This window comes from Cucurbita pepo, chromosome LG04, assembly GCF_002806865.2.
Source record: "Cucurbita pepo subsp. pepo cultivar mu-cu-16 chromosome LG04, ASM280686v2, whole genome shotgun sequence".
Taxonomy (NCBI): Eukaryota; Viridiplantae; Streptophyta; class Magnoliopsida; order Cucurbitales; family Cucurbitaceae; genus Cucurbita; species Cucurbita pepo.
The window spans coordinates 3,024,690-3,095,697 of NC_036641.1; the positions used below are offsets into that span (position 1 = coordinate 3,024,690).

The following is a 71,008-nucleotide window of genomic DNA, read 5'->3' on the forward strand; positions in this document are numbered from 1 at the left end:
TATATATATATATATATATATATATATTTTTTTTGTCTTTTCTTCTTGATTTTGTTAACAATATTCTAGCCTCTCTCCAGTATGGTATCTGTATTTTTCCTTTTTCGTGTATTCTAATTAATTTTCTTTCCAAATCTTTCCTTTCTCTTGTTTTCCATTTTTTTTTCTTCCTTTTAATTCTGTTATCATTCAAATTCATAGATATCACGTATAAATTCTTCTTCCCAAATCTTTCCTTTCTTATTTACTTGTTAATTTTTTTTGTAATCTTTCCTTTCTCTTGTTTTCCATTTTTTTTTCTTCCTTTTAATTCTGTTATCATTCAAATTCACAGATATCAGGTATAAATTCTTCTTCCCAAATCTTTCCTTTCTTATTTACTTGTTAATTTTTTTTAAACCGAATCTTTTCTTTCCTCTCTGTTTTGTATTTACTTCTTATCTTCCATCTTTTTCTCTATTTTTTTTTTATTCTGACAGATATATTATCCTCGTTATAGTTAATTTTCTATAACCGTATAACCAAAATCTAAATAGATGTACACAGAAGAGAGATATGGTTCTGAATAATTAAACAAATGAAAAAGAAATCAATAGGATAAATGAAAAAGAGATCTGAAATATGATTTACCAGAAACCAAGATCTCTCTCCAATAATTAAATCTCTGACTTCCATTGTAAATGTGGTTGTTGGTATTTTTTTTTAGGAACCATAGATGAATCCAGTATTCTGATTTGGGATTTTGACTGGTTGAAGAGAGATAGTTGGGAGAGGGAGGGGTTAGTGGGGAGTAGTTTAGGGAAAATATTATTTTAATTATTTAATTATTATTATTATTATTATTGTTATTATTATTATTATTATTATTCTTTTATTTGGGTCGTTACCGGAACAATATTGAAATTGATAAGATCACAGCTGAAGGAGAAATCACAGAGAAAACGACTGAACCAGTTGCTGAAACATTTGAACCAGTTGCTGAAACATTTGAATCAGTTGCTGAAAACGAAGGAGGGAAAATCACGGAAGAAGTGACTGAACCGGTTGCTGAAACAATTGAACCAGTTGCTGAAAACAATTTTCGAGTAACTGTTGCACCAGATTTGACAATAAGGGAAGAGAGAAATTGACATCCACCTGTATGGTTAGGAGATTATACTTCAGGTGAAGGCTTATCTAAAGAGGATGAAGAAAATATGACATTTTTAATGATTTCAGATCATGTGAATTTTGAGGAAGCTATCAAAAACCCAAAATGAAGATTGACTATGGAGGAAGAAATCAAATCCATTGAAAAAAATCAAACATGGAATTTGTGGTTCTATGACTGGAGCAAAGAAAACAGGAGTGAAATGGATTTATAAAACCAAGCTAAATGAGTCGGGAGAAGTTGATAAATACAAAGCAAGATTGGTTGTAAAAGGCTATACACAAGAGCATGGAATTGATTATACGAAAGTCTACGCACTTATGGCCAGAATGGATACCGTGAGAATGATCATTGCTTTTGCCACCCAAAAAGGTTAGAAACTCTATCAGTTAGATGTCAAATTAGCTTTTTTATATGGCGAGTTAAAAGAAGATATTTTGGTTGAACAACCAAAAGGCTATGAGAAAAAGGGAAGTGAGGAGATGGTGTACAAACTCCAAAAGGCTCTATACAAATTAAAAGAAGCTCCTAGAACCTGGTTTAGTCGAATAGAATCCTACTTCATCAAGGAAGAATTCAAAAGTAGTTTCAGTGAGCAGACACTTTTCATTAGGAAACAGGGAGGTAAAATTCTTATTGTAAACATTTATGTTGATGATCTTTTATTTACTGGATATGATGAAGAATTATTGGAGGAGTTTAAACGTTCCATGAAGAAAGAGTTTGATATAATTGACTTAGGTCAGATGAGATTTTTTTCTTGGAATAGAGGTAATTCAAAGATTAGATGGTATTTTTATATGTCAAAGAAAGTATGCTGCTGAAGTTTTAAATCGATTTGACATAGAGAATTACAATTATGTTTGTAATCCCATTGTTCCAGGACAGAAAATTAGCAAAGATGAAAATGGTGCAAAAGTAGATGTATCTCATAGTTACTCGTCCTGATTTCAGGTTTGTTGTAAGTTTGATTAGTCGTTTTATGGCATGTCCAACATAACAACATTTTGCAGCAGCTAAAAGGGTGTTAAGATACTTGAAAGGTACGGTAGATTATGGTGTATTTTATAGAAAGGGAGGAGTTAGTGATTTAATTGAATTTACTGATAGTGACTATGCCGGAGACATAGAATATAGCAAGAGTACTTTAGGCTATGTGTTTATGATGAGTGGAGGAACAGTAGCTTGGTCATCTCATAAGCAGCCTATAGTCATCTTATCAACCACAGAAGCTGAGTTTGTTGTTGCATGTCAAGCTGTTTAGATGAAGAGGATACTCAAAGAGATTGGTCACTCTCAAATAAAAGGTACAAAGCTAATGTGTGATAATACTTCAACTATTAAGCTATAAAAAAATCCAGTTCTACATGAACGTTCCAAATACATAAGAGTAAGATTTCACTTTCTTAGAAATCTTACAAAAGAAGAAACTGTTAATTTATTATTTTGTGATACCCGAAATCAACTCGCTAATTTGTTAACAAGCCTCTAAAATTAAAAGCATTTCAGAAGTTGCATGAAGAACTTGGTATGTAGAGTTTTTCTGACTTGAACTAATTTTTCAAAGAATAAATTCAAGGGAGGAATTATGAGTGACAAAGAAGGAGGGATTGTGAGTGACAAAGAAGAATAAGTTAAGGGAGGGATGGTGAGAAGAATTTAATTAGGTCTTAGATTATTTTTAGATATTTAGTTTAAATTTTTACCAGATTTGTTTACCATATTTGTTGTTACCAAGATTTACCGTTAGTTTTATTTGTAAAGCGAGGATAGAAGCGAAGTTCAGTATTCAATAATATTATCTCTTCAAACTTCAATTAATATTATCACTTCAAACTTCAAGTTAGTTATTCTTTTGTCAAAACCTAACAGGTAAGAAGAATAGCACACGGGTACGAGATGGGGCATTTGGTGGTCAACATATATAGTGTGGTTGATGGCGTCCACAACAAATGTAGAGGGAAGGATAGCACATGGGTCCTAAGCCAAAGAGACGTGACTTGGTTGGAGGTGACTTAAGGCCATAGAAGGAGGCACAAGGAAGCACTAAGATTCGAGAGAGAGAAGAGAGAGATTTGCCGAGGAAGAACAACGATCTTATTTCTCAACCAAATTGCTTGGTTCTTGTCTCAATAGGATCTATGAGTTCATAAACGAGATCATGAGCTATCAAAGTCGGAATCAAAAGTTGGACGAAGTGAGGAGAGAGACCCACAGGTAAAAGAAGTTAAAAACTCATAGAAATTTGAATGCTCCTAACTTAAAAGATTCATCTTAGGTCTAGAATGAAAAATACGAGCGACGAAAGTAAGCCGGGAGAGATAATTTTCTAGAAAAAAGGGGAAGAAGAAGAGGAAAAAAACAAAAAATAAAAAAGTCAAAAGTGACGGTAACAGTGATGTCAGCCTGTGTAAGAAGATGACGTTAGCGAACCATACGATCAACGGTCAACTTTTTGACCTTTTTACCTTTTATATTTTTATTTTTATTATTATTAAGCCTCTTGGAGTCCATTTTGAGTTGTTTTTACCAATTTTATTCTCTTGACTTAATTTAGGGCATGTTAGAGGAATTCGATGAAATCTAATTTTTTTTTTTGAAGACTTGAACTCGAGCAAAAATTGTTGCGTATTCCAAGTAAGTGATATCTTAGAACTTCTGATTAAGATATGCTCGTAGTATGCATGATATAAGAAGCATGTAATATAAATTTGAACCTGGATTGAGTTGATTTGATCTATGAAAAAGTATACTAAACGTTACAGTATACGTTTCCCAAAAAATGATCTATTGAACTCTAATTTGAATAGAACTGAAAACATACCTTTAGTATGATCAATAACATGTTATAGGAAACATATTATCAAGATTTGAGAATGGAGGGAGTTAATTTGAAGTATGTAAAAGCACGCTAAATGTTATGCTGCACATTTTTTTTTTTATAAAGGCATGAGTTGAGCTCTAATTTGAGCGAAGTTGAAGTCATGACTAGGTATCCATGTTTAGGTCGCTCTATTATTTCTCTATTGTATATGTATGTGATTTTAGCGATTATATGGGGAGGATTAAAGGTTTGCCAACTAGCCCTTAATTGTAAACTTGAATCAATCATCAAGATCTAGATAACTATAGAACATGCTTACAATATCTTATGATGTATGATTTTTCCTATATAGGGATTATTAGGAAGCTTGCGAGTTAGCTTTCCTTTAGTGAACCTGTCATGAATGGAGAAGCTCACCGTTGTACTTTAGACTTGGTCAATCTTGAGACATTTGATTATTATTCATGCTGTGAGTTACTGGTTATACAGGGATGATTAGAGGTTTGTCAATTAACTCTTAATCGTAAACTTGACTCGATTGTCAAGCGTTCGAATAACTATAGAACTGGCCTATGATGTCTTATGTTGTGTGATTATACTCTATGGGGACTACTAGGAAGTTTACCAATTAGTTTCATTTTAGTGAACTTGTCACGAGCGGCATGGGTCCATAGTAGTACCCTTGAGAGTTGGTCAAATCTTAGAATGCATGAACCCTATAACACTAATACCGAGGTCACACCTCGAGGGCCTAACATGCAGGTATAGAATTATGATGATGATGATGAAAGAGACCAGAACAACAATTCATGAGACTTAGAGAGCCCAAAAGAAATTTCGAGAGTTGGAGGTCCAGATTGGATCAAGAACTAAGAACTTGAACTAGTGTTTGCTAAATTTTCCTAAGTTGAGCGAAGGTAGAACGAACTAACCTCGAGTATAACCTAGAAAGAACTTACTCCCAGAAATAAACTCATAAAACATAATATGACGTTGAATAAACAAAATTCATTTTATTAGACAAGAATGAATAATGAGTTGCCAACAAGCTGCCTACCGACCGAGTATATTTTATATACTCACCCCTACTGCTTTAATTTTTTTCAGGTGAAGCTTGATGTAGTGGTCGAGACAGAGGTGCACATGGACTATCGGCCATAGGGAGTCCCATCACACTTGAGTCTAGATTTTATCTACTTGTTCTTTAAATTCTATTTTGTGTATTTTAAATAGTTTGAACGTGTAGTAGTGTATTTTTTATGGTCCCATCTTTTGTAAAATCACAATTTCATTACAAAAATGTATTTTAAATTTTACACATTTTTACTTATTTCTATGTCACTAAGCAACGAATCCTTCGAAAAGTAGATCATTATTGTTCGAGTCGAGGCCGGTGGGCTTTGGAGTTCGGGCCGTGGGTTGTTACAAAAGGTATGGTCACGTAGTATCAACTTGGATGTGGGAAGCGACATGCCAACCTCATCAATTACCTAAAGTACGATATGTGACTGAAAAATGGAAATGGAAGAAAATAGAAAATGCCATAAATGTCCCTATTCACCCACCATCCAAACATCCAATTTCTCCTTTTCTACGTCCACGGTGTCAATTACACTACACGCCAAAAAAAATCATTCAAAATTATCCTAATAAACATCCTCATTTTTTTATTTCTTCCATTCTTTTAAATATATAGTTTATTGAAGATATTTAATGTTTAGTATAAAATATTGTTGAAAGAATTTAATATATATAGTTTCTTAAATTTACATCTAAGTAAATTTTATTGTTTATTATCATATGAAATTAAATGATATTTTGATATAAAAGATTAGGATAAAAGTTAATGTCCAAATATTTGATCTTTGTAATATAGTAAATATGCATAGCCAATTTAATTAATTATAAGTCTCAATGAGAGGCTCAATTATTATCCCACAAACCCTTTCTAGCTCTCAACAAAATGACCGACCCGGAAAACAAGCCCTCTGCAATTTCCGGCGAGAAAACTCCGGCGGATTCCCGTTCTCCAATCAACCCCAAGCGAAATAACTATGCTATTGCTTGTGCAACCATGGCTTCCATGGCTTCCGTCCTNTTTTTTTTTTTTTTTTTTTTTTTTTTTTTTTTTTTTTTTTTTTTTTTTTTTTTTCACAGATTATTTCTTGAAAATTTTGAGTTATGGATTTGAAACAGATGTTGGTGTGATGAGTGGAGCGGTGATTTTCATTAAGAAGGATTTTGGGATCTCCGACGTGAAGGTGGAGATTCTTGTTGGGATTATAAGTTTGTACTCTATTTTTGGCGCTGCTGCCGCCGGGAGAATCTCCGATTTGATTGGCCGCCGTTACACCATGGCTCTCGCCGCCGGATTCTTCTTTTTCGGAGCTGTTCTCATGGGTTTCGCCACTAACTATTCGTTTCTCATGTTTGGCCGATTCGTCGCCGGCGTTGGAACTGGATTCGCCGGTTTGATTGCTTCTGTTTACACCGCTGAGATTTCTCCGGCGTCCACTCGCGGTTGCCTCACCTCGTTCCCGGAGGTCCATCGTTATCGACTTTACACCTCTTGTCCTTTTTNAAAAAAAAAAAAAAAAAAAAAAAAAAAAAAAAAAAAAAAAAAAAAAAAAAAAAAAAAACATCTATTTAATTAGTTCCTATGTTTAAAATGAATTTGGATTTTTTGACTTAGTTTTTATCCCTTTAACTTTATAGATGTTTTTTTTTCTTTTTTTTTTACCAAGAAAAATTGCAATTTTGTAGCTCTAAAATTTTCAAAATATTAGAGAAATAATGGAAAAGCTTTTTAGTATATATTATGGACCTGTCCATTTACCATGTTATTAAATTATATATTATTAAACTATATACTAGGAACCCATATGTCACATTTATTTATCTATTGTTTACATTTTGAAATATTATTAAAAGATATATTATATTGTCAGTTAAAATTTCAAGTTTAGTCTATAAATTTATTTAGTTTCTAAAGTTTTAAAAATATTTAAGAAATGTCATAACTTTTAAATTTATATTTATTTGATATGAGTTTTTAAAAGTATTTTAATACTTTTGTAATGGGTTGATTTATTCAACATATTTTACAATTCAAGATTTTTGAATTTATTATACATATAATTTAATTTTATATTTAATCAAAACTCCATTAATAAAAACATTTATAAACTTTCAAATATTTTAATAATAATCATAAATTTTTTAAAAAAAATTAAAAATACTCTTATAATTTGTTTTGGATGAAATTTTTCTAAAAATATCCTTAAAAAAATATTTTAAAAAATTTTGAATTTTTAAAAATTAATATTATATTTAAAAAATATTCATAAACTTTGAAAGGTAAGATTAAAAGATTTTCATATATTAATAGTAAAAAGGAATTTAAATATTTTTTAAAAAGTAAAGAATATTGATACTACTTTAACACTAGAATAGTTTTGAAATTTTTTTAAAAATTGAAGTGTATTAATAAACATTATTTTAAACACTAACAAAAAATATTTTTGAAACAAAATGAAAACTATATTTGCCACGTAAGCATGATGACATTTTTTAAAGTATGGAAAAGTGAGGGATATTTAAATATATATAATCTTAAATAAAATAGTTAATTAAATAGTACTGACAAATTTCCCTGACTTAGCAATAAACACATGTTGCCTTTTTTTCCATTTACAGGTTTTCATTAATTTCGGGATATTGTTAGGATACGTTTCCAATTTGGCCTTCTCCAACCTCCCTACTCATTTGAGCTGGCGATTCATGCTCGGAATCGGCATAATCCCCTCCGCTTTTTTAGTAATAATCGTCCTAGCAATGCCCGAATCGCCACGCTGGCTCCTCATGCAAGGCAGAATCCTTGAAGCTAAGCGAGTCCTCGACAAAGTCTCAATCTCCCTCCAAGAATCGCAACAAAGACTCGCCGACATCAAAATCGCCGCCGGAATTCACCCAAACGTCACAGACGACGTCGTTCCACCGCCCCAGCCACAAAAACTCGTCTGGAAAGAACTCTTCCTCCACCCAACGCCGGCCGTCCGCCACATCTTAATCGCCGCCATCGGACTCCACTTCTTCCAGCAAGCCTCCGGCATAGACGGCGTCGTTCTTTACAGCCCGAGAATCTTCGAGAAAGCCGGAATCACCTCTTCCAGTCATATACTACTCGCCACCGTCGCCGTCGGAATCGTCAAAACGTGCTCCATCTTAATCGCCACGTTCCTCATCGACCGGATCGGACGGCGGCCGTTGATCCTCACCAGTGTGGCCGGCAAGGTAGTTTCACTGACAATGTTAGCGACGAGTCTGACAATCATCAACAACTCGCACGAGAAAGTGAGGTGGGCCATAGTGGTTTGCATAGCTACGATTCTGGCTGACGTGGCATTTTTCTCAATCGGATTGGGGCCCATGGTGTTTGTTTACAGCTCAGAGATATTCCCGTTGAGGCTCCGCGCACAAGGGGTGAGCGTGGGTATAATCGTAAATAGGATTACGAGTGCGGTTGTGACAATGACGTTTTTGTCCCTGTACCGTGCGATAACCATCGGTGGCGCGTTTTTCTTGTACGCCGGGATTACGGCGGTGGGTTGGCTGTTCTTTTACCTGGTATTCCCGGAAACGAGAGGTCGTAATTTGGAGGATGTTCAGGGGGTTTTTGGTAATATTATGTGCAGGTTGAAGAAAAATAGGGGTGGAAGTGGCAGGATGAACAGTGGAGGTGGGGCATCCAATAATTAGTATATGATAAGTATTCTTATTAAGTTAATTAATACATATATCTTTTCCAATTATTAGGTTTAATTTCTGAATGCTATGTACTAGGAATACCCAACATGTGTGTTAACCTTATTGGGACAAATTATCTTAAATAGGATTTATGTTTTGGTTCCATCTTGGGATAAGTGACTCTAACTCCCGATCTCCTACCCCTGATCTCTGGGTCGAAGAGAAGTACTTTTATATCACATGAGTATCACTTACAATTTTGATTTTTTGCCGTATTCAACCCACAACGTATAAATTTATTGGTCATGACCAATGTATACCACCTAAAATTTTGATTTAGGTTTTTTGGTCCTTAAACTTAAATTAATTAACTTTAGTCATTAAGTAATTAAGAATTCTTAGTGTAAAGTTCAGAATTTAATGCCTATTGACTGAAGTATGGCTAAAACAAAGTGGAATGAAAATAATTGAACCATATAATGTAGCAATTGAGTCAGCAATATGAGCCATTTAAAGGATGACACGTGGAGTCTTGGAGGAGAGATGTTTTAAAATATCAGATTGCTGGACTTTTTCTTTTACCTCAATTGGATGATCCAAATTAAATTCTGATTTTTGCCAATTTTTCTGACAATTCTTATAACTTTCAGTCCTCTAAATAGCTTAAAGCCTTTATTACTGGTCTACCAAAACTCTCCATTTTAAACTAGTAAACGCAGTGTAGTAATTGGGCTCTAATTTGTAAAAAGAATCTAGAAATATTTTAATAAAATTTTCAAGTGGCCATTGAGAAGTGAGGTAGGTTGAGTTTGTAATGTATGGCATGTTTTAAATTGTTCTTAATTGTTTATTGTGTGAAAACCTAATAACTTAAAAACTAACCTGTCACCTATAAGGCTTGGAATTGAATTATGATATTATGTAAATATCCTTTTTTTTTTTTTGTCATTTATTTTAGGGTTTGAAACATTTGGAAGGTGTTCGTTTTTATGGTTTTGGGTGGTTTAGGGTTTAACATTTGAATTTCTTATAATTTTAATGTTTTTACGATTTTTAAGGTCTAGGGTTATGGAGTTTATAGTTTTGCGTTTTTAGGGTCTTAGGATTATGGGGTGTAGGGTTTGAAGATTTTAGAGTTTTGTAGTTAGGGTTATGGGGTTTAGGTTTTGGAGTTTCTAGGGTTTAGAGATTTTAATGTTTTAGACTTTTTAGGGTTTGGAGTTTTATGGTTTTAGGGTTTGAAGTTTTTTTAGGGTTTGGAGTTTTATGGTTTTAAGTTTTTTCAGGGAGGGGTTCTATGGTGTTAGGGTTTTAAGTTGTTTAGGGTTTGGAGTTTTTATGGTTTTAGGTTTTAAGTTTTTTAGGGTTTGGAGTTTTATGGTTTTAGGGTTTTAAGTTTTTTAGGGGTTGGAGTTTTATGGTTTTAAGTTTGTTAGGGTTTGGAGTTTTATGTTTTTAGNCATCCTACCTAAAGAGGAATAAGGGCGTACACATTGTAATGCAGATAATGGTTACTTATGGGTATGGATCCTAGCAACTTATTTAGCATGTTATTCATATAGTTCTAGGTACTTTGGTATTAGGGTTTTANTTTATGGTTTTAGGGGTTCAAGTTTTTTTAGGGTTTGAAGTACTTTGGTATTAGGGTTTTATGTTTTTTTAGGGTTTTGGAGTTTATATGGTTTTAGGATTTTAAGTGTTTTAGGGTTTGGAGTTTTATGGTTTTAGGGGTTTTAAGTTTTTTAGGGTTTTTAAGTTTTTAAGGGTTTGGAGTTCTATGGTGTTAGGGTCTGGAGTTTTTATGGTCTTAGGGTTTTATGTTTTTTAGGGTTTCGAGTCTTTATGGTTTTAGGGTTTTAAGCTTTTTAGGGGTTGGAGTTGTGTAGTTTTAGGGTTTGGAGTTTTTATGGGTTTAGGGTTTTAAGCTTTTTAGGGTTTTGAGTTGTGTGGTTTTAGGGTTTTAAGTATTTTTAGGGTTTGGAGCTTTATGGTTTTAAGTTTTTTTTAGGGTTTTTTTTTTATTTTTTTATTTTTTATTTTTTTACGGTTTGAAGTTTATGGTTTTAGGTTCGTAGTTTTATGGCTTTAAGTTTTTTCTAGGGTTTTAAGTTTTGTAGGGTTTGTTGTTTTATAGCTGCAGGGGTTTAAGTTTTTTAGGGTTTGGAGTTTTTATGGTTTTAGGTTTTTTTAGGGTTTGTTGTTTTATGGTTTTAGGGTTTTAAGTTTGTTAGGGTTTGGAGTTTTATGGTTTCAGGGTTTTATGTTCTTTTAGGGTTTAAGTTTTGTAGGGTTTGGAGTCCTATGGTTTTAAGTTTTCTAGGGTTTTAAGTATTTTAGGGTGGTGGATTTTTATGTTTTTAGGAGTTTTAAGTTTTTTAGGAATTAAAGGTTTTTAGGGTTTGGAGTTCTATGGTGTTAGGGTTTGAAGTTTTATGGTTTTAGGGTTTTAAGTTTTTCACGGTTTAGGGTTTGGATTTTAGATTTATGGGATTTGGGTTTGTAGGGTTTAGGGTTTAGGATTTAGGCTAGCAGTTCGGGTTGCAGGCGAGTTGCAGTCATGCGCCTCGGGATGTTGGGTCGTGATCAAGTGGGCTGCAAGCGTGTAGGCTGGACTTCGGTTCGGGCTTCTAGGTTATGGATCGCGTTCGACCTAGATTTGACGGATCTTTTTTCCTTACCCGACTCTTGCTCGATTTTTTGGCGCCTTCTCTCTCCTTCCCAGGGCATTTTTCGAAGTCTTTTCTCCTCATTTTTCTCTCCATATTCCTTTGTTGACCTCTCCTTTCTCCCATGAAGTTTCGTGGTTGTTGGACGTTTGTGGAGGTAGATAGGGGATTCTCAAAAATCCAATTTCTGAATTTCTTCTTTGACTGTAACAACGACGGTACACAGCGTGAATCTGGTCTTGGTGGATATACTAAGATCGGTGAGGGCTTTCATGTTATTTTGACTGAGGAGGAAATCGATTGTTGTTTTGACGGAGGAGGAAATCGTTGACGAGGAAAAAGCCGAAGGAAAAATCTTGAAAGAAGAAAATAATAGAAAAACAAAAGAGAGAGACAGTATTTCGCTGAAGACCCGTTTGAGCCCTATGGCTCGGTGTCCCAGTGGCATGTCCTCCAGACTCTACGTCTTATTCTCAGTGATAGACGTCATCTCTTACTGCATTGCCTTCAGCCAGCACGGGTTCCTAATGGCACGCAGTTCTGCCACCCCTTGTTCGAGCTCGCGCGCCGCCAGTCCAGGTGGTTCACCTCCTCCCACTAGGTCTTCCATCCTCCGGTACCTGGCCACCAGATCATCATCGTGATCGGCATCCAGCGTCGAATCCACAGTACGTGGTGTTGCGAACTCCACTGGTTTAGGGGGTGCAACTAGAGTTGTGGTTGGGGTTGGCGTAGGCGTGCCCGGTGCAACTACTGGCGGCAGTGACAGTTTCCGATGCTGCGCTCATCCTTCTCCCAGCTCGGTGACTAGATACTCCACCGTGAATTGATTTGAGTTTTAGTCTGCCTCGGTCACGTCGTTCCACTACCAGAAGGTGCTCTCGTTGAAGATGACGTCGCGTGGCACGTGAGCTCGCCCCCCTGCAGGATCATAGAGCCTGTACGTCTTGCTCCCATGTTCGTAGCCGATGAAGACGACCTTCAACCCTCTAGGATCGAGCTTGGTGAGGTGGGGACGCGCTACCTTCATGTATGCGATGCAGCCCAACACTCGAAGATGATGTATCGCTGGCTTCTTGTTCTACCAAGCCTCGTATGGCGTCTTCCCGTCGAGGCTTCGCATTGGCGACTGATTGAGGAGGTAGACGGCCATCATGACCGCCTCTCCCTAGAACCTCCTAGGCATCCCAGCTATCATTAGCAATGACCTTGCTGTCCCGACAATGATCTGATTTCGGTGCTCCACCACTCTGTTTTGCTGTGGGGAGTAGGGCGCTGTTAGGTGCCACTGCATGCCGAGCTCATCGCAGACCTTCCTAAAGCTCACCGAGGTGAATTTTCTGCCTCGGTCTGTGCGCAACACTCGCATCTTCTTCCCGCATTCATACTCTGCTCGCGCTTGGATACACTTAATCGCCTCTGCCGCCTCACTTTTCGCTTGCAGCAGGACCAACCACATGAAGTGGCTTTTGTCATCAACCAGCAGGAGGAAAATGGGTCTTGCTGCCTGGGGTCGGCGGCTTGATGGGCCCACAGATATCGCCGTGCACGAGCTCCAACAGCTCACCGGCGCGATAGGATATCTGAGACAGAAAGGAGGTGCGCCTCTGCTTGCCAATGAGACACCCGTCACAGCCTGTTCATGCCTTCGATTGCCGGCAAACCGTGCACCATCTCCTCCTTGTGTAGTTTTTTTTGTAGAGCATGAAAGTTCAGGTGCCCGTACCTTGCGTGCCACCTCCAAGGTACTTCTTCGGTCCTGGCCGAGAGGATGACCGGTTGCTCTTTGATCTCAATGACGGAGCCGTCGCCGAACTTCACCGTCCCGTGAGTCCCCGAGTCGAGTTCGGAGAACGCAGATCTGGCCCTGGTCATATGGTTTGTTGCCCCTATGTCGAGGACCCATTAGCGATGCTCTTGCTGCTTGCCTATTTTACCGATTTGAGCGAACACTTGCGCTCCTCCTTCACCTGAATTGGCTCCCCTGCCGATGCCTTTGTCACGCCCAGCTGGAGCTCTTCTACGGGTTCGCTTACTAGAGTAGTTATGTAACGACCCGAGAAAGAAAAAGAAAAAAAAAGAAAAAGGGAAAGAAAAAGAAAACGAAAAAAAAAAATCTCAGTCGTCGGAAAACTCGCGAGTTTTTCAGCGACCGCCGAGTTTCGCGGACCCCAAGCGAAACGACGGCCACACCACGCCTAATCTTCAGCCCACGACTCCCAGCACCTATGAGAATACCTGCAAAGGGAGAAAAGAAAGAAAATACGAGAGAGAGATTTCGGATAAACATTGGTGAGTTTCCAATTTCTCCGACGAGCCCCCAAACCACCCAAAAACTGACACCAAACGATTAGTTACCACCACGAGAAGGATCCCTAATGAAAGCACAATAACTCAAGGTGCGTTTTGTGCTTTTTCGTAAGCGCCGTCGTCGGTAACCAAGGTTGGAAAATTGAGTTTTCCTAATCGTTCTTGGATATGTGGTTTTAGGAACTTTTAGGCCGCAAAACTCCCAGAAAAGAAAGAAGGACAACAAATAAAGAGGAAAAGGAAGAAAGAGGATCGAAATCGGCAACGGAAACGTCGCAGGAAGGAGAGTGAAAACTCGCCGAAAAATCAGCCGAAGTCGGGTAAGAAAGACGAGATCCACGGATCTGGGTCAACCCGAACCCAAAACTCGAGAGAGCCAGCCCATTCTTTCCCTCGGCCTCTGCCTTTGGCCCAGCCCAACTATAGCGGCCCAAACCTCAAACCAGCCCAGAAGCTACAGTTCTGTTGAACCAACTCGAGACCAGACCCACGGTCCAATCGAGCCGGCCTGCAACCCAAACACTTGCGGCCCAACCCAGTAAGCCGAGGCCCAACGATTAGTCTTGGCCCAGTAGCCTTCCACAACCCGCGACCCGGACCACAACCCAAACTGGACTACGACCCGCGCTTCGACTCGACGCTACCGCACGACGTGGCTCGCTCTGCTGCTGCCACGTGTCACACAGCGACGCAGGCGGTCCCTCGGCTCGACTCGGGCTCTCTCCAGTGACGCTCCGGTGGCTCCTCTGGCGGCTCCCTGCGGCTATTCAGCTCAGCTCACCTGGTTTCCACTGTTTCGACCCTCCCGGATCTATTTTCGACCCCGATTTAGGTATCTGATGTCGTTTTANAGAAAGAAGGACAACAAATAAAGAGGAAAAGGAAGAAAGAGGATCGAAATCGGCAACGGAAACGTCGCAGGAAGGAGAGTGAAAACTCGCCGAAAAATCAGCCGAAGTCGGGTAAGAAAGACGAGATCCACGGATCTGGGTCAACCCGAACCCAAAACTCGAGAGAGCCAGCCCATTCTTTCCCTCGGCCTCTGCCTTTGGCCCAGCCCAACTATAGCGGCCCAAACCTCAAACCAGCCCAGAAGCTACAGTTCTGTTGAACCAACTCGAGACCAGACCCACGGTCCAATCGAGCCGGCCTGCAACCCAAACACTTGCGGCCCAACCCAGTAAGCCGAGGCCCAACGATTAGTCTTGGCCCAGTAGCCTTCCACAACCCGCGACCCGGACCACAACCCAAACTGGACTACGACCCGCGCTTCGACTCGACGCTACCGCACGACGTGGCTCGCTCTGCTGCTGCCACGTGTCACACAGCGACGCAGGCGGTCCCTCGGCTCGACTCGGGCTCTCTCCAGTGACGCTCCGGTGGCTCCTCTGGCGGCTCCCTGCGGCTATTCAGCTCAGCTCACCTGGTTTCCACTGTTTCGACCCTCCCGGATCTATTTTCGACCCCGATTTAGGTATCTGATGTCGTTTTACAGCCGTATTTCACATTTATTGAATTATAGGTAAATTAATTGTGAAATACTAATGGAAAGTGGTGAACGGTGTGATAGGAAACAAACCCCGGCAACGTAGGAAGCAGCTCTCACGGAACGGGAGCTTACGTTTAGCTATTTAGGGAGTACTTTAGCCAAGGTCAACCACGTAAGTGGCCTTACTATAGGATAGGCTAAAAAAATTNCCCAACTATAGCGGCCCAAACCTCAAACCAGCCCAGAAGCTACAGTTCTGTTGAACCAACTCGAGACCAGACCCACGGTCCAATCGAGCCGGCCTGCAACCCAAACACTTGCGGCCCAACCCAGTAAGCCGAGGCCCAACGANATATATATTTTGATGAATGTCGTACTTGATATGTTTGATGCACTTTGTGGCAATATGATGAGTATGATGATTGCATGACGTTTACCTTAATATGATGATGTTTTCCATATTGAGCATGCTATATGATGATAAGTGCCATATTGCATCATGTCGTTAGATCGACATAGTACACAACCCTAAGAGCGTGAAAATGATATTAATATAAATATCCACGAGTATCTGTTACCTAGAATAACAAAGAGATGAGACTAGAGGGTTGTGTCAGAGGAGACATTATGATGGATTTAGAGGGACCTCATGCATATTGTATGTTCATAAGCATAGGGCTACTTCCTCTAGAGATGATGAGTGCGGACGCGCACCATATGATGAGCGCGAATGCGCACATGTGCGAATGCACACAGATGAGGGTGTTCATGAGATGCATGACACTATGGGTTCTGCTGACCTCCGGACGTCGCTACAGATTAGCTTGACCAGGGGGTCCAAGGGGTGTGCGAGCGCCCTGGGGATTCACACTCGCACGTGTGAGTCGTGTGTAGGGAAGTACTACACATCCAGTTTGTCAGAGACTGGAGGCCACCCCTAAGATGATTAGAGATAGGTCTCTAAATCATGATTGCATGTGTTTGCATTTGCATGGCCCGTATAGTGGGGCCACTTACTGAGTATTCTTTGAAATACTCAGGCCGTGTGCCACATCATTTTTCAGGTAAAGGCAAGGCGCACTTGTACGGAGGACGGCGACATCGCGAGCAGAGACTGTGGCACGTGTATAGGGTAGACTCATATTTAAATTCTTAGTTTTAAGTTAGAATAGGTTGTTTTTCATTCCTTTGTTTTAAATTATTTTGTATTTATTTTTATTTTCTCTAAATTTTAGTATTTTGTATTTAAACACGTAAGACCATGACTGTGTTTTCTAGAGAAGAAGTTGTTTTAAACGTTTTTCGAAGTTTACGTTATAAATGATGTTCATGTAAGAGTTATATTTCCGCATTATAGATGAGCATGAGACGTTCGTGGCGACTCTAGATATGTGAAAATTTAGGGTCGTTACAAGTTACACCATTAACGATTACCTTAGTGGATTTTGAATCGGAATTAGGGACGTCGGATAAGACCGATGTGCTCACCATGAAAAGAGCTGACTCNAGCGGCCCAAACCTCAAACCAGCCCAGAAGCTACAGTTCTGTTGAACCAACTCGAGACCAGACCCACGGTCCAATCGAGCCGGCCTGCAACCCAAACACTTGCGGCCCAACCCAGTAAGCCGAGGCCCAACGATTAGTCTTGGCCCAGTAGCCTTCCACAACCCGCGACCCGGACCACAACCCAAACTGGACTACGACCCGCGCTTCGACTCNTCTTCCTCCTCGGATCGAGCCACATGAGCCTTCTCCTTGTTCCTAAGCTTGCTCCAGCAATTCTTCCTTAGGTGACCCTTCTTCCCGTAGTTCGAGCACTAGATCGGCCCGCCATTAGTGAACTCCTTCTTTTGATCCCCTTCTTTCCTGCGTGTGCGTCCCTGAGACTTCCATGACTCCTTACCGCCTTTGCTGGAGGATCCGTTGCCCTCGTCGGAGTTGTCGCGGAGCTTTAGGCGTGCAAGTCATTCCTCCTCAGTGAAGTGGCATTCTTCTTCCGCTACTCGACGTTGCGTAGTCTTTCGGTCACCTCTTCCACCGTTAGGTCGTTCACGTCAATTAATGTCTTGATCAAAATCGCGACTTGCTCAAGGTGGTTGGGGACGACTTGCAGCATCTTCTTCACGATTTCTGTCTCGCTGATGCTCCTGAAGGGAATGAACTCTTCATCCACGTAGCGAAAGCATTGGGAACCGTTTTGATTTTTATTATGAATTAAAACAAAAGCAATAAATACGAGAGTAAAAACTCTATCTTTGTAGAAACCATAGCTTGCAAAACTCCTTGGAGTATTCCAACATGCAGAAGTTCTTCAACATTCCACAAGATCTTCCTTACTATGATTCGAACACAAGGTCAAGGCTTGTGGGAGCCTCTTGAAAGAAAATCCCAAAGGAATTGGAGAAGAATAGTTTCGAGAATTCTCTGGAGATGTAATTTCCTTCTCTAGAGAAAGTAGGAGAGATTGATGTCTTTGGCTCAACCCGAGGGGTTCTATTTATAGGGACTCTTGGAAGAATATTTACCAAAATAAAATATTTACATATTTAATATATTATAATATAATACCTTATACAAATCATATTTAGCTATTATAATATCCTAATATATATTTAATTAATTTGAATCTCATTTAAATATTGCAAATACATTAATTTATTTAATATTTAATCGTCTCAAGTAAAATAAATATATATTTCTTTTAGTATATCTAATATACTAAATATTAATTTGAAATTTTCTCTATTTATTTAATATATCTAATATATTGAATATTAATTTGACATTTCAAATTAAATTCATTTTCTCCTTTATATTAATTTGAGTTAGACAACTCGACGTCTGTCTTCGCAGCATGGATGAGTGAGTGAGCCTGTCCGGGATGGACCCCACAATGTGTGTATTTTCGCGCTTTGCATAGACTTAAAACCTGTGCGTTGTTAGAATCGATGTTCTAACCGATTGAGCTATTCAACTTGGCTTTTTGATAGACTTGACTTCTCCACAATGATATGTCACGGTAGATGAACCTAGCTCTAATACCACTTGTTGTTTTGACCGAGGAGGAAATCNAAAAAAAAAAAAAAAAAAAAAAAAAAACATAACAGAGAGACCGTATTTAGATATTTCCAGACCAGGTGATTTTATTTCTCCACGTGTGAATCCAACTTTTAACTTATTAACTAAAAAAATAGGAATGATTTTCAACCTAGGCATTTATCTAACATTCCATGGTTATTTTGCTTGATTTAGATGTCGAGACTGAGGGTTCGAAGTCGTGGGTTTTCTCGTCGGATTTTCTTCGATTTTCTCTCTCTCAAATTTCTTTTCGTTTCTTCGTTGCAGGTGGTCTGAGGTTGGATGGCAGGAGGGAGCATGTGGGAGACGTTCGGCTGGCGATCCTCGAGGTGCGGGGTCATGTGAAGTCCAAAAATTCTAGTGGTTGCTGGAATTTTCGTGACTTCACCGACAACCTCGACATATATATATATATATATATTTTTCTAAAATAGTGATAGTTACATTAGTGTTTTATGGTTTCAAGTATTTTAGGTTTTCACAATGGATTTTGGGCTAAGGGTTCATTTTCTTTTTCTTTTTTTACAATTCTACTCCAAATTAAATATTTCTCTCTTTTTATCATAAATGGATTACTCGACGAAAAAATAAAATAGAATAAAAAAATAAAAAAAATTGAGTAGGGTAGAAGGTATTTATAGCCATGCTAGACCATTTATTTTTCAAACATCTAAATATTTATTCCTACAACATTTCGATATTTTAATTCTTAAAATACTTAAAAAAAATTCTAAAATATATAATAATGAGTTCATATAGTTATCGAGCTAGACCCTATTGAGTTACGGATGATCTTTTAATACTCCCCCTAGTACTAGTCTCCATTCGTCGTACCGTGTTGAGTTGACAGGAAAAGTCCTTATATTTGTGAGTATTCAGTCTTTTTTTTTTTGTAAACAAGTCTGTCGCTTGGTCATTTGTCTGGATCTGCCACATCTCGATTTCTTCGTTCATAACTTTCTATCTAATAAGATAGCAGTGCACCTCCGTATGCTTTGTTGTAGCATGAAACATCGATTTTTTTGCTAAGTGAACCACAAATTGGTTCGCAATGAAGGGATATTGGATAGTTAATTTTCTGGTGCAAATCCTCCGTTAAGAGTTTCAGTCATGTACTTTCTTGAGTTTCAGTCATGTATTTTGTATAAAAAACCATAGTCAATTTCACATTTGACATATCTCAAGATCCGTCGAGCTACATCCAAATGAGACTTCTTTCAACTTTGCATGTACCGACTCATGACACCAACTACGTAAGAAATGTCAGGTTGAGTTAAAATTAGGTAGATAAGACTACCTATTAGTTGTCATTATATTGTCTCATCGTTCAACTCTTTGCCTTCATGTGCACAGATCTTGGCATTTTGCTCCATCGATTTGAAAGCTCTCCTAACTCTTTCATTTGAAAGCGCACCAATAAGTTTTCTCTTGTTTGATGAATTTCTCTTTTGTTGTTCCGGGTAACGATGTATTCTTATTTTAATTCTAAATAAGCAAATTTTATATCTTAATATTGTCCTTATAATTGAAAATTCAAAAATTGATGTTTTATTATGAAGTATATTTTTCAAATTTCTATATTCAATCTGATTTTATTTCTTGTGGTGTTTCTAAATGAAAAATTAGAAAGTTTATGTTATGAAATTATTGTTTTATTAACTTCCAAGTATTAATGTCGTGAATGAAGCAATGATTTAAGAGAGAATTGAGCATTTTTATCCCACTCCACAAACCTCCAAACTACTTGGAGGCATTGAGCTACTCATACACACCTCTTTTTGTACAATCTTTTTCGTATGTGACAACAAAGTCCACCATAACGTGTGGTCAATAGTACTTGCTTTTTTGTTTTGTTTTTTTGCTCTAGTTTTCCAACAATGTGTGTGATAGGTACGTGGACTATTTTCAAACTTGTTGTGAAAATTTAAAGAGTATATGTTTTTCGGTTTTCCCTTTCGGGCTTTCCCTCAAGACTTTAAAACGCGTCTGCTAGGAGAAGGTTTTCACACCTTTATAAAGGGTCTTTTGTTCTCCTCTCCAATCAATGTGGGACATCACACTATGTCTATCAAGATTATCTAGCTTCATAAATATGCTTAATCGAGGAAGTTTAGGGGTAAGATAGTCATTTGTAGACCAACTTAATCAATATTTGTTATTTTGTAAGAATGTGCAAACAATAGAGGATTGCAACCGCATAATTTGTAAGGCTAAAATCTTTGCCACCACATTTTTCCAAGGCCTAGTCAAACGAGAAGTTTAATATGAATTGAATACTATTCATAGTGATACATGAGGTATATGAGGTGATTATGTGGTCTTGATGTTTCAGCAAAGTCTTAAGGGATATTGTTTTCTATCACATTATCATTTACACCCTCCAATATTTGTTTGGTTACCTTTGGTTGTAGTAGGAGAATGGTTAGGTTATGGAGCCGGTGCTTATTCGTAGCTTAGTCAACTATATACATAGTAAAACTAGGTAGATAGTTATATAGAGTAGATGATTATATTTGGTAAGCTATTCCCGTACATACGGTAGATAGTTATACAAATTAGATGGTTATATTTGATACTACAGATTAGATGATTATATTTGATAAACCTATATATACAAATTAGATGGTTATATTTGATAAACCTATATATAGTAAGCTGAACCATATATATCCTTATTTAACGTATTATCTCTTATTCTGATCATCGATACAAATTTTTTAGCCAATATTATCCTTTCATTTTCTCTAATCTTGTTCTTTGTGTTCATATAGATCGAGTGTGTGCGTTGTTATGCGATCCTAGCAGTAATTTTGTAATCCTTTTTTAAAATAAGGTCTAGCGGCTAAGTGTGAAAAATTGTTTTAAACAATTTACTAAAACGTTATCATGGACTTAAATGTTCATAAAAGTTCTATTGGAAAAGGAAACATCGTGATCCTAACCTAAGGGCTACAACATTAACTGCGAGTGTCTTATCTTTACCTGAAAAAAGAAATACAAACGTTGATTGAGTATTTAAAAATATTCAGTAAGTAGTCCTGCTATTGGGTTGAGAAATACAATTACATGCAATCATGGTGAAACCTATATTTTCATAAAACTTTCCCTTGAGTTATACTTTCCAATCCGGACAGAGTTAGATGTGTAGTATTTTTCTGCACGCAACCCATGCGTGCTCACATGGGCCCACCAGGCAGACTTCTATACGTACCTTCGGGCTTGACTATGGGCTAATGCATGCTCATGCTGCTAGAAGCCATAAAGGGAAAGGAGCATATATAATATCATGGTGTATGCATTCATACTAATCATAATAGAGAAGTATCTCAATGCACGTGACATACAAAATGCATGAGTTCCCAAGTTTTAAATCATGGGTACATACTTATGATGCAACTCATACCTTCATTCTTTTCATGATATAAAGTTTCACATGTATACGTAACATATAATGTACATGGTGTGACATATGGAAGTACATGCATCATATATCATTCATATCATATTGTAATTTCATAACATTACATAACACATAAAAAATATGAGATGTACAGAGATCATAGGGTACATGTTATTCATACAGCACACAAAACATCCAACCAACTCCATGAGCATCAAACCATAAAACCACTTACTGGGTTGACCTAAGTTGAAACACTAAAAGCTTTTGGTGCTAGCGTGATCTCACTGTTAAAAATCTAACTCCACCTGAAATGAATCTAAAAGCTAAGAAAATGGCTCAAGAATGGTCCAAACCGGTAGGAAGGAGTCCAAAATACCAAATGGAGTTGTTTAAGCTAAGCCAAGTCGAGGCGAGGGGAAAGTCAGCAGCGAGCCGCATGCAAGGGTAGCAACGTTGGTTAGATGTGAGTCGGGCGTGGGTTGGCACAGATTGGGACATGGCTTCATGAGTTGGGTCGCTTGCGGGCGATGGGACCAACATGCTACTAGGCTAGAGGCATATCTGGGTTGGACTGCATAGATCATTGATCTAGTCTGGGCTGCTAGGGCCGCTAGTGTGGGTTGGATAGTCGAAGGTAGCACAAGTTCAAAATCCTATGATTTATGACCTAGGATACCGATCCTGTTAGTTGACTAAGTCTAAAGAATAAAAACAAAAAATGCTTTATCCCAAAGTTCAATTGTGCCATTTAGTAGACCGACGGTGTCACGAAAAAGGTGAACAACTTCCTCACCTCGAAGGGTTTGTGACAAGGAAGAGAACCTCTTAAAACTTTAAAATTTTTCCATAAGTTTTGGTAGTCATAGATTCGATCCTGGACCCAAACTTTTTAGAGCTAATTTACTAGATCAAGAATGCAATAAGCGCCAACAAGTAGGTTTTTTTACTGAGTATGTTTATAATCACCAAAATCTACTTCTTTAGATGATCAAGGTAGATAAGCATTCAAGAGCTATGTAGTCACAGAAGAGGTCGTTATAGGGTGTGTAGATTAACACTTTTCTCAGTTCTTCCTTGTCTTCGTTCTTAGGCAGAACCTCAAGTATATATATATATTCTAAAATTATCCTCCTTATTTTAGACATTTCTGATTAAAAATTGAATAATTTTATTGAAAATTACAAAATTACAAAATTACATTTTTACCCTTTTTTAACCCAAATTTCTTTTTAAGTGTTACCACACCACTTTCATACCTATAAAACCTATCACGACTCATCCCACTTTCGTAATCTCTAGGTCCTGTATACCACTTTCATACGTAGAGACCTTTGAAGATTACAAAAGAACAAGAACGTAAATATATCATTTTTCGTATTTATATGAATCACACACATACACGAGGACTCACAAGTGGAAAACAAAAAATTTAATTAATGATATATCATAGTAATCATTCTTTATCGAACACGTTTCATCATTTGTACGATGACCATAAACATGCTGGCATCTTTTTTATAGAAACATCGACATCAATTATATGGTTATCACATATACATTTTTAAAAGTCATGGCTAGCCTAAATACAAGAATCGTATCATGATGTAACATGTATCAAACAATCCCACCAAGCATAATTTTTTGTATTAGGATAAATTTAATTAGATTTTTTAACACTCAGTAATATATTTTACAAGTTTTAATTAATTAAAATTAAAAAATGATTAAATACCAATTTAAGCTAAATATTAATTTGGATGAAAATATTATTAATTATAATAACACATAATTAAGTCATAGGGTTGAGCATAAATCAATACAGCCTGCTTTCTAAACTTCCCCATTTGTCCCTAATTGAACTTGATTTACGACGTCGTTTCTCTCTATTTTCCTCTGTTTAGAAAATCTCCAAAGTAAATTACCGAAAAGTCCCTCCATGTCCTCGAGGGTCCTCCCTTGCGTCTCAGGAAACACAACGTAGAAAAACACCCAAGAAATCGCTGCAATCCCGGCGTACAGAAAAAACGCCCCACCAATCGTAATCGCGTTGGACAGGGACAAAAACGTCATTGTAACTACCCCACTTGTCATTCTGTTCACTATCACTCCTATACTCGCCCCTTGGGCGCGTAGCTTCAACGGGAAAATCTCCGAGCTATAAACCCACGCGATGGGGCCCATTCCGATGGAGAAAAACGCCATGTCGGACAACACTGTGGCAATACACAACCCAACTGCCCACGTGAGTCTCACGTGAGCATGGTGTTGAATTATCGTGAGCCCCATTCCCAGCAGCAGGAGCGATATTATCTTCCCAGCGACGCTGCTGAGGAGCAACGGCCGCCGTCCTACACGGTCGAGTAGAAAAGTAGCGACTAAGATAAAGACGGTCTTGGTGAATCCAACGGCCACCGTCGCGAGTAGCTTTTCTCTGTCGGATTTGATTCCGGCCTTCTCGAAGATGGTGGGGCTGTAGAGAACAACGGAGTCCACGCCGGATGCTTGCTGGAAGAAATGGAGTCCAACGGCGGCTATTATAATGTGGCGGACGGAGGGTGTCGGGTGGAGGAAGAGGTCTTTCCAAACATCCTTGCCGTGGCTGCTCCGCTTTGGGACTTGAACGACGTCGTCGGTGCAGGTGATGGGTATCCCGGCGGCTTCCTTGATGTCGGCGAGTCTCTGTTGAGCCTCTTCAACGGAATCCGATGTTTTGTCGAGGACTTTTTTGGCTTTTCCAACTTGGCCTTGCATTACTAGCCAACGTGGCGATTCCGGCATCATTAAAACGACTACGGCTAGAAATACCGAGGGGAATGCACCGATTCCGAGCATGAATCGCCATCCGAGATGAAGTGGAAACTTTGCGAAAGCGAAATTCGAGATGTATCCGAGAAGTAACCCGAAATTTATAAACACCTTACCATAATTAAGAAAATTAAGAATTAGATATGAAATTTGATTTAAGATATAAAATTAGCTATTTAATATATTTTATATAGTTGTAATCCCATACGAACCTCGGGGAATGAGGTGAGGAAGCCGCGAGAGGAGGCGGGAGAGACTTCGGCAGTGTAGACGGGAGAGATCATGAGGGCGTAGCCGACGCCAAGGCCGGCGATGAAACGGCCGAACATGAGGAAGGCGTAGTTGGTGGCGAAGCCCATGAGAATGGCACCGACGAAGAAGATGATACCGGCGAGGACCATGGTGTAGCGGCGGCCGATCCAGTCGGAGGTTCTGCCGGCGGCGGCGGCGCCGATGAGGGAGTAGAGGTTGATGACGCCGGTCATAACTTCCTGCTGGACGTAGGAGATTCCGAAGTCTCGTTTGATAAAAATTGCAGCTCCACTCATTACACCAACGTCTGTTTGAGAAAAACCCCAAATTAAAATCATGAAAAAAAAAAGAAGAAAATTAAATAAAATAAATTCTAACCATAGCCGAGTAAAATGGAAGCCATGGAAGCCAAAATTGCACACATGAAAGCATATTTGTTTCTTTTGGGCTTCTTGGGAATTGCTGAAGAAGCTTCATCTATGTGGTATCCCATATTGAGAATTGAATAATGTTTTCGGGTTGGGAGTGTCTCTTATATAGACAACGATCAGAGTAGCATACCATAATTTGATAATAAGATGCTCATTTAATTCGTATGAATTCGATAAAAATAAATAAATAAATAATCATTCACACGACAAAATATTTAATTTTTAAAATTTATGTTAATATTAAAATTGAAGATTTTTTAGTTCATGGTTATAATTATATTTTTGCTTAGCGAGTATTATTTTATTATTAAAATTTTGAAATTATATGAGATGGAGAAGGACAATGAAATCAGCACCACACTTTATTGTATGGTCTACGTTTTCAATCACCTTCTCCTCGTTACTATTTAATTTCTATACTTTTATCTTTTGACTAAAAGTGATATTAACTTTGATGCGTAAATATAATATTTTTATTCGAAGTAAAAGAAAATATAATTTGAAGTTAAAATTATGCTTAGAGGGAACTAATTATCTTTATTGAAGGATAACTACTACTTTTATAAACCTTTACAAAGCGGAATAAAAAAAACAAATCAACTCCTACAAATGAGCTCTTTGAAAACAAATAGAAAGCTACAGTCTATTAATTAGCTATAACTTCGCAGACCAAGTCAGAAACTCCAACAAATTCCTCCCCGTAAATTGAAGTATACTGAATGAAATAACATTAGTTTACTCAAGTTGTTGAACTCCAAGCATGCCTCTTAATTTTACAAATTGATCTAGCTTAATTGGTTTAGTCATTATGTCTCCCACTTGATCTTCAGTTCCGCAAAACACTAACCTTACAGTCCCATTAGTTGACAAATTACGCAAGTAATGATACCTGACATCAATATGTTTTGTCCTTCAATGCATAACTAGGTTCGCAAGTAATGATACCTGACATCAATATGTTTTGTCCTTCAATGCATAACTGGGTTCTTAGACAATTTGATTGCTGAACTACTGTCACACATGATATCAATGCACTCGCTGCTTAGAACACCTAGCTTCTTCATAATTCCCTTGAGCCAAACACCATTGCACTTGCAGTGGCAGCTACATATTCAGCTTCTGTAGATGATAGTGTGACAATTCCCTGCTTCCTTGAACTCCAACATATTGCTGCTCCATTTAGAAAGAAAATATAGCCTGAAGTGCTCTTCCTGTCGTCAATATCTTGCGCATAATCACTGTCTGTGTATCCCAAAAGATTTACATTCTTACTTCATTTGTAATAAACTCCACAGCTAATGTGTCTTTTAAATATCTCAATACCCTTTTAGCAATCAGCATATGTTCTTTGGATCAGCCATATAACGAGAAATCAAGCAAACCACAAACATTAAGTCGGGACGACTTACCGTAAGGTACATTAAGCATCCTACTAGTTGTTTGTACAATGTTGCATCGACACTTTTGCTGCCTGACTTTGACAAGAAAGTGCCAGGGACTATCGGATTCTTTACTGCATTACAATTTGACATATTGCACCTTTCCAATACTTCCTTAGCATACTTCTTTTGGCACAAATGAATTCCTCCTTCGTTTTGATAAACTTCAACTCCAAGGAAGAATTTCATTTTCCCTAAGTCTGTCATCTCAAACTCCTGTTGCCTTGATAACTTGAAACATTTGCACATATTCTCATCTTCTGTGTAAATCAAATTATCAACGTACAGGCAACCCAACAACAATTTTCTTCCAATTCTCTTCAAGATCATAATTACTTTTTTCAAATCATTACTTCTTAAAATAGCTCTCGATTTTGCTGAATCAAGCCCCCGATGCTTGTTTCAGGCCGTAGAGAGCTTTCCTCAGTCGATAAACCTTGTTCTCTTCTCCCTTTTTGACAAAACATTCAGTCTGATCAACATATACCTCCTCGTTTAATTCACCGTATAGAAAAGAACTTTTGACGTCAAGTTGATAGATGCACCATCCATGTTGAGCTGCTACTGCCACCAGAATTCTGATTGTATCCCATCGAGCTACTGGTGCACAAACTTCATTGTAATCTACTCCAGCCTTCTGCGAGTATCCCTTAGCGACGAGTCTCGCTTTAGATTTGTCTACTTTGCCTTCTTCATTCAGTTTCGTCTTAAAGACCCACTTGACACCGATTTTCTTTGTTTGATGCGACAATGTCACAAGCTCCCATGTCTGATTTCTTTCAATAGCTTGAATTTCGAGCTTCATAGCCTCCTGCTACTTCTTTTCCTTTATGCTTCTTCAAAGTTCACAAGATTATCATTGGAGATGTGAAAAGCAAACCCTCCTCGACTTCTTCTTCTTCAAATAGGTTTTCACCTGTTTCATAATCGCGCATCCAAACTGTCTCTCTCCTTTGTCTTGTTTGTTGTGGCAACTCTGGGGAAGATTCATCCATTTCTTGGATTTCTTCTAACTTATCATTTGCTTCTTCATTTGAATCTCCTTCTCCATCAGTCTCTCCTCCTTCCGATTCTTCTGCAGCAATATTATCATCATCTCCGCAAGCCAACACATCCTGCTCTGCATTTTTTGTACTTGAATTCCAGTCCCATCTTGCACCTTCTTCAAATATGACATCCCTGCTCACAATTATCTTCTTTGTTGCTGGATCATAGAAGCGATAGGCCTTAGATTCATCACTAACTCCAAGCAAGATGCATTTGAGACTTTGATCATCAAGTTTGGTTCTCTTCTGTTCGAGAATATGAACATGTACAATTGAACCAAATACTCTGAAGTATTCCACATTTGGTTTTTTATGCCCGACCACTTCTCCTCAAGAACCATGTCCTTGATTGTCTTCGTGCAACTGCGATTCAGAACATGAGCTGTCCATCTAGCTGCTTTCGTCCACAACTTTTTCGGCATCTCTTTCTCAGATAAAAGACACCGTACCATGTTCATGATGGTCCGGTTCCTACTTTTTGCAACTCTNTTCTTTCTGCAACTCTGTTTTGCTGGGGAGTGTAAGCAGCTGTTAGTTGTCGCTTGATCCCGTTATCTTTGCAGAACTTGTTGAATTCATTTGACATAAATTCTCCTTCCCGGTCAGTTTTGAGTCCACGTATGGTTGTTTTTGCTTCATTTTCAACGAGATTTGAAGTTTTTTAATGTTTCAAAAGCTTCTGATTTATCTGCAAGAAAATAAATCCATGTCTTGCGAGAAAAAACATCTACAAGTACCAGCAAGTACCTTTTACTACGGTGGGAGGTTGGAGTAATGGGTCCACAAAGATCTCCATGAATCAATTCCAGTTTGTTTGATGCTCTCCATTTGCTTTTCTTTGAAAATTTTTGGGTAATCCATCCACCATTTATTTTTGCTGCATGATTTGAATAGATTTGTTGTAATTCATCGACTGTTAATTGGTTCATGTCCTTGGATTCTTCAATTGAGCATACTATGAAGTTGAATTTATCGGTGAGACTTCGAAGTATTTTCTCAACAATTTTGACATCCACGATATCTTCTCTGCAATTTCTCATGTCATTAGCAGTAAACATAACTCTTGTAAAATACTCAGAAACACCTTCTCCTGCTTTCATCTCTAAGGTTTCAAATGTTTTGCGAAGTCGTTGTAGCTAGGCTCGCTTCACTCCATTTTCTTGATACTGAGTTTCATTGAATCCCACAATTGCTTGGCAGTATCCTTTTGAATGATAGTTTTTAGTTTCCAGAATACTCTTACCCATGGATTGAAAGAGATAATTGTTTTCTTTGAGATCTTTGAGCGTTGCTTCATTGATTTTCTTTTGCTGGGCTGCGCTTAGTGCTTCGTTTCCTTTTGGTTCCTCGAAACCAGATTGAATAGCACTCCAATATTCCTTGGAACGTAATTGATTTTCCATGACCAAACTCTAATGCACTCCAATGCTCGTAGTCTCCATCGAATTTAGGAACACATGGTAGCGAAGCTTGCTGAATCACTTGCTATTTGTTCAGTGTTTTTTCTTTTCTCTCAAACACTCAATTTGTGTATTTCTTCTTTCACGTACTTAATTTGTGTATTTCTTCTTTCACGTCCTTAATTAGTGTATTTCTTCTTTCACGTAATTTGTGTATTTCTTCTTTCACGTCCTAATTTATGTATTTCTTCTTTCACGTCCTTAATTTGTGTATTTCTTCTTTCACATCCTTAATTTGTGTATTTCTTCTTTCACGTCCTTAATTTGTGTATTTCTTCTTTCACGTCCTTACTCTTTGATGCCAAATAAGGGAACTAATTATCTTTCTTTAAGGATAACTACGCTTTTATAAAGCCTTACCAAACAAAACAGAATAACAAACAAACAGAATCAAAAAAATAAACCAACTCCTACAAATTAGCTATTTGAAAACAAATAAAACCAGTGATATTTGAAAACAAATAGAAAACTAGTGCTTACCTATAACCGCGTAGACCAATTCAGAACCTCCAACAATGCTATAATTTTAATTATATCACGATTAAATAAGATAAAAGTCAATGATGTCTATTAACATATCTCAATATCATAAGTATATTAATAATACACGTATGTCATTAATTGAGATCTATATATGATAGCTTTTTTTATTGGGTGAATCTCTCACTTAGATATCTAGCGTAATTATTATAATATTTGTTATTAATATGTCATATCTATATATATATACATATAAATAACAAATATTATAATAAATGGGATAGAAATCTATATGGGATAGAAGTCTAATAAATGGGATAGAAGTCTAATAAAGTGAAATAGTTTTGTTTAATAACGTTTGTTCATAACTTAGCTCTAATTTTGGAGTAAGGGAGAAGATGCAACGATCCCTATCTTTGAAATTTCAAAGTTTTTTCTTTTTTTTTCCTCCTTTGGAAATGACAAATTTGAATGATTTTAAGAAAGAAAATGTTTTTCTAACTCAGTTGAATAAGTACTATATTATCCATCTTTTAAAAAAATGACCAAAAAGTAAATATTGATAAATTACAACACACTTTAAAAACAGATTTTTTTTTTTATTTTTAATAATATCATTTATCAAAGTTTTAAATAGATACTATTGATACGTTGTAACATATAAAGACGGACTTAAATGTGAAAATCTAACTATGATGATTTCACTTCCACGACCTTAATGGACGTTGTCATTTGTACATGGGAGTTTTTATCTTTACTTGAAAAAAATAGTAAATTTGGTTATAGTATTTAAAATTACTCAATAAATAGTCTCATTTTGAGGTTGAAAAAATGTAATCATATTTTATGGTAAAACCTAAGTTTTTGTAACTACTCATGGGACTATACTATCTTTTGAGTAGGGTTGTAACGAAACCGAAAACAAACAAAAAAAAGGAAAAAAAAATGGAGGTCGTCGGCAGAGCCGAAAACTGCCGAAGGCTAGGATACCACAGAACTCGTCCCCGACCTTCAGCCACCCCGAAACGACCTGCAAAGAACGAAAATAGTGGAAAAACGAGAAGGAACAGAAAACCCCGACGAAACTCCCGCGAAGCCGAACCATACGAGGTCGACGTCAAAACCTCCATTTTACTCCACAAAAGTAGTCCTAGAACCTTTTACACACATCAGGAGTAGATTTAGACGAATCCTTTACGCTGAACACCGTTGGCAAGGAAGACGGAACGTCGGACTTCCGAACTTCTCCAGATCTGGGAGTGTGAGGCCCTCACAAACGAAATCTATACAAAAAACAGGGTTAGGGTGAAGAAGAGACTCAGGAACGGAGAAAAAAAGAGGGAAAAAGGACATCTGGATGACGTTATCGAGGAGAGAGAAAGGTCGCCGGAAAACATACAGGTAGTTGGGCGAAGAGGACGAAGTCCGACCCAAAGGCCGGATCCCGCAACCCGAACCGAACCCAATTCCCTTAGGTCGGCCTAGAAGACTGACAGTTCCCGCGGCCCAAACGCTCCAGCCCAAACCTCATAAGCCAGCCCGCCTGCATTTTTTCCTTCACACGCGAACGGCCTGTCACCCGCGAACGGTCCATCACCTGCGAACAGCCTGTCACCCGCGTACGGCCAAGACCCGCGAGCGATCCAATAACCCGTGCCTCGACCCGAGACCCCTGCACACGCGTCGCTCTCTGATTGTGCCACGTGGCACGTCGGCAGCGTGGCTCCCATCGGCTCTGGCGGCTCAATTGGCTCGGCGGCGGCTTCTCGACTCAGGCGGCTTATTTCGACTTGGGAAACCTATTTTCAGCCCGTTTGTCACCGTTCCGACCCTCCCGAACTTAGTTTCGGCCCTGTTTAAGGTAAAATAGAACATTTTAAGGTCGTATTTCACAAATTCAAGTTGGGAATTAATTATATTTGTGAAATACTAACGAAAGTGACGAACGAACCAATAGGAACCAACCACCAACAGAAGCGTAGAACGTTCACGAGGAGCTAGGAGCTTACGTTATATTCTAGGGAGTACTTCGGCTAAGGCCTACCAAGTAAGTGGCTCACCCGTCGTAGGTTACGCGTTATTTGCTGTATGTTGGCACGTGCCCGTGGATTTGCACGTGTCATTAAATTGTATGCTAGTTTAATATGCTTAAGTACGAATCATGTGAACGTGAGTGTATGCTATGTATGCTGCTTAGTTTGATGTGATAGGTTATGCATGTGACGATATGTGGTCCTTGAATGATTATGGCATGTTTGTATGAAATATGTGAATGTGAACAGCATGAATTGTATGACATGAAACACGGTAAATTGTCTGGAATCATAACCCCGATAGAAATGTGTATGAAATGTGAACTGAAAATGAGAATGACATGAAACATGGAACGTAACAGGGGGGTTATGGTCATTAAAGATAAATGTAGTAATAGGGGGACCTCATGCATTGTGTGTGTTCATGCATCTGGGGGGATACCTCCATCCCATCACGAGGGTACGGACGCGTACATCCAATGGCAGGACAACAATCGTTGTGCATTGCATAGGCTGCCGTGATGTAACGACCCGAAATTTTCTACTTAATTTAAGGTCGCTACTATATACATACCATAAACATTAAATGCGGAAGACTTCATTTAAATTCCATAAAACATAACTTTTATCTTAAAACACAGCCATGGACTTACGTGTTTCGAAAACATCTTTAAAACGACACAACAAAAGACTAAATAAAATGAATAAGAGTTTAAGTTTAAAAAACATCCTATTCTAGCCTAAGACTAAGAAAATAAATACCACTACCCTATGCATGCGTCATGGTCTCGAGTTGCGATGCCGTCATCAGCCGTTTAGGAGTGCCTTGCCTTAACCTGAAAAAGTAAAGTAGTACGAGGCTTGAGTATTTCTAGAATACTCAGTAAGTGATCCCCTATCGAGGTTATGCAACAATCACATGCAATGAAATGATGGGACCTATCTTTCGTTTCGTTTCGTTTCGTTTTCCCTACGGTGTAATCCTAACAGGTAATCGTGGACGTGTACCATATACTCTACACGCAGCCCATACGTGCGAGTATGGGCTCACCAGCTAGTTCGCACACCGCTGGGCCACTGTCCCTAGCCGGTGGGCATGCTCTGGGGGCCCACCGGGACCCGTTAAAACTAGAACCGTCACGGCAGCGCTATGCAAAGCATAACGATCGTTGTCCTGCAATTGGATGTACGCGTCCGTACCCTCGTGATGGGATAGGGGTATCCCCCCAAATGCATGAGCACACAATATGCATGAGGTCCCACTAGTCCTACAGTTATCATTAATGAACATAACCCCCTGTCACGTTTTCATGCTTACATGTCATTCTCATTCTCATTTCTTTACATATCATACATATTCCTAACGGGGTTATGTTTCATGCAATTTACCGTATTTCATGTCATACAATTCATGCAGTTACATTCAAATATTCATACAAACAAGCCATAATCGTTCAAGGACCACACATCGTTACATGCATTACACATCACATCAGACTAATAGCATACATTCACGTTCACATAACTACGTACTTAAGCACAATAATCTAGCATACAATGTATCATATCATAAACAAGTCATAACGTAAACACTTCATAGTCATATCGTTCTCTAACTTACCATAGCCTTAACGTTCTTATACCTATCACAGACATATCATTACGTAACGTACCTTAGTCATATCATCACCAGAACGTATCCTAACGCCATCGTTCTATCAATCTATCACAAACCTATCCCTTTCTACCCATAACCTAACCGTATTCTTTCATCAATCTCTCCTATCCATAGCACTCCGGTATGTAACCTAACCTTAACGTTTCATGAACGTATCTTACTCCTATCATTACATTTCGTTTTGTGCATCCTTCTCGTATCCTATCTCAAACATCTCCTTGAGCACATCGTACCATAATTATTATCATACAATCCACATATTATAACATAACATAACATATAAGAGGCATATCAATCCACAGACAATTCACACATATCAATATATATGACACGTGCAGAACCACAGGGCACGTGTCAACATCAAATATAACCATGCCGATAGTAAGGTCACTTACCTGGCTAGCTTAAGTCGTTGTCACGAATATATCTTTAATGAAAGTTCGATTCCGTCCTTTGAAATCCGGGTCAACCTATATGAGCCCATGACATTAGTTTCGGGTTTGAATTCTACAACATTATTTCTCTAATTTACATTTGTCCATTGTTAGAAGTCTTGAAATGTTATATATCTATAATTATATTTTTATTAAAAATCTCATTTTTCATGGCCACTGTGGTATAAAAAGTAGATACATCTAAGTTATTCTGAGCTTTATTGTTCTCTCTATTTACCCTCTGTATTTACCTTTGTAGTTTTTAATTCCCTAATCTCTTTTTTTTTTATCCGTTGCCTTTTAATTCTGTTCTCATGTATTCCAAATTTACAGTGGATCTCTATTTCCAAATCTTTCCTGATCTCAGTGTTTCCTATTTCCTTATCTCAGTTTCCTATTCAGAAGTTTTCTTGGCCATTCTATCTTTAATCTATTCATTTGGCTACTGATAAAAATTTAATCTAATATTACTAATATGACGTGATTGACTAGAATCGTATAAATGATTGACATTTAATTTCTAACTAAAAGATGGATCATGGTAATAATGCAACAAAGATCTAAGTATAATTGGTTGTGATTTCTAAAAAAAATAGGATAAAAGAAAAGGAAGATTTAATATATACCTTATTCATCAGATCTATCTTCAGGTAAATCTCCAGCGAATCTCAACTGGGTAAAGGTCATTCTCATCTTTTTATTTTTTATTTTTTCTCAAGTAAATCTGACAATTATTGTTTTTCTTTTTCTGTTTGCAGTAACTGTTACTTTCTGGCGTCTGGGTTGATGAGAGATAATTGTGAGAAGGATGAGAGGTTAGCGGAGAGAAGTGGGGAAAGATTGTTTTTTTTTTTTATTATTTATTTATTTATTTATTTATTATTATTATTTTAACTATTTTTATAATTATTTTTATTTGTTTATTTGTTTATTTATTTTTTGGGCTATTACACATGACGGTTCTAGTTTTAACGGGTCCCGGCATAAGGGGCTCCCAGAGTATGCCCACCGGATAAAGACAGTGGCCCAGCGGTGTGCGAACTAGCTGGTGAGCCCATACTTACGTATGGGCTGTGTGTAGAGTATACGGTACACGTCCACGATTACCTGTTAGAATTGTACCGTAGGGAAAACGAAACGAAACGAAACGAAACGATAAGGTCCCATCATTTCATTGCATGTGATTGTCGCATAACCCCGATAGGGGGTCACTTACTGAGTATTCTAGAAATACTCAAGCCTTGTGCTACTTTACTTTTGCAGATAAGGGCAAGGCACCCATGTGACAACGACGGCGGCATCGTACACCTCGGGACCATGGCACATGCATAGGATAGTTGTTTGTTTTTTTCCACTTCGTAGTCTAGGCTGAATTCGGTTTGCATCGTTAGTATAGGTTAGTATAGGTTGAAATATATTTGCATAATAAACCATAGGGTAGAATAAAACATTCATTTTGGTTTTGTTACTTTTTCTTTATTTCAATAATGTTCTTTTCTTTTTCCTTGTAATCGTTTTCTCTTTCACGAGGTAATAAAAGGCGAGAGTAGGTAGCATTTATGAATAGGGCTCATTTAATGTATATTCCGCATTTCAAGGTATAGTAATGATCTCAGATTATATAGGTAAAATATTAGGGTTGTTACAAGGGTGAGATGCATAAAACTTCTCTATGCACAGTTCACATATGCATGTATGAACTGATTAGGCAAGCTCGTCTGCGTGCCCCTTAGGTCTTATTATGGGTTAGCGTACATTCACACTGTTGAAAACTAACGATAAAAAAGAGTGTGTCATATCTTGGTGTACGTGTTCGTACAATACATACTAAGGAAGTATCTCGTGCTCGTGATATACATGTATGAGGTCCTGTATTTTTCAAATCATGGTACATGATTATGATGCATATCATACTTCCATTCTTTTCATAACATAATTTCTCTATGAGACATGCATATGTGTATATGGTGTCACGATCACACTCTTACGGAATGTTTGCCAGCAATTGTGCGACACTCACTCTCACCACTGAGTGAGGCAGCCAACTTGAAATCGTGTCGCCTTTGGTTGGACGACGTATACTAAAGCCTCTGACCCCGTTTTAAGAAGAAATTTTTAGAAAACGGGAGTAGAGAAAAGTTTTAGATAGAGAGTTTGAAAGCAAGACTGAGAGAAATGAAGAAAGAAATGTTATAAGCTAGCAAGCAAATAATACAACACAGCGACTTAGATAGCATATAACTCCATTTATGAAGAATTGACGATTATTCGCATCCTCCTAATAGTACACTCTAAGGCATTTCAGGTCTATTAGGTGTAGACATAATTATGTCGCAATGTCATACACTTAGCAAATACAAAAAGAAGCTATACGTCTTGAAAGCGGTAAAGGAAAGTAGTAAAGTGAACAACACAAGGGATTTGGCATGCAACGGGCATGTGGTCATGGGCAACACACCTTGGATAAATATGACCGTGACACTTAGCATAACTTTCATTATCATCATACATGGCTCATCAATGTCTCATAGGCATAATTATGCACATGGTATCATAACATACTTGGGCTGACATAGTAGAAGTATATGTGTAACATAACTTTCATAAACATAACATAATCATAACATTAGAAAATAACATGTAGATAAGCCACAAAATATGTGTCATTCATATAACACTCAATTTCATCCAACCTAGTCCAAAGAGAAGTAGAGTTTCTAAAAATACTCGGTAAGTCACCCCACTTTGAGGTTAGTAATGCATCCACGCACATAACATGATTGAGACATATCCTTTAAAATCGTAACAATGGCCTTGGACTCTTTACAGTTCCAGGCAGGGTTGGATGTGTGATACTTCCCCACACAGTTCACGCATGCGCCCATGGACTCACTAGGTGGGCTCGTATACGTACCCCTGGGTGTAGCTTGGTTGGACACAACGTATTACACGTCACCGGATGCCACAGAAAAGGAAATGCCTGCATGATATCATGGTGAACATAAATACTAAAGGTACACGTCCGTACTAGCATAACATAACGAGGAAGTATCCCGATGCACATGACATACATGCATGCATGAGGTCCCATGATTTTCATTCATAACATAACATTAATCTCCTTTCCTTTCTCCTCTCATCCATGACATATTTCACATATGCATCATGAATACATGGCAATCACCATATGTTCCATCACATAACTTTACATAGCAATAGATAATAAGACGTACATAGCAATTCATTTCATTTACAACATGGCGTAATGGTTATCACATGCATGCATATCGTAACATCATATGTCATTACATAGAACATATACACATAGCACAAACAACATGGTGCATGTAGGGGCCACAACATATACCATCATACTTATTTGATTAGCTTAAGTTGGTGTCACCAATTTATCCTTAATGAAAGTTTGATTTTGTCTTTTGAAATCCAAGTCAACCTAGGTGTGCCCGGGACATCAGTTTCAAGTTTGAACTTTGAAAAACTATTCTCTAATTTACGATGGTCTATGTGTTAGATTTCATGCGAACATGAGTCTTTGAGGGTTATTAGCTACCATTACTGTTTAACATGTGTATCATATTTCACTCTTGATCATAGGCTAATAGCTTGTATCCATTTATTGCCCTTGATCATATGCTAATATCGTGTATCCATTTATTGCTATTTTCATTTCATTTGTAATTTATTTGATTCTTTAAACAATTATAAATAGAGAACTTTCACCTCCATTCATGTGGAGTGATTTTTGCAAATATTCTCATGATATCAGAGCCCCTCTGGTTTAACAACCCCGATCCTCTTTCTCTATGGATTCCGAATCTTCTTCTCATCTTCTTCCTTTCAACTCTAATTCATATGATCATTTTCAAACTTACTTCCTTCAATTATCTTCTTTGGAAAAGCTAAATTCTCCCTCTACTTGAGAGTGAAGACATGTTAGGCTACGTTGATGGATATCTGGTTTCACCACTCCGCTTTGAAGTAGCAACCTCCTCAACACTCACCACCAAATATTTGGTGTGAAAAGTAGCCGATCAACAAATTCTCTACCTTCTACTCTCCTCTCTCACCGAGGAAGTCATTGCTATCATCGTTGGTCTCTCCACCATCCGTGACACTTGGCTCGCGTTGGAGACTATGTTCAACCATCATTCGAAAGCCCGTGAATTAAGACTCAAGAATGACTTGTAACTGATGAAACGCAACACCAAACTTGTTTCTGAATATGTTCATACCTTCAAAATAATCTGTGACCAAGCTTCATGTCATTGGCAGACCTGTCGAGAACATTGATAAAGTGCATTGGTTCCTTCGTGGACTTGACATTGATTTTTCAATCTTTTCTACACTTAAATGACTCTAACCCCTCTCCCCTGTTTTGCAGATTTAGTCTCTAAAGTTGAAGGTTTTGAGTTGTTCCAACGCTCCATTGAGTCTTCTGACTCCATTTCTACGACATTCACAGCCACTAATCTTGGTCGAACCCATGGAAGTTACCCTGCTTCCTTTAGCAACTAGAAAGATCATTCTCATTTCCACAGCAACAATTCTTCCAATTGAGAATGAACCCACTCGAGTTAGGATCGTCAACCACCTCGCTGCCAAATATGTCACACAAAGGGCCATTATGCTACTGTTGCAACCAACGGTATGTTCGAACTGATTCTGCTCAAGCTCACCTTGTTGAAGCTTTCCACATGTCCTGTTCTATTACTAGACCCGATGCTGCTAATTGATTTTTGGACATTGGGGCTTCGACCCATATGATTTTCGATCCATCTATTTTGGATCAGTCTAAAAATTACACAGGTAAGTTAAGGATATTTAGCCTTGAATTATGGTTTACCACATGTATCATATTTTACAATTTATTATATTCAAATATCTTGTATGATATTTAACCTTCCCATTTAACATAGGTACCGTATTTTATTCATGGACAAGAATCAACAAATCCCTAAAAAAGTGAATGAGTTATATTTTGTTAAACTTCATAAAATACCCAAAATCGTACCACTACAACTCGAGACCACTAGGGTTTGGTGGATTTTTTTTTTCTTTTTTGCTCTAAATTTCTACTAATTTTAATTAAAAAATCTTTTATTTTCTTTTTCGATAAAATGCACGTGAAATTCGTAAAATTCAGGTTGATCGAACATAGTTCAAGTAAAAGTATTTACACTTCTAATGGTGCATCCATTCTTGATGAAAAAAAATTGATTGTTCTTTTTTTTTTTTTTTATGTCATATCAAACTTAAACATTCAAAAAATTATTTATAAAAAAAATTAAAACATAATTTCCTAAAAGGTTCTCACAATTATTAAGAATGGACAAAACATATTAGGTCACTCGTAAATAATTTTCATTTAAGTCCTTTTCTTTTTTGAATTTTCTTCTCTATAGTTTGAAAGCAATACATCCTTTTCTTTTTTTTCCAACGGTCAACGTCATAAATACATGTCATATCATATGGATTTATGGATGAAAATATTAATAATATTTTTATGTTAATTATTATTTTATAATGTTAGATGTGTTGCTATCTATATGGTTTTATTTTAATCTAGCATCAATCTCATACACTTAAAAAGGAAATTATAATAGTGGGAGTTAATGCAATAGAGTAAAGTTACCCAACATCTTGATGTTCGATTACTTTTGCTACTTTTTGTAGTATCTCCATGCCCAAGATTTGAATCTTCAGACCAACATCACTCTTTTAAACATGTTATATCCTTATTCCTATACATTCTAAAAAAAATTTCTAAAAGATCATCCAATATTACAAATAATTCTCTTTCGGGCAGATGCTCAATTCATGGATTGCAACGGAATGAAAGTGAAAATTGCACGCATCCCAATACAGATTCCTTTACTGTCATCCTCGTTGACTGCTGCAAAGTCATGTGGTTGCCCTGGTCCTCCTCCTTATCTCTTTACCCAAACCTCAACCCATCAATCGCAACATCAAAACCCACACATATGGTTTTTACCGGGTTCGAATTGCACAACTTATACAATCAATTTTAAACGAAGAACATGAAGAAAAAAAAGTGAGAAGGAATATATATCATAATATCTGGCTATAAAACTCTAGAGTGGCTATAGTTTATTTATAGATGACTATCAATAGTTACAGATATTCATCTTAAAAATTAAATAGGAACAAGAATATTCTATCCTAAAAACTAAGGGAATGTATAAAAATCCAATTTAAAAAGTAAATACCAAAATGAATAAGTGAATAGATAAGATAAGATTATATCTTAAACTTGAATTATTTAACTATTAGTAGTACTTGATCAATTTCGGCTTGTTTGAAGGACTTCATTTTTTAAAATTCTTCAAGTTGATCCTAAATCGAGAAAATAGGATTTCAAAATTAGATCGAAAACTGACCAAATTGTGATGGAATACCACAGGAGAGAGGGATGCAGAATCTGAGGTTAGAATTTTGCAAGCTTTTGGCTAGTCGGGTTCGAATACCCATGGACTCGCTGTTTGCTTACTGGCTTCATATAATTCAGCTATTGTTCTCGAGAAATGACCCGGTCTGGCCCATTCCTCGAAAGAAGTTTTTACCAGTAAAGTCATACAAGAAAAAAACAACTTACTCATCACACACCTCACATGCCGACATGTGGAGCTGGCACGTGACTTTACTCGGGTTAGTCACTCTTATAATGTTTAAATATGATTTAAATAAAATATCATATTTAACGTATTAGATATTCAAATATATTATTCTAGATTTGACAAAAATCTACCAAACTATCGATGAATAGAACCATTATAATGATGGATTCCACACTTTCTCTCTAGAGAATTCAGACTTCTCTTTGTTGGATGATGGAAGTCCCACACATCGACTAATTTAGGGAATGATCATGGGTTTATAAGTGAGGAATACTAACTCCATTGGGATGAGGCCTTTTGGGAAGCCCAAAGCAAAGCCATGAGAGCTTACGCTCAAGGTGGACAATATCATACCATTGTGGAGAGTTATCATACTATTGTGGAGAGTCGTGTTCATCTAACATATTCTGGTAAAGGACAATGTTTGAAGGTATAATTCATATTCAATTTACATTTTTTATTTCTATGTTTAAATTTGATGATTTTTCGTTTGTTCCCAAATCACAATTTCGTTCAACTTCCAACAACTCTTCTTTTAGGTGTAGTGGTTTTTTCCAGTGGGGCACACATAAGTTGTCTTTGTTACTCTTCCATTGATTGTCTCATCCGTTATTTATATCTTTAATTACAACAAAAGTCGATGCATTTAGACTAGATGGTTTGTTAAGCATAAGGCTTCATCTGCCTTTTTCTACTCAAATAAGGGAAATTGTTTCTTCTGGGGACAACGTTTTTTTGTCAAACTTGTTTTCGAGACCTACTAAAAAATCAAAGACTTGATCTGCTTCAGCCAATTTCTTTAGGATTATAGCATATACAATACAATTCATCTCGAATACTCGATAAAAATCGAGTTCATGCACAATGTTTACGAGTCATTGGCAAGTTCGGTGACCGTTTTTGTCCAAGATTCATTCTTTCTTTTCTTGGTCCAATGAGGTGTTAAGTCTTAGTGGAAATAGTAGTAGATATATGAAAAATATGGGGTTACACAAACTATGGGATTACAAATAGCTTGTGGTGGTGTTTAAGGATGGATGTGGGCTTGTGGGCTTGTGGGCTTGTGGATGCGGGCTATGTGAAATTGGGCTTACGAATGTGGGCTTGCGGGTATGGGCTCAAGAAATATGTGAAAAGTCCTAAATAGTGAGTGGCCCAATATGTTAAATGGGCTAAGGGATGGATTGGTACACCATAAACAGTGAGTGGACTATATGTTAAAATATAATTTTGTTCATCAATTTATTTTCCCTCCACATTATAGAAGATCTCGAGAATTGAGTATGATTGTATGGGTACCTGATTAGATGAGCACGACTCTCCACAATGGTATGATATTGTCCGCTTTGAGCATAAGCTCTCATGGCTTTGCAAGACTTACCAAAAGGCCTCAAACCAATGGAGATAATGGAGATAGTATTCTTTAATTATAAACACATGAACATTCCCTAAATTAGCGGATGTGAGACTTTCATCCTCCAACACCCACCATCTATCTCAATTTCTATTAATACAAAAATTTTCATTTATTTTAGTGGAATGAGTTCCGTTTGAATTTCGGCGTTTATTATTCTTTTCAAAAATTATAATTTTAAAATTAAAAAATCTTAATTAATCATAATTTTTAGGAATTCAAAATTTAATATTACAATTTAGTCTTTAACAATTAAAACAGTTTAACTTCAATTTAAATATTACAATATATTAAAAACAAAGTACGGAGACCAGAAATATAATCTCATCCCCAATCTCATTTATCTAAATTTCTAAATTGGTTCCCAAATTATTCGAGAAGCCTAACAAACGTACACAATATTATATTAAATTAATATATCTGTAAAAAAATAAATAAAATATTAAGAAAAAGAAAAGAGAAAAAAAGGAAAAGCATGTGAATTTTCATCTTTTAAATTCTGAGTTTGAACAAAACAGAGAATTGCACATCTCTTTCTCCATCCTCGTCCTCTTCCTTTTTTCTTTTAAACTAGGTTCGAGCTCAACATAATCAAAAGTTAATAATTAGAACAATAAGATCGTTCGTAACAAAAGCAACATGAACATAGCTCAATTTATTAATACGGTCTGTCATAAAAGTAAATGAATAAATGAACAAAATGGGGAGTAAAGAATTGGAAAGGGAAATTTGATGAAATTCATTCACTTTAAAAAGTGAGGCAGTCAAACTGTGAAATGGAAGAAGAGACAGAGTTTCGTTTCAAAGTTTCCATCTTTTATTAGTTCCCAATTTCTCAGACATTCTTTTCTTCTCTTTCTTCGTTTTCCTCTTTTTCCTCTCATTTCCTTTCTTGCCTTTCACTCTCGTCCATCACACACCACCATTTCCCATTTCTCTCCGCCCTCTTCTCCTTCTCTCCCACCTTTCCGCCTTCCATTTCCGCTCTCCGCCGCTCTCTCTCGCCGGAAAAAACATAAATGGCCTCTGCCCATTAATGCTTCTTACCAAAATGCAAAACCCATCTTTTTTCTAAACCAAAGGCAAATTTCTTCTTCATTTATATTGCCTCTCTCCCACTTCCGGTCACCGGAAACCGGCTGCCCTCTGTTCCAAGGTTTGGTTTCTCTGCTCTGTAAATAGATCTCATTTCTGGGATGTTTGTGATGTTTAGCTCTTGATTCAGCCATTGTTTTTCATGAATGTGTGTAAAAATTTGAGTCCTTATTGTAGAGATTGAAACTACATGAAGTATATATCAGAGAAGGGATGGAATTGTATGATACCTCTCCATTTGAGGGGGGAATCGAGCTCTCACTTTTGTATCTTTTCGAAAAGGGCATCGAGATATGGTCCAGGAAACACTCCAGTTTATCTGAATGTGTATGACTTGACGACTGTGAATGGGTGTGTTTACTGGGCAGGGGTTGGCATATATCATTCTGGGATTCAAGGTTTGTTGGGTTGTTCTTGAATTGTGTATTGTTTCAATGAATGATTGTTGTTGTTGTTGTTGTTGTTCCTGATTGTGTGTGTGGTTTTTATGTGCTCTTACAGTTCATGGTGTGGAATATGCGTTTGGAGCTCATGAGTATCCGACGAGTGGTGTGTTTGAGGTTGAGCCTCGATGTTGTCCGGGGTTTAAGTTTAGGAAGTCAATTTTGATGGGTACCACTTGCTTGGATCCTGTTCAATTTCGAGAGTTCATGGAGCGTAATTCTGCCAATTACAATGGCGATATGTACCATTTGATTGTTAAGAACTGCAACCATTTTTGTGAGGATATTTGCTACAAGCTCACTGGGAAACACATACCCAAATGGGTGAATCGGCTTGCCAGAATAGGTAACTCAACATAGCTTTCCCTTCTCTCTTCTTTAGCTTTTCCTACGCGTGGCTTGGCTTCCTTCAAGGATTTAAAACGCGTCTACTAGAGAGAGGTTTACGCATTTATAAAGAATGCTTCGTTCTAGGGAGAGGTTAGAGGCTTCTCCGTCTACTAGGGAAAGGTTTGGTTTCCACACCCTTAAAAGGGAATGGTGGGATCTCACAATCCACCCCTGAGGGCATAAAGTCCTTGTTGGCACACTACTCGGTGTCTGACTCTAATACCATTTGTAACGGTCCAAGTCCACCGCGAGTAGATATTGTCCTCCTTGGGCTTTCACTTCTGGACTTCCTTCAAGGTTTTAAAATACGTCTAGTAGGGAAAAGTTTCCACACTCTTATAAGGAATGCTTTGTTCCCCTCTCCAACCAAGGTGGGATCTCACAATTTTTCGTTCTCTTCTCCAACCAACGTGTGATCTCACAATTTTCTACTTTCCAAATGTATACAAACAGTATGCAGAAGGTTTTAAAAGGCGTCTATTAGGAAAAGGAGGTCTCCGTGTCTACTAGGGAAATAGGGAGAGGTTTACACACACTTATACTAGAGAGAGGTTTACACACATTTATACTAGGGAGAGGTTTACACACACTTATACTATGAAGAGGTTTACACACACTTATAAAGAATGTTTCGTTCTAGGGAGAGGTTATGCTTCGTTCTAGGGAGAGGTTAGAGGCTTCTACGTCTACTAGGGAAAGTTTGGTTTCCACACCCTTATAAGAAAATGTGGGATCTCACAATCCACCCCATTGAGGGCACAAAATCCTCACTAGCATACTACTCGATCTCTAACTCTGATACCATTTGTAACAGTCCAAGCCTACCACTAATAGATATTGTACTCTTTGGGCTTTCCTTTCAGCCTTCCTTCAAGTTTTAAAATGTATACAAAGAAGATTCATTTTTTATTTTGAACTGATATGCTGCGTCTAATGCCTTTCATTCTTGAGAATCACTGTTTAAGTTCTATGTTGCAGGATATCTATGTAACTGCATGCTCCCCAAGGCTCTCAAGACTTCAACTGTTCCACACGACTCAAATTTCCAAGGATATGACAACGAAAAGAAACGATTACGAACGACTTTTGGTTGTTTCACGTCGATTTCAATGCATCAACGCGAAGTTTCAATGTCTTCATTGTTTCTTCACTCTCACTATAAAGGCTGTCTGCCACCATGGGAGCTCAAAGGGACGAGAAGTCGTTCGATGAAGGAACGCTGACAACAAACACTCCGCTTGCTTCTTTGCTGCCATTTTTTCGATCCAGGCGAGAGATTTCGCCTCGTTTTGGCACAGAAGATTTGCAGCTGGAATATTTGGTTCCCTTAAGTTCTAGAGTATTCATTGTGAATGTGGTAGCACCACAGCAGTTCATAGTAATTCAAACAGACTGCACAATCATTTTTTCTTGTATATTTAGCTTCTTCTGGTTTTATTATAAAGTTTGTTCTTTCGGGGAAAAGAAAGAATCTATTTATGTATTTGTAACGACCCAGATCCACAGGTAGCAAATATTGTCTTCTTTGGGCTTTCCCTTTCAGGCTTCCGGCTAGGGGAAGGTGTGTTTCCACACCCTTATAATCCTTATAAATGGTGGTCTCCGGGGAAGGTTTCCACGCCCTTATAAATGGTGGTTTGTGCTCCTCCCCAACCAACCTAAGAGGGGAAGGTTTCCACACTCTTATAACCCTTATAAACGTTTCCACACTCTTATAACCTTTATAAACGGTAGTTTGTGCTCCTTCCTAACCAATGTGAGACATCACTGTATCTCTCAATTCATATGCAGTCTTTCCCTGTTTCGTGTTACTTCCAGTATTAGTTTCGGCTTAAGGGTTGAAATTTGCTAATATCTTGCTAAAATGACTCGATAAAACTTAAAACTTGTAAATCATCTCTATAGTTCGATAAAATCTTCTCACCATAGACATTATTTGTGAGAGCTTTAGTTTGATAAGAACTAAATTTTACCTCCCATTTAACTAAATGGTTCCCTGAGATTTCTGTCACTTGGCCCAAAAAGCTTTTCAATTACACAATCATTGGAGCAACACGATCGGAGTGGCCATTGAGATAAAGGGTTTGACAAAATAAAGATAAAAGATGATAAAAGCTTTCCAATCTCGTGATGATGACAAAAAAACAGTGAAACTAACAGAGATTTGTTTTACAAACTTGAAATATATAAGGAAATAAATCATAGTGATTCCGTTCAGTAAATTTACATCCACAGTTGTAGAGACTCTGATAAAGAAAAAGAAGGGAGGCTCCAAAAACATACCTTATACTTCGAGCAATCTGTCTTTAAACATAAATTAGAGGAAATACATACACAGATAAGAGTTTCAGTTCCCAGTCCAACTTCCATTTGAAACCAATACTGCAAACACACAACAAAGTTCCACCTGCATCACTAACGACTTCATGCTGCGTCGATGATGATCAGAAAGTCCTCTAAACACGTCGTCTTACCACAGAAGTTCGACAACCTTGCCGAGTCCGTGCTTTCGAATAATGTATCTGGTGCTTTACAATTCATGTAGAATCTACATGCAACGTGTGAAGAAAGTGTGCCCCACGTAACCCCCAGCCATGGCTCTTCGCACATTGGATTCGAACATCTTTGGGTTATCCCTCAAAACAGCAGCGGCATCGTGGTTGAGGGGGTCTTCATGATTTGGTTGCTGCAAAAATCGAAAAAATAAAAAGTTAGCAACTTCAAGGTTCAAATTTATTTTGTTCTTTGAACTTGTTCTCATTCCATTTTGGTAATATTTTATTTCAATTCCTAAACTTCCTATAAAACCCATTTTAGTCTTATGAGTAAACATTTACATAGATAAATGTTTGAAGCAGCGAGTTTCACATTAGGTTCCAAAAAAAGTTCACTTTCTTGGACATAATTAATGCAAAGTACAGAATTAGAACAAAACGATCGAAGACGTGTAAGGATTAAAACAAAGCAATTGAAAACTTAGGGACTAAAACAAATAAGTACGAAAATTGAATGCTTTAATAGATTTTAAGCCTAATTTTGAAGGCATATAATTAGTACAATCATAAATACCGTGAAAAGATGAAATAATCCGTATATTATAGTGTTGATATTCAGAACGGGCTTCCAGTCCTCTCTTAAAATATTGAGACAAACGTTTCCTTCCAAGTCGATATTAGGATGATACACCTGCAAGTCACACATGTTATCTATAAGCCTACTTTCAGAATAATTAAAAAACACAAAAGTAAATGAACAAGATCAGCATAGTTACCTTTGTCTTGCACTTCACTTTTGGTGGCTCGTGAGGGTAGACAGGGGAAACTTGGAAAGAGAAGAGAAATGTACCACCTCTGTTAACACAAAATCAAGGGACTTTTAATGTTCATTACAAGGGAACAGCTACTCTGGGTGGAAGGGAGGAACAAATATCTTAACAAAGAAATGATGATTAAACCCTGAAAAAAGCAATTTTTCAATACACAGCTTAAATGCATTTGAACCAAGTCCAATGCAAAGTTCTATTGATACCTCATTGATGGAAATGATATGACATCCATCCATGTCTGAGATTCGGGAAGTGTGATGTCTTACACGTACATTTCAACTTAAGAAGCATATATTGCAACTAAATTGAAAAACAATATTTTCAAGAGACTACTTACAGATAATATCCTTCATCAGGATGAATAGTGACCTCAAAGTTCATCAACTCATCCTTGCCATTAGGAAAGGATATACTACATGTTTTTGGCAGGTTCAGTTCACTGATATCTACAATTAAAACAACACAAGCACATAGCCATATTATTCCGTAGTGAATGGAAAATTGATTAATGTTTATATCATATTTATATCTACATACATGGGATAAGAGACATATCACTAAGGAAAGAAAGCAAAACTCAAGAAGATAAAAAGCATCTTACGCTCAAAGCCACATAGGTTAAAAAAGATATTCCAGTTTTCTTTAATACATAAACTACTAAACTAAAATAGTTAAAAAAAAAAAAAGGATAATAATAATAATGATAAATAAAAAACTTCTAGATTGTACGTCGAGATGAAGCTATGAAGAAACCAGAGCTTTGACTGCATTATGACACAAGATACGGCCCGCTCAAGGATATCTCTAAACTCATTCAGCTGACAATTGTAAATTCTAGACTGATAGGAGATTTAAAATAGAAGTTTCACCAGGAATGAGGATAGCTGGGACTGGACCAAAAGATGATCTATGTCTTCATGGCCTTGCATGCAATATCATATTTAAAATTTAAGAAAATCCATAAAACAAACCTGATCCGAACATTAGTGAAGACTATGGATGCAATAAATACAACAAACCAAACAGGTTTTCCGAAAAATAGCTCTAGCAAAAGCATAACTAACATTAACAATCTACAAACCACAGAACTTATGGCTTCAAGGCAAAAGTTGTTCACAGAAGATGAAAATGAAAATGAAGTAACTAGGCTCTACCTTTTTGAAGACGCAATTCTCCTGCAGATTGCTTCTTGACAGGAGGTTTTCCATCGGCGTTTTTTGCGATCTCTCTCTGCTTTTCCTTCACTTTAAAAAGCTTAATCATCGTTCCTGCAGGGTACTGTATAAATAGGATATCAAATTTGGAGCACTGCCAGATCAAAGTATTCCAAAAAGCTTTTTGTCAAAAAGTAGAAGACATGGGTACTGGATAAAATTGAGAATAATAAATTCAGCCAATTGAGTAGTAGAATTCCTATATATATATATCAAGACCCAACAACTAAATATTTACACTAATCTCAATCAAATTATAAGACTGCAGATGATAAAACGTTTTTTTCTTCTTAACTGCCACTTCAAGGGCAGTAAATTTGAATAGCAAAGACGGTAGAGGGTGGTTATTAACAATAAATTCAACTGTACCATATAAAAACACAACGAATGAACTGAAATCAAATTACAACACTGCAGATTACAAAAATGTATCATCGGTTGCCATTTCAAAAACCGTAAATCGAAACAGCAAAGACTTGAGGTCTAACAACATTCAAATCAGTTATGAATGACAATAACACCGTGGAAGAAGCAAAATCGACATTCCTAAATAAAGAAGAATATTGCATTAACAATTGCTAAAACAAACCCCAAAGTTCCCTAGAAAAATTTCCACGCATTTTCCAGCCAGCATGCCACATCTATTCCTAGTACATCGTTGCATAGCCATCGAATCAAGAATCAAGAATCAACTGGATCACAATAACTGATCGGGATAGCAAATACTAGATATCCAGCGCCATGTGCTAGCAAACTCAATTACAAAACAAACAAACAGAACAGAACAGAAGAGAACAAAGCGTAAACTCGTTAATTACTTTCCAATCGTCAAATAGACGACGCAGAAGATTAGAGCGATCAAAGCAATGAAAACAAAAATCAGAAACATCCGCATAGAACATTATCCAACACCATAAAAAATCACCAAAAAAAAAAAAAAATCAATTAAAAAAAAAACCAAAGCAATTAGGTTCTCATAACAACGCAGCAATACCTAATGATGCAAGGCGTAATCAAGATACGCCTCATTCGACACGCATAAAACACTAACACAAAATCAATGAAGCTCCAACCCTGGATCAATCAATCAATCAATCGAGAATGAAAAAGAAAATGAAAGCAAGCTGAAACAGAAATGGAGCCGATCGCAGCAGAAAGAAAACAAAAGAACAGAGAGGAGACTAAAGCTTGCCTGGATTCGAACGAGTAGAAACCAATTCTCGAAAGGATAAAGCTGAAGCAGAGGTTGGGAAGAAAGAAAGCGTGTAGAAAGTGGGAGAGAACGGAGGAAGATGGGTTTGATTCAGAGCTCTCTCTCTCTCTCTCTCTCTCTCTCTCTCTGTGAAATTATCGTCGTACGCTTTCCAGGGCCAAATTCGGATCCCTTCGCTTTCGAGCTTCCACTGAGGACCGGCGTCATCCACACCACGTCAAAAACTTACTTCACCTTCCTTCCAGGTAGCCTATCAGAAAGCGCCACGTAGGTATGGTGAGTGACAGCTCGGTCGACTCACTGTGGCATTGCGTCGTTTCTGTGGAGGAGGGACCAGAGTAAAGGGAAGCTATCTCCTGTTTCGTGACTCACGTTTGTCGTTCTGCACCCCTACCATTATCATCTGAAAAATATTATTGAATATTTTCTAAAAATTTATTATATTATCTAGATAATTAACTATTGTTAAAATAAATTAAACTAAATAACTAATTTATTATTTAATATTTTTTTGTTAAAATAAATTAAATATTATTTAAAAATTTATTATTGATTTATTATAATTAAATATTTAGAATAAATTAAATTAAAAAATGGATTGTTATTGAAATTATTATTAGTTAATTTATTTTTATTAAGTGAAATTATTAAAATATTTTTAATCAAGTGTATTATAAATATTTATTTAACCGTTAATATGAATAGTCCACAAACTGCAAGTAATCATACTTATTATATATAGTTAATTAAGTGTCTTATAGGGCATAACGTAATCATGGTACCACAATATACACGAGTCAATGAAATTAGAAGTATTCAACCGTTCATAAACATATAAAATTTCAAGTAATAACAAGTAAATAATCCACAAATTAAATGTTAATTATACATCATACTGTCCATCCATCCACCTTAGTCCAAAGACATTCCAACAATAATCTCATTCACATGTTGGCCTAAGCCGAAATAACTAAATTCTTTGAATCAATGTTAGTTTGATTCTGCTTATTGAGGTTTGGTTCCACCTATGACATTCCACAACATCTTAGCTAGACATAATCAAAATACCAACTTCATCTAATCTCTTTAATTGATCCAACTTGGCTCTAACTCGTGGTCTTAATGACCTCAAACGCTTCCAATTATGTCAAAATAGCTCCTAGATGATCCAAAATAGTAGGACGGTGTTCAAAATGCCCATTAGAATCGTTATGCTAAGTCAAGCTAAGGGAAAAGCCGAAAATGACTCGAAAACACGAACAGGGGTGGCAACTGAGCTAAGTTGACGACGAACTGTGGCTTGGAGAACCAATTGACGAAGTCACATGCACTAGACGGCTTGGGAGATGCTTGGGTTGTGCGCTTGCTTTAGCTTAAGCTTGAGTAATGGGGCGCACGTTCATGTGACTAGGGTGAGCATGAGCTGATGGCTTGTTTGTTCGAGTCTGGGCCAAGCTGGAGATAATGGGTCGGGTGCTTGCCTCTAGAGTAGATTGCACTAATCGAGTTAGGTTGAATTAGCCGAGTTAAGTTGAATTGGGTGGTTGATGGGTTGATTGTTAAAATTTATACAAAGATCGAACACTANTTCTTTTTTTCTTTTATGGTAACACAAACTGAACCCTTGGTCAACTTTAAAAAACTAATTGTTAGATTATAGGTACTGATTTTTAGGAGTTTTTTTTTTTAAATTATTATTATTATTATTTTGTCATTTTTCTACCATAAATTTCATTTTTTTAAAGAAAATATTTAAATTTTAAAATAAATTTTAATAATAAAAATAAAATTTTGAAAACAGTTTTTTTAATTTTTAAAACTTTGACTTAATTTTTGAAAATATATATACAAATAAAAAATAAAATAAGCAAAGACCAAGTTTTAAACTTATTATTTGTATTATTTTATCATTATAATTGATAATAAAAGAAGTTTCCACTTTGAAATTTGTATTATTTTATAGTTAATATATGATTTTGGTCTCCTTACTTTTGGTTGTCAAAAAAAGTTTAAACTTAATTATTTGAAGTTAGTTTCTTAATCAAAATTGGTTTCACAATAATAATAATTTTTAGGTAAGAAAAGACACCAAAATTTAATAAAGAAAAAATGAGTTAAAAAAAAAACTAATTTTAAAACTTATAAAAAATTATATGAGTGACTATTAGATATCGAAACTAAAATGGTGTAAGCTATTTTTCCCTTCATGTACATGTCTGATTTGATTGAAACACGTATAAAAAGATGAAATGTAGCACCTCTAGTTTTCTTAACCCAGTGACGTTATCCTATGTATACTTAATCATATACGCAGAAGTTGATAATAAATATTTTAAAAAAAAAATAAAGTCATAAACTTACGTATTCAATTCAAAATATGAAATTAAACCTATCATAGTTTATATTAATATAAAGTACATTACATTAAAAAAAACCTATCATGCTTTCTAATGTCCTATCATGACCTATCATTACTTTCATAGCCTTCCCAGGGTTCACCATTATAGGTGGATGGGAGCTTTACTTTTATCTGAAAAATATGAGAGTAGCACATGACTTGAGTATCTTAAGAAATATTCAATAAGTCATTCGAGTTAGCAATGCAATCACACACAAAACATGTTTGAGACATATCTTAAAACCGTCACATGACCTTGGACTCTTTTCAATTTCGGACAGGGTTAGATAGGTGTTACTTCCCCACACATGACCCACGTATGCGCACATTGACCCACCAAGCAGGCTCGTGTACATACCCTCTGGGCTTGGCATGGTATGGCTTAACGCATTACACGTCGTCAAACGCCACAGAAAAGAAAATGCTCGCATGATATCATGACGAACATAAATATCGAAGCACATGACACACATAACATAAAAGGAAAGGTACGCGTCCATACTAACGTAAAGGGGAAATATTTCGATGCACATGACACAAATACATGTATGAGGATTAACATCATTTCTTTTCTCATATAATTCACGGCATATTCCATACATGCACATAATCCATTACATTATCTTTAAATGATGTAATGTAACCTTTCTTTCCTGGAATTTCATTTTAGTCGTAACATAATGGAATGAATATCACATTGCATACATAGTACAACATCACATTTCAAAACATAAAGCATACCAGCATAGCATAAAAATATTATGGTGCATGTAAAGGCTATAAGGCATGCACTATCATACATCATACAATTATCTAAATCCAATTGTATGGTCACTTACTTGGTTGCCCTAGGTGAAGTGACGGTGTATTCGGTAGTTGCTTCAAAAACATGACAATATAACCTTAAGGCATGCTAATTTCTTAACTTAGCTAAACATGACAATATAAGTCCTAAAACTACCTAAAATTGAATAAAAAGGGGGTCTTACTGACCTAGAAGGGTCGGAAACTTAAGAAACGGTATATAATTTTTATTTCGAGCCATCTCACCCGAGTAGCTGAGCTGAACAAGCTGGCACATCAATCGAAGTCGAGCCGTTTTTTGAGCCACGACTGAGTTAGGTCATGTGTTGGGCGTGTAGCGAGCCAAGGGAGGTGCGGGTGTAACGATCTTAGATTTTTACTTACCTAGAGTCGCTACCGTCATCATAGCATAATCATTTCTATGAGGAAATAGACGTTTAAACTTTTTTATAAGACATAACCTTCATATTAAAACATAGTCATGGACTCACGTGTTCCAAAACATCTTTAAAACGATACAACTATAAACTAAATGAAATAAACAAACATTTAAATGAAAAACATCCTATTCTAGCCTAAGTCTAAAAATAAATAAATGCGGCTTCCCTATGCATGTGTCATGGTCTCGAATTGCAATACCGTCGTCAACCATACACGGATGTCTTGCCTTTACCTGAAATAAAAATAGCACGTGACTTGAGTATTTTAGGAAATACTCAATAAGTGACCCCACTATTGGGGTTAAATGCAGACACATACAATTCTGTGAATGAGACCTATCATAATAGTCTATTTTCCTACGTCTGCCATCCTAACGGGCAATTGGGATGTGTACTTAATTTTCTTACACATGGTCCACAAGTGCGAGTATGGACCCACCAGTCAGTTCGCACACCTCCTGAGCCCCCTTTCTGGTCAGGCGAGCATTCTCTGGTAGTTGTTGATGTCGGACACCCGTTAGGAATAACGACCATCACGACAACATTATTGTAACGACCCTAAATTTTCACATACTCAGAGTCGCTACTAACGTCTCATGCTCATCTATAATGCGGAAATATAACTCTTACATGAACATAGTTGATAACGTAAACTTCAAAAAAATGTTTAAAACAACTTTTTCTCTGGAAAACACAGCCATGGTCTTACGTGTTTAAGTATGAAATACTGAAATTTAGAGAAAACAAAAACAAATACAAAATAATTTAAAACAATGAAATGCAAAACAACCTATTCTAACTTAAGACTAGAAATTTAAATATGAATCTACCCTATGCACGTGCCACAGTCTCTGCTCGCGATGCCGCCGTCCTCCGTACAAGTGCGCCTTGCCTTTACCTGAAAAATGATGTGGCACACGGCCTGAGTATTTCAAAGAATACTCAGTAAGTGGCCCCACTATAGGGGCCATGCAAATGCAAACACATGCAATCATGATTTAGGGACCTATCTCTAATCATCTTAGGGGTGGCCTCCAGTCTCGGACAAATTGGATGTGTAGTACTTCCCTACACACGACTCACACGTGCGAGTGTGAGTCCCCAGGGCGCTCGCACACCCCCTGGACCCTCTGGTCAAGCTAATCTGTAGCGACGTCCGGAGGTCAGCGGAACCCCATAGTGTCATGCGCCTCATGAACACCCTCATCTGTGTGCTTTCGCACCTGTGCGCATTCGCGCTCATCATAAGGTGCGCGTCCGCACTCATCATCTCTAGGGGAAGTAGCCCTATGCTTATGAACATACAAAATGCATGAGGTCCCTCTAAATCCATCGTAATGTCTCTTCTGACACAACCCTCTAGTCTCATCTCTTTGTTACTCTAGGTAACGCATATCGTGGATATTTATATTAATATCATTTTCATGCTCTTAGGGTTGTGTCCTACGTCGATCTAACGACATGATGCAATATGGCACTCATCATCATCTAGCATGCTCAATATGGAAAACATCATCATATTAAGGTAAAAATCATGCAATCATCATGCTCATCATAATGCCACAACGTGCGTCAAACATATTAAGCGTCACTCAACAAAATATGTATAAACTGGCACATATCATCAAGCATCATACAATTTATATAGCCTATCCTATAGTAAGGCCACTTACTTGGTTGGCCTCGGCCGAAGTACTCCCTAAATAGCTAAACGTAAGCTCCCGTTCCGTGAGAGCTGCTTCCTACTTCGCTGGGGTTTGTTTCCTATCACACCGTTCACCACTTTCCGTTAGTATTTCACAATTAATTTACCTAATTTAATAAATGTGAAACACGGCTCTAAAACGGCCTCGGATACCTTAATCGGGGCCGAAAACAGATCCGGGAGGGTCGAAACAGTGGAAACCGGGCTGAAAACAGGTGAGCCGAGCCGAACAGCCGCTGGAGCCGCCGGAGGAGCCGCCGGAGCGTCACCGGAGGGAGCCCGAGCCGTTTGCGCCGAGCCGAGCCGAGGACTGCCGCGCCGCTGTGTGACACGTGGCAGCAGCAGAGAAAGCCACGTCGGGCGGTAGTGTCGGGTCGAAGCGCGGGTCGCAGTCCGGTTCGGGTCGTGGTTCGGGTCGCGGGCTGTGGAAGGCTACTGGGCCAAGGCTAAACGTTGGGCCTCGGCTTACTGGGCTGGGCCGCAAGTGTTTGGTTTGCAGGCCGGCTCAATTGGACCGTGGGTCTAGTCTGGGTTGGTTCAACTGAACCGTAGCTTCTGGGCCGGTTTGAGGTTTGGGCCGCTGTAGTTGGGCTGGGCCGAAGGCAGAGGCCAAGGGGGAAAACGGGCTGGCTCTCCCGGGTTCTGGGTTCGGGTTGACCCGGATCCGTGGATCTCGTCTTCCTTACCCGACTTTGGCCGATTTTCCGGCGAGTTTTCTCTCTCCTTCCCGCGGCGTTTTCGTTGCCGATTTCGGTCCTCTTCCTTCTCTTTTCCTCTTTGTTCGTCGTCCTTCTTTCCTTTTTGGGAGTTTTGCGGCCTAAAAGCTCCTAAAAGCCATAGATCTAAGAATCGATTAAGAAACCTAACTTTCCGACCTCGGTTACCGACGACGACGCTTACGAAATAACACAAAATGCACCCTGAGTTATTGTGCTTTCGTTAGGGATCTCTCTTACGGTAGTAACAGGTCGTTTGGTGTCGGTTTAAGGGTGGTTTGAGGGCTCGTCGGAGAAACTGGACACTCGCCGACGTTTGTCCGAAATCTCTCTCTCTCTCGAAATTTTCTCTCTTTTCTCCCTTTGCAGGTGTTCTGAAGATGCTGGGTGTCGTGGGCTGAGGGTGGGCGTGCTGTGACCGTCGTTTCGCGTGGGTTCCGCGAAACTCGGCGGTCGCCGGAAAACTCGCGGGTTTTCCGGCGACTGAGTTTTTTTTTTTCTTCGTTTTCTCGTTTTCCTTTATTTATTTATTTGTTATATATATATATATATATATATTTTTTTTTTTTCTTTCTTTCCCGAGTCGTTACAATTATGATAACATAATGATCGTTCCTGCCTCATAGCATACGTGTCCATACTATCGTGAAGAATAAGAGATATCCCAAAGCATGAGCACTGAGCACACAATAATGCAAGAGGTCCCAACATTTTTTTTCATTTTTATTATCATTTAATAAAACCTCGCTAGTGTCTTCATTCATATCGTATCAAATTGTCATATCGTTTATCATATCATTTATCGTATCTTGCATGCATATGTCGGAGTTGTATCTCATGCTAGTTCGTCGTTTTGCATGTCAATCATATCATTCATGTCACATATATATCATATCATAACATTTCCATATTTTAAGACATAACAATCCACATCATGCACCTATCATATCATATTGTAAATCATAACAGTCACATAGCATATCCCGGGCGTGCCTTCAACATATCTTATCATAGCTACATCAATTCATCAAACCTATTGTACCATAACATATATCATATAATTATCATATTATATTACATTATACATATACATATATATATATATATATACACACACACACATACATCGTTCCCATATCCAAACCGTTTTGTAAACATTTCCTGGCCATATCGTTTCCTAAACATTTCATATTGTTTTATGAACAAATCTTAGTCCTATCGTTACATTATGTTTATCGCATCTCAAACATATCGTTGAACACATTGTACCATAACTGTTATCATATGTTATCATACAATTCACATATCATAACATATACATATTATATTATAATCATATCGATTTATAAACAATTCACACATATCAAGTATATGACACATGCAGAACCACGGGACACGTGTCAACCATGCCGATAGTAAAGCCACTTACTCGGTACTTGGTTGGCCTTAGCCGACATTATATCTTATTTATGAGATTGTCTTTACTTGTCCTTTAAAGTTTGTAACGACCTACACAAAAGTATTCTACCAAAATTAAGTATCCGAGTTGATTGGGTAAGTACCACACCGTGTGCAATTCCTTTATCTTTTGTAAAGATATGTTCTTCTTCTCAATCAAACAAATTTAATTTTTCCCGTGACTCACATAACGTCACTTTTAATTAATTTATTCGCAACAAACTAATAGTATAGTCTTAATTAATCTTCATTTATTATGTTACCATATGTGAACAAAAATGTTCGGTTACAAAACGTTGAAATTTGTTGGATGAAATACGGGTTTTTATGTATGTTCGACAAATATTCAATAATCCACATTTCATGCATTTCGGTATTTTTCGTGTTGATTGGTTGGAATTTATTATTTTTTGGTAATTACTAAAAAAAAACAAATAATCCAACAAACAAAAACGAGTAAATGTTTATTATTTAAAGTAGAATTTATTATTATGGATTCATTTCACATCAACTACCAGACATCGTTTAGAGTTCTATCTCAAATTTAAGGTTTCTCTCTTGTTCTTGGTTGTTGTTGTTTGATTCTCTAATATTTTTTAATATAATTTTCATTTTATTTTACGAATTCCATGCATACGTGATAATACTTTGGATGAATAATTAATTAATTTTTTTGTTATTTTGTTAATATTTAAGGGAGAATGAAGAACATGGGGGACAAGAAGCACAAAGTCGTGTTCGTTATGGGCTGTACTGCTTCTGGAAAATCAAAACTCTCCGTCAACCTGGCCGCTTACTTCCCGTCGGAGATCATCAACTCCGACAAGATTCAGTTTTACAAAGGCCTTGACATAATCACCAACAAGATCACTGACTCGGAACGCTGCGGCATTCCTCACCATCTCCTCGGCGTAATCGAGGATCCCGAGGCGGATTTGACGGTGGATGACTACTGTCGCTATGTCGAAGGGTCAATTTACGAGATTATCGGACGCGGACGTCTTCCAATCATTGTCGGAGGATCGAATAACTATATTGAAGCATTGATTGAGAATCCGAATACGAATTTCCGTTCGAGATTCGATTGTTGCTTTATTTGGGTTGTTGTTTTGCTTCCCGTTCTTTATAAGTACATTGCAAAACGAGTCGATCAGATGGTGGAAGGAGGGCTGGTAGACGAGGCTCGAGAGATGTTCGTTCCTAACGCCGACTATAGCCGTGGAATCCGTCGTGCGATCGGTGCTCCGGAGTTGGATAAGTACTTCAAAGCGGAGAAAAACGGCGAACAATTGTATAAAGATGATTTACTTAAATTGGCGATTCAAGAAATTAAGGACAATACATGCAAACTCGCATTATGTCAATTTCAAAAACTTCATCGGCTACGAGACGAGCTCGGGTGGAAATTACACCAAGTCGACGCCACGGCGGTGTTCGAGAAGAGCGGAGAAGAGGCGGCAAATGAGTGGATGAATGCGATTGCGAAACCGAGCATAGCGATCGTCGGGGACTTCCTCGAGGAAAATTGGTCGAAAACAAATATGAAGAAGAGGATGAGAATTGGGGTGTTGTCTGCGTTGGTGGCTGTGGGTGTAGGCTTGATGGTGAACTGGATTGGGGTTTGAAGATATTGCATTGGCGGAGGCTATTGCTTCTTCATGCATTATAAGCTTATTAATATCACTTTGGTTAACGTTAATTTTAATTGTATAGTTATGTCACGTCAACTACTAAATGATAATGAAATCATGTATATGATTTCGTGGCATTTCTCGTATTTCCAACACACCTGCTCACGAAATTTTAAGGAAACTTTTTCATACCACTGTATCAAGATGGTGGTGAAATTCTCTGTTTACAATCATTTATAGAATCAAATAAATTACAAAGAAAATGGAAAGAACAATACATGGATATAAGATATTTGTCTAGTGTGGTAAATACGATAGCTATGTTAAACCCTAATGGAAGGATAAATATCATACAAAATATTTGCAAATAATAAACGGTCAATATAATTCTTTAATCTTCGTAGAGTTTTACCACGTATATTTTTTCTTGCATTTCTCTCTCTTGTTTTTCGTGTTCTTGATCCCTGTAAAACATCAACGTACATGTAGTAGGTAGGCGAACAACTGATGGACCCCGATAGGGTTAGAACCAGAGAACGCAAGAAGTAGAGGGTTAGCAACCCTTAAGAAACTTTTCTGAGCTAGAAAACTTCATAGTTGTTTTAAGATAGTCTATGAATAAAGTTATGTGGTATTTAGCTACAAGATATTATGATTCGATTAGAGCCACCAAGTAGGCTGTGTACTTGCCATGGATTCAACCCACATGGTTGGCTAAAAGTTAAAGCATAGGTTATAATTTTATGGTTTAGAGTGTGATACATATTATGTACACGATCCAGAGTCTGCAAGTAGGTTGCTTACTGAGTATTTTATATTCATTCTAGTCTGTACATGTTTTTTAAGGAACAACTAGATGATGAATGGAGACAAGGATGGTCTTAGAGCGAGAGCTGTAAAGGGATAACTTAAGTCCAAAAGCCTCCGTCCGTCTTGTGTCTTTTTTATTTGGGTTCTAGTTTGAAAGTTTAATGAAACATCTATGGTTGATCCAACGTTTCACATTGATCGATTGCTTGGTGCACAATCAACATCGAGTCTTTAGGAGCTCCTACTCATACTCAAACGCCATAAAACTATGTTTACGCTTGCCTAGACTAGCGTTTAGGCTCTATTATTCTATATTTGATTACTTTAACATTTCAATGGGCCAACTTCTAACTTTTCTACATTAACCCGACAAAGCTCTCTCTCTTGCTTGCTAGTTTTTTAGAGCTTGCTAACTAGACTAAGATGTAGCTAAATTTAGGGTATCTAGATAATTGTGTTCTAGTCTCAGTGTGTTATCGTATTTCCAACTCTTATTATGGAATTTGTTCTCTCTGATAGATAACTACTAGGGTAGTCGGCCTAGCCCAAATAGCCTCACAATGTGAATGTAACACAAGAGGGAGCAACCCTCGTGTACGTCGACTCTATGTGGTCCCTTGTCTTGCTTTGACAATATCACAATTAGGAAATAATCGGAGACTCTTTAACCACACCTATATATTGTACTGCACTAATTGATTCATATACGTCATACTAAGACAGAAGGTATAGATGTGGTCCCCATCACTAGTGACAAGACTCACATTAAGGATTGACCGATAATCATCTTATAGTACCACAATCATACAATTATACAACATACAAATCATAGAATACGCAATTAAACCCCTATAAAACTCAGGTTTTACTCCGCTAACAAACTAATAAATAAATCATGAATTTATCATAAATTCTACTAATGGGCATTTCAATGGGTAAAACCATACTTAAAGCATGCTTTGGTTACTACTAGCTCGAGTGGAGACTTTACTTAGCGATCCAAATAGCTACTGACCCATGTTGGTGATCTTTTTATGCATTAAAAACGCTTTTAACTTGCTCTAATGTCTTACAATAAGAGAAATCAGGAATATCATTAAAATTGATCGAACGAGCAAGCAAACAAACCTTCAGTCATTTAGTTTGAATTTAGTTTATACGGGTATAGTTTTAATTTTATAGAGCTTTAAAAATTGGATTATATTTTTAAAAATTCTATACTCCTTACGTGTTTGATTGTGACGATCTTCGAATTGATAGGGCGATTTATGCACTCTTATAGGTATATATATATATATATGTGTATATGTGTGTACACATATATGTGTATATATACGTGTGCTTGGGATGACGTAGGGAGTAGGTGATGGGTGACGTTAACATCCCCAAGAATCAGGGCATTTAACTGAATGAGAACGCGTGGATAGCACGCGCCACAGACTGACGTGAGGAGAAAGCGATTAACTTGGTTGAAAGCGAAAAGGCAATTAATTAATTAATTAATTATTACACTTTCTTCTGCCGTTTCCATCATTCATTACACCCTTTTATTTCCCTCACATTTCTTTATTTTACGAAAATTAAAAAAAAAAATTAACATACTAATCATTTAGATAAAAACATTAATAAAAATGTATCCCAAAGTTTAATATCATAATTAACAATATTTTTTAAAAAACATCATATAAAGTATATAAAAAGAGTATTCTATTTTACTTAATTATTTAGACAGATCGACTAAGTACGCTATTGATAGCCTCTACTCGTGTCTTAGTTCGTCTGAGAGTTAAATCTGCCTCGATTGTTTGTCTCTTCCCCTCAGCTTTACTCAAGTTAGCTTTTGCTATTTCAAGGGTTTGTTGAGCTTCTCAATGTCACTAGCCTACTCCGCCTCCTTTACTAAGATAGTGACCTCGTTTATCGTCTATTCTAGCAAAACCACCCATTAAAGCCATCGTTACCCGTCCCTGTCGTTAATCCTCCGTGTGACCTATAAAAAGACCCTAATTTTGAATGGAATCTCCAATCTCTTTTCATATGGGGCATTAGGGAAAGAGTCTCCACAGTGGGACCCAAAAATGGAGTCTCTCTCTCTCATAATATAACCACATTTGGCTTGGTTTGGTTGCTTTGCTTGCGGCTACTTGTTTAAGCACAAGAAGCTTCTGCCTCCCCTTATCTCTCGCTTTTGAAAATCTCTTTTCTTGCCTCTCAATTCTCCGTCTTTAAACTTTTGAAAGTGTTATGCTCTAAGGAACACTTTCCGTGTGGATTGAACAAGTTTCTGTGTTTCCGCGTCCTTATTTAACCAAAACCCTCCTCTATTTCTTCATCGATTTCTCTCTCAATCGCTTTCCATTCTCCAATCCCTTTCTGGGTCTTCTTCCTTTCTCACTTTTCTCAAAACCCTTTTGAAATCTTCCAACATTTCTCTCAATTCCCCTCCAAACCCTCTTTCCATTGAGCACCTATGGGAGCCCATATGTCCAAAAGGGCTTACAAAACAGAGCTGAGTTCTTATGAGGCGGCTTGCAAGGCCGATACCGATCTACAATCGTTCGATTCCATGCTCCAATCTCGAACCCATCAAGCCATCAACACAATCGCCGTTGGCGTTGAGGTTAGAGCGCTTTCCTTTGATTCTCTTAAAGAAATTACAGAGTGTTTGTTGGAAATGAATCAAGAAGTTGTGAAGGTAATTTTGGGTTGCAAGAAAGATATATGGAAGAATCATGAGTTGTTTGAATTGGTTGAGGAGTATTTTGAGAATAGTTTGCAGTCTTTGGATTTCTGTACTGAGCTAGAGAAGTGTTTGAAAAGAGCTCGTGATAGCCATCTTCTTGTTTCAATGGCGATTCAACAGTTTGAAGGTGGAAATGGATATGTCAAAACTCTACAAGAGTTGAAGAATTTCAAGGCTATTGGTGACCCTTTTACCGATGAGTTCTTCCAAATATTCAACTCTGTTTTTAGGCAACAAATTGGATTGCTTGAGAAACTGCAAATCAGGAAGAACAAGCTTGACAAGAAGCTCAAGTCATTGAGTACTTGGAGGAAGGTGTCTAACATAATCTTTGTAGCCACTTTTGCCACTGTTTTGATATGCTCAATTGTGGCAGCTGCGGTGGCTGCTCCGCCGGTTGCAGCAGCGATGGCAGCAGCTTCGTCGATTCCGGTGGGGTCGATGGGGAAATGGATCGACTCGCTATGGAAGAACTACGAGGCGGCAGTGAGGGGGCAAAAGGAAGTGATGAGCTCAATGCAAGTGGGAACATATGTAGCCATTAAAGACATGGAGAACATAAGAGTGCTTATTGAGAAGCTGAGAGTGGAGATGGAATCAGGTTTAGTGATGGAAGAGGAGGAAGGTGGCGTGAAGCTTGGGGTGGAAGAGATGAAGAAGACATTGGGGAAGTTCATGAAGAACGTGGAGGACTTGGGGGTACAGGCTGATACATGCAGCAGAGATATCAGAAGGGCTAGGACAGTGGTTTTACAAAGGATCATAACACATCCTATGTAACTATTTCATGTTTTGGTAAATATTGGTCTGAATTCAATACATTATTTCATTTTAAAATTGGAAAACTTTGGTGTTCACTTATTGTTTTAGAGATTTATGCTTCTCAAGGTGTTATTGTTTATTAAGTTTTGGATTCTATGCTATTAGTATAGTATATATTTTTTCGTGTCGTGGGGAGAGATATATACGGTAGATAGTTAGTTATATATAGTAAATGATTATACGGCTAAAATTATGAACCATATATAACTTTCGGTAGTTTTGAAAACGTACTTTCATGCATTCGGTTAAATTACTGTATGTATGTATATGAAGTCATCAATATAAACCTTCAGTCAAATATTCTTTTTTGCATTCTCTCTCTTATTCTTTGGGTTCTTTTAGATTGTGTGTTGTTGTGCGATCCTAATAACTGGTATTAGGGTATTAGAGCTAAGCACAGATTCACCGCGATCGGTAAAGATGGAAAGTTCAAAGATTGGAATTGAGAAGTTCGATGGATTTGATTTTGGTTTTTGGAAGATGTAGATGAAAGATTATCTGTACTAGAAAGATTTTCATGAACCTCTGTCGGGGATGTAGCTGGATACATGACCATGGAGTAGTGGAAGCTCAAGGATCAGCAAGGTTTAGCATTGATCTAATTGACATTGTCTAGGAACGTGGCATTCAACATTGTCAAGGAGAAGACAACATTGAATTTTATTGAAAATGTTATAGAATATGTAAAAACTAGAGAGAATGTAGAATCACAAATCTAGAGATGATGATGATTTTGTAAATTCAATAGAAGACGATGTTCTAGTTCTTAGTGTGGACAACCTGACTAAATCTTGGGTTTTGGATTCAGGTGCATCGTTTCACTCATCTATAAGTAAGAAATTGTTTCGAAATTTTAAATCAGAAAATTTTGGAGAAGGTATATCTTGCTGACAATAGAACCTTGGAGATTGAAGGGAAGGGGACGTAAGCATACGAACTCCACTTGATCGCTATTAGTCAGTTGGATAACACAGGTTTTGCATTAGAGTTTGGGAAGAGTTCCTGAAAGATTGTGAAGGGTGTCATGGTATTAACACGTGGCACAAAATCTGGAACTCCATACACCTCTGTAGGGTGTATAAACATGGTTGCTGAGAGAGTGCTTCCAATTCAAGTTTATGACACAATAGTCTTGAACATATGAATGTCAAAGGAATAAAGACGTGGCTGCGAAAGTAGTTTTAGAAGACCTGAAATCTGAAGATATGAGCCTTTGTGAGAGTTACGTTATGAGCAAGCAAAGACGAATTAGCTTCACAAAAGCTACTAGAAAATTGAAGAAAGTGCACTTGGAAATAATCCATACAGACGTTTAGGGACCATCTCGAGTTCCATCACCTAGTGGATCAAAGTTCTACATCACCTTTATCGATGATTTTAACAGGAAGGTATAGGTTTATTCCCTGAAACACGAGTCAAATGTGTTTGCCACCTTCACGAAGTGAAAAGCTGAAGTTGAAAATCAAACCGATTTGAAAATCAATTGTCGAGTTAGCTTCACAAAGATCAATTGTCCATACTCGCACGAGTGTACTGTATTTAGAACAATAAATACGCATTCAATTAGCCGATTTAGGATAATAGACTGATATGATAGGTCATACTCATAATTGTGTGTGTTTACCTGTAACCCCAATAGTAGATCACTTACAGAATATTTTTTAAAATACTCAAGCCAAGTGCTACTTCTATTTCAAGTAAAGCAAGTCATCCATGTACGGTTGATGACGAAGTTGCAATTTAGGACTATGATACATATATAGAGTAGTTGTACTTATTTATTTTCTTAGACTTTGGTTAGAATATAGTGTTTTTAATGTTAACACTTATTTATTTCATTTAGTATTTCGTTGTGTCGGTTTAAAAATGTTTTTAAATACATAAATCCATGACAGTATTCTAAAATGAAGTTTATGATTTGTTCCAAAGTTAAACGTCTATTTTCGCACAAAATGATTACGTTATGATGATGGTAGCAACTCAGGTAAGTAGAAATTTAGTGTCATTACAACCTCAATTGATACGGTCAATTAAGATGTTGATAGTCCTTCGAGAATAAAATTTTAGTCGACTGTCTCAAGAGGCGAGAATTGTCTCAAGAGGCGAGAATAAAATATGTGATAGACAGTTATATATATATTAGATGGTAATCGATCTTTGGCCAAACTAGACATAGTAACTGAAATATATATATATATCTATCCTGCCATGCTTTGAAAATAAATCTTCTCCAAATTTTTCTCGGTAGAGTACTTAAAATCATCAAAACCTTTAACCAATATTCATCTTTGCTTCAGTTATCAAAGTCTTTAGCCAATATTCATTATCTTTGTTTCAATTATCAAAATCTTTAGTCAATATTTATTTTTGCATTTTCTCTCTCCGGTTCTTTGTATTTATCTAAATCGAATATGTGCGTTGTTATGATCTATATACCTCATCTTCGCGGCCTAGACGACGNAAAAAAAAAAAAAAAAAAAAAAAAAAAAAAAAAAAAAAAAAAATTATCTAACTAGTTTAGAGGTGTCGCAATTAAACCAAGGGTTGGGAGGCAGTAGACGCTATATATAATTTTATTTTATTGAAACCAAGAAAGTAGAAGTTCATTTGATTTAAGTTTTCCCTTCCAAATTCTAAACTTTGTCCTTTTATACTTTAAGTAGATTAAACATAAATACATACCTTCTCGAACGATTAAGTAGCTAGAATATGTCTGACCACTTCTAAAGATAGTATAGAAAAAGGAATAACATTATAAAAATACCTTCAAAAGTATGCTTGGAAGAAGCATTTATTTAACTTTTCTCTTCCCCAAAACTACTTCTACACCCAACTTTTCCTCAGAAAGTAGTATTTGTATGTATATGTATATAAATATAGATATACATATATACTATTCCAAACTCGCTCCAAGATCAAGTCCGACTAGTTCCCCAACACATGATGCCAGAATTATTTTTCCATATAGTAAAGAAAGAGAGGTCTACTAATGCAAAATTGAAGATAACATCCTTTGATATTACATAATTTAAACTGTAGTCTATATAGTTTTGTAATACATTTTTTAATACTACACATCCGCTCCCTTCGATCAAGTTTCAATACGATTTTTTACGGTGGAAAATTGGCATTGGTCGGATGTTGAATCGGGTAGCGAAGGCCAGATAGGAACAGGCGAATAATACATAGATTTTGAACCAGATGGATGAAAAAAAGGTTAAGTATGTAGATAAGGAGGTTAGGACCATTAGAGTGGTGATGGAAACAAGACACTTCATGGTTGAGAGATCCCCTTCAGTTCCTTCATGGGGAAAATGACCTTGAGAATGAAATTTGTCGAGTAATTGGTCCTTATTGCTGAATGTGTCCATTAGCCAATTGGCAACTTCATTTTCTGTAGTTGGAATGTTGTCAAGAGGAATGCGTTGGATGTGTATATGAACTTCAGAAGGTTCTAAACCAAAGACATTGTCCAATAAAGAGGGGCACCGATGTTTGTAACCGATGGTCACATCATAAACTACATGACAAAAGATGAAACTCTTCAGATTCTATACTTGACAAGTGAGATGTGTCTTTTGTTTCCAATTTTTGAAACTATTGGTGCAATCCACGGACCATACCACCATACGAGTTCCTTTGGGGTATCTAAATTTTAGCTACCATGTTTAGTTCAACAACTTTGATGCTCTAAACTAGGGAAAGAGATGGAAGAAACATTTTAAGCAGCAAAGGACAGAGATGGAGAGTACCTGCATCTAGACATTTCCTCAAATCCTGTACGCACGTATGGAAGCCCTTTGTTTTGGGAAGCAACAGGTTTTTCAAGATGGGCAAACCATTTTCGGCTGCATACTTTTGACTTCGAATGCACTTCTGTTCACTACACAAAACAGAAAAGAGTAACGTGAAGCTTATTAGAGAGTTTCTATCAGAATAAACAAGAAAAGCAAGGCTTGAATGGTGGAGATTCTAAGCAGAAATACCATTACATAACGGCAATAGTAATATTTTTCCAAGCAAGGAAGAAAAATGGAACTGGGATGTGCAAGTAATTACGTGAAATCTGTGCCTTCAGGGAAAAGGGCAAGCCATAAGGGATCATGGTAATCCTTGAAAGTTGAAAGCATTTGGCGCATTGTTGATTCATCAACCTCCCATTTTCTTTCCACAGAGATGAACTCTAATATGTGAAATCCCCAGCCAAATACTGGTAGCTTCATCAAACTGCTCTTGAGTATATACTTTATGTACCCTAGTTGTCCTTTTCGTATTGCAAGATCCCACAGGTACATCCAATCAACTTCTGTTCTATGGTTTGCAATAATCAAGACACGCTCCCTTGCTGGGACCATTTCTCCAGAAAAAATAACTTTCGTTTTGTTAATTTTCTCAAACAGAAAAGGCCACACAGCTAACCAAGAACCAAAGAAGAAGGAAGTAGCTTTTCGACTATAATGTATGCTGAATACTCGAACAAAAATGGCACTGATAAAACCATAGAATACTAACATCATAAATGCTGTTAAAAGAAGCACCAGTAAGCACAACAGACCCCTGAACAGCCTAGCTGGGGTTAGGGTGCGATCCCTCATTTCAACATCCTTGACTTCCATACCCTCTTTGAATCATTCACAATATCCAGAACAAACGTATTCCCACTATCACCAGAGATTAGTGGGTCTCCTGATTAAGAAGGCAACATAGAGTGATTAGGACATGAAGGTATATCTCATTGACTCAATTAATAGTATGACCTGAACTTCTCACTTTTCAGCGAGGTAGTGCCCGTTGGAATACAGTTGTGGTTCGTGAGAGTGATATGGTTCTAATACAGAATCATTTAGCTGTGGATAATTTCCTCTAAAATGCTCTGTATGAAACTAAACAATTAAATTAGAATGGAAAGTACATATAAAAGATTATACAAGATCAAGAACTGAAAATATACAAAACCTCACGAAAAGAAAGAATGGAGCAAGAAAGTAATAAATGCCGTATCAGTCCAGAGCTAATGCCTGGTGAAGCAGCATTAAGTGCCATTGTTGATTCCACCAACCTCAAAGGTAATTACTCCCTTTTCCTCATAATATTCATCTCAATTCACTTATTGTCAGAGACAAAAATCCTGCCATGGGAAGGAGGATAGAATCACACAGCATTTCTTGATTCACACGTAGTTATTTCTCCAGGTAAAATAATTTGGTTTTTAAGTTTCTTTACTCCTTTCGTCCTACATTACTCTACCGTCGTTCCTTGCAAACTTCAGAACTGAAGAAACTTACTATATACATAGTTACTAGTTAGTACAATGGGGTTCGATGTTCCAGAAAAGAAAGAAATCCATAACATTCCACATTTTCCCTCTATCTCATCACTTCTGGTACTTGTCTTCTTACATATTGTCTTAAATACGACCAACAATTGTTACAGTAAGAGAGAAAATAACACGATTTGAAGCAAAAACTCATCCATGTAGTGCTTACACTGTTATCGCAACATTCCTATGAGAAAAGACCAAAATCAATGGATGCAATAGAATAAAATAATAGGATTCGTATAAATTTGGTATAGACGAACAAATAAAGGCAAATGAACGACGAACGGCACAAGCAAATATCTTACTTGCTAATGCTCGCTAAGATAAGATCTTCATCTTTTGTTCCTTGATCGATCACAAGTCCACATCCAACAAAATAGGATCACACAGCTTAATGCGAATCCAGAAATCCAAATATAATCGAATCATACATTCACAACAAGATGTGCATGATCTCGAAAATCACAGAACAAAAGTTTAATACATTTACGATAAAATATCAAAGCCAATGGACATAAATCCGATTCGACAAAAGAAAAATTATTCCAAATCCTGTTTACTCGCACCAAAATCCGAGGAAAAAGTCGAGCGATCAAATCACCACGTGTCAGAATACACCACAACATTGAAAAAATCGGCAAGAAAAAAAAAAACAGTCGAACATTTATGCATGTTCTCGTAGGTTCAGCAAACTGAGAAATGAGACAAAGAGCACTAGATTTTCGCGGCAGTTTCTCAGGAACCAAATAGAAACTGTCGTAATGGGGGGAAAACAAAATGGCGATAAGTAAGTGGCTTACCTCAAATGCATTGACCGCCTCAGGATTTGACGATGAACTTCACAGCGAAGTGAAGAAATTTCTGGACTGATACAGTGTCACAGATTCTTTTCTTGGAGAGGTGATTTATAGGCGCTCCGGTACTCGCTGAATTTTCTGGAGCGTTGGTTGCGTGTCAGGTTGATTTTTTTAATTTACTGAAAAGGACAATCGAGAGTTTGAAACTACGATCTTGCCACCGCCCTCCTTCCGTCTTGCTTCGCTGTTGTCACGGGCAACAGCGTCTGCAGAAGAGAGAGAAGAGCGTCGGGGGTAACATTGAAATTTTGCTAATTTGAGATTTTTTTAGGAACAAAATATTATTTCATTCCCATTTTTTAATTTTATTTTAAAGTAAAATCTAATTAATTAAAATTATTTTAATAAATTAATTTGCTTATTAGGAAAACCAAGACACACATTTATTAACACCTAATTAATTTTATACTTCATTGTTGTACTTTTCTAATCACTTGTCTGTATTTTATTTATTTGTCCCCTTTTTATTTAAGACTATTTTTAATATATATATATACTAGATATGTTCGAGTTTACCGTAAACCCTCGTGATTTTATTTTTTAATTATTTTTTATTTTTTATTTATATCATCCATGTTATAAAATTCAAACTCTTTTGTGCTCGAGTCTCTTTACAAACTAAGGTAGGTGATGCTGACATCACCAATTCGATTTAACCAGACCTAGTATACTTGGTTGAATCAGATTGTTTACCTTTGGATAGTTTCGAGTCATTTGAGTTTTTTTTTTTTCTTTTTAATCTATTTTCGTTGATTCTCTTATTTATTTATTTATTTATTTGATTTAGGACGTAATCGAGGTGTAACGTGAGAATTGAGCTTGTAGAAGGGAAAAAATCGAGGTCACAAACTTTTCAAATATGATGTATGTGTGTGATTGCATTGCTAACCCTAACAATGGGGTGGCTCGAGTATTTTAAGGTAAAGCTCCCTGGCGCGGATGACACTGAAAGCTCCATGGAAGTCGGGATAGATCATGATAGGGCAGTAGATCCCATTGAATTTCATTAGTAGTTGATAGGTATTTTATTTCATTTTATTATTTAAGGTTAAAAAAACTAAATTATGTGTGTTTTCTTATTTTGAATTGAATATGTAAATCCATCGCTTTATTTTAAGAGTATTTATTATAAGTTTTTCATGTATATGATTTAAAGCATGTATGTTGTGACGTCACTCATTAGGGTAAGAAAATTATGGGCAATACTTTTGCAGCATCAAAACATGAAAAAACGTTGTGTACTGTATCCAATGTTGATGGTAATGCATATCTACAAGCTACTGGGCCAACTCTTTTGAGAATCTCGAAATGTCCAATAAAACATGGACTAAGTTTTCCCCTTTTGTCGAATCGTAATATGCCACGAACAGATGCGATCGTAAAAAATACATGATCCCCACGATAATCTCCAGATATTTTCTTCTAATATCATCATACCTCTTTTGACGACTTTGAGCCATTAAGTTTCTCTTCCTAATTTTCTATATCGCCTCATTAGCTGTTAGCACCCATTCTCGACATAACTTTTGGTTGCCTACCTATTCCTAGTAAATCCATAAAGCCCTTGAGACTATCATCTCAATATAAATGGTCATCTCAACCACCTCTAAAAATATGATATGCAAGTACGCAACATGTCTTCAATAATAATCTCTCAGTTTGCCCATGTGTTTGGGGGATGAAATGTTGTACTAAATTTTCGTTGTGTACCAAGTGTCTCCTGAAAGACTCTTCCAAAATGGAGAAGTAAATCATGTGCTTTATCTCACACAATCGAAACTAGTACACCATGAAAGCGTATAATTTCTTTTAAATACAATTGCACCAAT

At 37.3% G+C, this 71,008-nt stretch overlaps 7 protein-coding genes across 10 annotated transcripts; 4 read left to right on the forward strand and 3 right to left on the reverse strand.

Moving 5' to 3' along the window:
- The first annotated feature begins 5,865 nt into the window (after window positions 1–5,865).
- On the forward strand, window positions 5,866–8,885 carry LOC111792793 (polyol transporter 5-like). Its single transcript, XM_023674382.1, has 3 exons — window positions 5,866–6,081; window positions 6,170–6,517; window positions 7,671–8,885. Exons 1-3 carry the CDS (start codon window positions 5,938–5,940, stop codon window positions 8,730–8,732), a joined length of 1,554 nt encoding a protein of 517 aa, XP_023530150.1. The 5' UTR covers window positions 5,866–5,937; the 3' UTR covers window positions 8,733–8,885.
- Window positions 8,886–23,407: 14,522 nt separating this feature from the next.
- On the reverse strand, window positions 23,408–25,289 carry LOC111792752 (polyol transporter 5-like). The gene is made up of 3 exons (XM_023674327.1): window positions 25,103–25,289; window positions 24,685–25,031; window positions 23,408–24,583 (listed from the first exon to the last, which is right to left on the reverse strand). Exons 1-3 carry the CDS (start codon window positions 25,215–25,217, stop codon window positions 23,498–23,500), a joined length of 1,548 nt encoding a protein of 515 aa, XP_023530095.1. The 5' UTR covers window positions 25,218–25,289; the 3' UTR covers window positions 23,408–23,497.
- Window positions 25,290–42,648: 17,359 nt separating this feature from the next.
- LOC111792777 (deSI-like protein At4g17486) lies at window positions 42,649–45,177 on the forward strand. The gene is made up of 4 exons (XM_023674360.1): window positions 42,649–42,951; window positions 43,068–43,288; window positions 43,392–43,679; window positions 44,702–45,177. The coding sequence occupies exons 2-4, from the start codon at window positions 43,081–43,083 to the stop codon at window positions 44,944–44,946; spliced, it is 741 nt and encodes a 246-aa protein (XP_023530128.1). The 5' UTR covers window positions 42,649–42,951; window positions 43,068–43,080; the 3' UTR covers window positions 44,947–45,177.
- Window positions 45,178–45,886: 709 nt separating this feature from the next.
- On the reverse strand, window positions 45,887–49,637 carry LOC111792785 (NEDD8-conjugating enzyme Ubc12-like). Of its 2 annotated transcripts, none has more exons than XM_023674369.1 (6): window positions 49,455–49,637; window positions 48,203–48,326; window positions 47,386–47,494; window positions 46,995–47,073; window positions 46,793–46,909; window positions 45,887–46,409 (listed from the first exon to the last, which is right to left on the reverse strand). In XM_023674369.1, the coding sequence occupies exons 2-6, from the start codon at window positions 48,309–48,311 to the stop codon at window positions 46,272–46,274; spliced, it is 552 nt and encodes a 183-aa protein (XP_023530137.1). In that variant the 5' UTR covers window positions 48,312–48,326; window positions 49,455–49,637; the 3' UTR covers window positions 45,887–46,271. The 2 variants fall into 2 exon arrangements, with proteins under 2 accessions (XP_023530137.1, XP_023530138.1); XM_023674370.1 differs by lacking the exon at window positions 49,455–49,637 and adding an exon at window positions 49,257–49,342.
- An 8,069-nt stretch (window positions 49,638–57,706) lies between these two features.
- LOC111792726 (adenylate isopentenyltransferase 5, chloroplastic-like) lies at window positions 57,707–58,621 on the forward strand. Its single transcript, XM_023674290.1, has one exon. It carries the CDS (start codon window positions 57,707–57,709, stop codon window positions 58,619–58,621), a length of 915 nt encoding a protein of 304 aa, XP_023530058.1.
- A 2,965-nt stretch (window positions 58,622–61,586) lies between these two features.
- Window positions 61,587–63,017, forward strand: LOC111792764 (UPF0496 protein At4g34320-like). Its single transcript, XM_023674343.1, has one exon. It carries the CDS (start codon window positions 61,908–61,910, stop codon window positions 62,958–62,960), a length of 1,053 nt encoding a protein of 350 aa, XP_023530111.1. The 5' UTR covers window positions 61,587–61,907; the 3' UTR covers window positions 62,961–63,017.
- A 2,929-nt stretch (window positions 63,018–65,946) lies between these two features.
- LOC111792760 (probable 1-acyl-sn-glycerol-3-phosphate acyltransferase 5) lies at window positions 65,947–69,261 on the reverse strand. Of its 3 annotated transcripts, none has more exons than XM_023674337.1 (4): window positions 67,773–69,261; window positions 67,062–67,688; window positions 66,755–66,885; window positions 65,947–66,396 (listed from the first exon to the last, which is right to left on the reverse strand). In XM_023674337.1, exons 2-4 carry the CDS (start codon window positions 67,616–67,618, stop codon window positions 66,101–66,103), a joined length of 984 nt encoding a protein of 327 aa, XP_023530105.1. In that variant the 5' UTR covers window positions 67,619–67,688; window positions 67,773–69,261; the 3' UTR covers window positions 65,947–66,100. The 3 variants fall into 3 exon arrangements, with proteins under 3 accessions (XP_023530105.1, XP_023530104.1, XP_023530106.1); XM_023674336.1 differs by having other exon boundaries at window positions 65,947–66,522; window positions 67,773–69,231; XM_023674338.1 differs by lacking the exon at window positions 67,773–69,261 and having other exon boundaries at window positions 65,947–66,522; window positions 67,062–67,347; window positions 67,515–67,639.
- Between the last annotated feature and the right edge of the window lie 1,747 nt (window positions 69,262–71,008).

What these genes read in the sequence shown, in the direction of transcription:
- LOC111792752 (XM_023674327.1), bottom strand. Translation starts at nt 25,217, where the DNA reads ATGGGATACCACATAGATGAAGCTTCTTCAGCAATTCCCAAGAAGCCC. An exon ending in TTCCATTTTACTCGGCTATG is followed by an intron (nt 25,032 to 25,102) that starts GTTAGAATTTAT and finishes TTTCTCAAACAG; the next exon opens with ACGTTGGTGTAATGAGTGGA. An exon ending in TCCTCACCTCATTCCCCGAG is followed by an intron (nt 24,584 to 24,684) that starts GTTCGTATGGGA and finishes AATTATGGTAAG; the next exon opens with GTGTTTATAAATTTCGGGTT.
- LOC111792777 (XM_023674360.1), top strand. Translation starts at nt 43,081, where the DNA reads ATGAAGTATATATCAGAGAAGGGATGGAATTGTATGATACCTCTCCAT. An exon ending in ATATCATTCTGGGATTCAAG is followed by an intron (nt 43,289 to 43,391) that starts GTTTGTTGGGTT and finishes GTGCTCTTACAG; the next exon opens with TTCATGGTGTGGAATATGCG. An exon ending in GAATCGGCTTGCCAGAATAG is followed by an intron (nt 43,680 to 44,701) that starts GTAACTCAACAT and finishes TCTATGTTGCAG; the next exon opens with GATATCTATGTAACTGCATG.
- LOC111792760 (XM_023674336.1), bottom strand. Translation starts at nt 67,618, where the DNA reads ATGGAAGTCAAGGATGTTGAAATGAGGGATCGCACCCTAACCCCAGCT. An exon ending in CCTGAAGGCACAGATTTCAC is followed by an intron (nt 66,886 to 67,061) that starts GTAATTACTTGC and finishes TGTTTTGTGTAG; the next exon opens with TGAACAGAAGTGCATTCGAA. An exon ending in GAGGAAATGTCTAGATGCAG is followed by an intron (nt 66,523 to 66,754) that starts GTACTCTCCATC and finishes TTTGTCATGTAG; the next exon opens with TTTATGATGTGACCATCGGT.
- LOC111792764 (XM_023674343.1), top strand. Translation starts at nt 61,908, where the DNA reads ATGGGAGCCCATATGTCCAAAAGGGCTTACAAAACAGAGCTGAGTTCT.
- LOC111792726 (XM_023674290.1), top strand. Translation starts at nt 57,707, where the DNA reads ATGGGGGACAAGAAGCACAAAGTCGTGTTCGTTATGGGCTGTACTGCT.
- LOC111792785 (XM_023674369.1), bottom strand. Translation starts at nt 48,311, where the DNA reads ATGATTAAGCTTTTTAAAGTGAAGGAAAAGCAGAGAGAGATCGCAAAA. An exon ending in AGAATTGCGTCTTCAAAAAG is followed by an intron (nt 47,495 to 48,202) that starts GTAGAGCCTAGT and finishes TTTTAATTGTAG; the next exon opens with ATATCAGTGAACTGAACCTG. An exon ending in AAGTGAAGTGCAAGACAAAG is followed by an intron (nt 46,910 to 46,994) that starts GTAACTATGCTG and finishes TGTGACTTGCAG; the next exon opens with GTGTATCATCCTAATATCGA.